The sequence below is a fragment of the Elaeis guineensis genome, chromosome 6 (genome assembly GCF_000442705.2).
Source record: "Elaeis guineensis isolate ETL-2024a chromosome 6, EG11, whole genome shotgun sequence".
Taxonomy (NCBI): domain Eukaryota; kingdom Viridiplantae; phylum Streptophyta; class Magnoliopsida; order Arecales; family Arecaceae; genus Elaeis; species Elaeis guineensis.
In genome coordinates, this window is record NC_025998.2 from 132,099,231 (window position 1) to 132,171,319 (window position 72,089).

Genomic DNA, 72,089 nt, shown 5'->3' on the forward strand with positions numbered 1-72,089 from the left:
GGTTGATCATAAGTCAAAATTTTAATATTTAATTAAAAATAAATATAATTTAGATTTGATACTTTAATTATTATTATTTTTATTTATATAATATAAAAATTAATAAAATATGATCTGATTCATAAATCTGATCTATATTCGATTTGTCATAAATAAATTTAGATTTAATTAAAAAATTTAAATTTAAATTTTAATATATTTAATCTATTTAATCCATTTAAGATCCAATTAGATTGCCTGTTTAATTTGTTTAACTATTTAAATTATATTTAAAATCTATTTAACTTATTAGTAATATATTTATTTATTTAATTTATTAAAAAAATATTTAATTTATTTAATTTGATTTAATTTATTTAATAAATAAATTAAATGGATTGATTCAAATTATTTATTTAATAAATAAATTAAATTTATATTTAAATTTTTAATTTATTTAATAAATTAATTAATTATTTTTTTTATCCAATCCACATCAGGCTTTTCCGTATCTGATCCAATTGCCATCCACATATGTTATATACTTGTACAGATGTCTGAAATCAGTTTCCTCGTGAGCCTCGCTTTAAAAGCCTCTGTTACCGGTTGTCCCTTTGCCTGCCAACTAAATTAGAGAGCACCCCCAGATCATGAGATCATCAACTTAATAGATATATATATATATATATATATATATATATATATATATATATATATATATATATATATATATTATTTTTCATACGCCAAAAAAAAAAAAAAAAAACCATACGCTGGACTATCTTCTTGTTTTTTTCTGTTTCCCATCCGTAAATCGGGCTGCATTGAAAGCTGCAGAGGTTTTGGCTGTCCCACTTCTCTCCCTCCTTCTCTTTCCTTGCCTTCTTCCAGTTCTCTTGTCTTCTCCAGGGTGATAGTGTCCTGTCTCCTCCCCTTTCCCTTGGAAATCCTAGGCCTGAGGGCGATCAGATCACTTCCTTCTCTGCTCTCCTCATCGGTCGCGCAAAGAGGAGGAGAAGGGGGAGCCACTGGGCGGCTCCGGAGCCATGGATAGATACCAGAGGGTGGAGAAGCCGAGGCCGGAATCGGCCATAAGCGAGAACGAGATCCGAGTCACCACGCAGGGCCTCATTCGGAATTATGTCAGCTATGCAAGCAGCCTCCTGCAGGTATATATATTCTTGATTTCATCTGTATATTTCTCTGCTGGGGTTTCCTGGTTTGTTGGATCTCTTCGACTTCTTATTCGTTGTCGGATTCGCCGAATAACTGGCTTCGTTTCAGAGATTTTGATTGTTATTTCTACGGAGGCAGTATCTTTAGTTTCAATCATAGTTTTTTGTTTCCTAAAGGTTGATTTTTGATCTTCTTATGTCTTGATTTTGATGCTTTATATTGAAAGTTTAGCCATCAATGCGATTATTTGGGTATACTGTGAGAACTTTGACGTTACGTTTTAAAAAGATTCTCTTTTTCGTAACATGATACTTGACTTAACTTTTAATGAGCGTAGCTTTTTTTTTTTAAAAATTCTCACGTGCAGAGTTTTTGCTCATGAATGGAGAGTGTTGTAGAAAAAAATTCTGCATAAAGGAAATTATGAGTTATCTGTTGTTAGATGAGTGCGTCGCTTCTGTTTTTCTTCCAATTTTAGTTGGAAATATTTGCTGCCATTTTTTTTTCCTTTCATTGATATTTTTTTGATTAAGTCGGTCCTTGTACAGTCTCTCGAATTCTCTTTTGGTTTATAAGATTGACTGCATTAGATATTTATATTTGCCTTTTTGGGGATTTTATTTTGTACATCTGGTCTTCGTCGTTCTTCCTCTACCATTATCTCCTTTTAATTAGCTAGATATGACATAAACACACTTATATAGAATTATCAATGATAGCTGGGTGCCAATATCATAATATATTACCAGGTGGTCATATGCTTGGGATATATCTATGCCACTGTTTAACTCACACTCCTTTTCCTTTCTGACCCCCTGACTCCATGAGCATTGCAGAGCATATCCACCACCCCACTACTCCTGCTTCTCTTATTCCCAGAAACCTATATATGCAATTGTATGATGTAACCAAACTCCATAGCATGCGAGTTACCATTATCTTTTTTTTTTTTCCAAATTGTCCTCCTATCTGCAACTCCAATTGGTGAATGCAAACACAGCTACTCATTAACAAATCTCAGACATTATATGCATTTGCACATGCTCAGTGGGTATCATAGTAGTCATTGTTGTTTTTTGCTGGAAGAGTCCTGTTTAATTGTCAATATCTTACAGTGTCTCGTGGGTGCACTTTCATCTCTTATTACCAAATAACATTAATAGAGTCGACAAGTGTGGAAAAAAGGAAACAAGGTTTGTTGGGATCAATAGAGGAACATTAGCATGGATTATGGGCTTCTCCAAGTCTAATTTAGGCTCACAAATCTAAATTTGGAAATAGAAATTGGAAAATATCTGCATTTGCTTTTCAATTTTTTAAATAGAAGTGCTTATTTTATGTTGGCAAATAGGCATGAAGTTTGATGGAATCGACAATTGTGAAACCAATGCTGATTGTGATTGGGAACAGATCATAGGAATGATATAAATAACTGTTTCTAGTTTGGGCAGCCATGTTGAAGGTCATGGATAGATTGCTGAGCCAGTTAAGGAATGATCGAGTTTCTTTTGAGTTGTGTAAGGTATTGTTGTGGGCACTTATGACTAATAGAATTAGATTAGAATGTTTTTGTGTTTTTGTTTTTTAAACATAAACAGCGGAATTTATTTGGAGTTCATATCACAATATTTTATATGGAGCAAATATTTTTCCTATTAGTGTCTTAAGAGGTTATGTACTCGTGGCAGTAATTATTTAATATGAGGTTTTATTCTATCGGAAATGTAGATTGATCAAGAGCCAACTTGCAAGTTGAATATTATATGTGAAACATTACCCTGTAATATGTTCTGGGACCTTGGCAGTATCATCATATATGGTTTAAAAATATTGCCTTTTCTTACATTAATCATGAGTATCATAACTTGTATGTAGGATCAACATGAACAAACTTGATGTAGTCCACAGTTTATTAGTAGTATAGGGTCAGCTGGGTTTCTAATTTGAATTTAAGATTATTTTTTTTAAAAAAAAATACAATGTCAACTTTAGCTTTTGATGGCCATAGCCCCATAGCTTGAGATTCAATTTTTACTTTGTTTAACTAAATTATATAAAAGTTTGCAGTGGCAAGGTGAAACCAATTTTTTAGATATATCAGATGTACCAAATGGACTGATTCAAGTTACAGTTTGAATGCCATTTATTTATATTTCAAGTTATATATTTGATTTATCAGTTACGATGAACTCAGTTTCATCAATAATTCGTAATATGTACATGTATTTTAGGCTTGGGCTCATAAAGAAAGGCCATCACATAGATGTTGATAAAAAATTAGGAAGTGCCAGGTTATTTTCTAGTTTTCTCCTGTGTCTGTCATGCATGTTGTCTCCATTCTTAGATGTAGTCTTTCCTTGGCTGAAGATCAACAATAAAAAACAGACTCAGTTTTGTCTTCTTTGTTTGAAGATACCAGATGTGTTTTTGCCATTCAATCATTAATACTTTACACCAAACCTTGAATACTTTGACCTCTACCAATTAAACAACTGTGTTTCTGAATGCTTAGAAGTCCTTATATGCAACGTCCTATAAAGTTTTGAAAGTCGTCATTATTTTTTCAATATAACTATGGTTACAGTTATTTTCACTTTTTTTTGTAATTTCCTTCAAACACTAATTTTCAGATATGGATTACTTTACTGATTGTCTAATCGGAAAACTAGGTATCTTATTAAAAAAGATAAAGTGAGGGGCAGTGTCATGAAAATTTCCTCCACCCTGTTCTCCCTGTTATTGTGTTTCCCTTAATCTTTAGCTCATTTTCCTTTTCTGTACACAAGCTCATAGCATTCTTATGAACTTTGAAAAACTTGTGAAATTATGAAATTGTTGGAAGTCTTAGTTGTTCAAAAGCCCAAATGAAATGTTAGTTTGAAAATTTATTTAGGATGTGTCAATGAAGCATCTTTCGTGTTTACATGCATCTGGTCTCAAACAATAGAAATATCCAAAATTAAATTATTTGGGTCTTTCTTTTTCAATTTTGTAAAATCGACACACATGTGCTCCTCAAGACTTGTAAAAATCTAGATTTAATTCAGTGAAAATGCTTCTTGAATGGTCAATTTATTATCTAATAGCATGGTCATGCTATCTCAAATCAATGACCTCAAATCAAGCAGATAAGCTAGAGGTCATTATGCCAACCTCTCATCTTAACATGCTTGAAAATCAACTAAGATGCCAGGAGGTGAAGACGTGAAGTGGTATCAAAATACAAGCACAAGAGTTATGAGTGCAATGCATTGTTATTCTCATCTATCTACTGCAAGCACAATGTTATTTGATTAGTAATAGTCCTTATAACTGTTGCCAAAGATCCATCATGTCCGACATAGTTTCAAACTTCGAGTCATGCAGATGGTAACTCACTTTTTCTTCGGCAAATTTTGTGATTCTTTCAATGCATTGTAGTCTTCTTTTGAGCCTTAGTCAAGCACATATCTTGGTAGAGTATGGTTATATTGGGGCATCTTAGAACCTCTACCTAGCACCCAGTGCACCTTAATCATTACAACTCCATGTAGTTGTTATTGTAAAGGCAGTAGCATGATCTAGTCTGATGTTGTAGCCACACAAACTCAACAGTGTGATGAAATACTTGGGGCCTTAGTGTTGCCTCCTAGTTTTGGAGAGGGGAAAACTCAAAGATGACTGTACAGACTGAGTGCCACAGAGTGTTGATGGGGTATCAGGTCTTCTGCTTGTGGACTCAGTTTTTGATGGGGATGACTCCTAGACATCTCATTGTCATCTTGTTTGTATCTTCATGTATTATTTGTTGTAATTGGTCTGGTCTATTATTTAAGTATTTACTCTTCTGTTAAAGCTCATTGAAGGATGGAAAGAGGTATAGAGGAGGGACCATCGTACTTATGAACCTTTCTGTGATCGCATCAAGGTGTTATATGTAAGTTTCAACCAAAAGAAGCCAATTTCATTGGGCATCTACGGAAATTGCTTAGATCGGTTGGTTTCAGTGGAAATCAACCAAGACTCTAAAACTGGGTCCAATCTGGGGCTGGTTGTGGCCAAAACTGATTCATTTGTTGCAAGATTATAATTTTCATCAAGATCAAACCTTATTAATCACCTAAAACTGATTTAAGGATGTTTATATTTGAGTGGTTCAAGCACTAGGACAAGTTATTTGCGACCATTCTTTGCTTCTCCATTGATCTTGATTAAGCTATTCTGCTGTTGAAGCTTGTGATGGTCTTATTTCAGCTGTTAACTCATAAGTTGGTTGCGATAAAGGGCCTTATGCACTCTATCTTGCACAGCATTTTGTTTCTGTATGCCTTTCTTAATAGCCAAATGTTGGACTAGAGCATTACATGGTAAAATTATGACCAATTTGCACTTGTAGAATTTTAGTACAAAGTTTTGAATTTATTTGCAGAGTTTATGCTGTAATTTACTTTACATTATTTGTTCTTACAGACAAAAAAAAAACTGTGTATGCATGATTGTCATCATGTTCTGTAATATGCTCTGCACTTAATTATAATATACTTCATGTAAACAGGTTTGACATGAATGATTCATTTTATTTTGGCATTATGATTTGCACAATATCACTTGTCATTCTATATGGAAAAGACATCCCTCATATTTCATTTTTCATTAAGTTTCTTTAAATGATTTGATGATGTGTACTGCTTTGTGTTAACATTTTTTTTCTTTTTTTCTTTCCATTTCATGTCTTGAGTAGTGCCTCACTTGATTTTTATCTGGTTGAATAATCAAAATATTATTTTGAGCACATGATGAAAAAAAAATCTTATCCTTAATTTTGTGTCACAAAATAAAAATATGTAAAAGAAAATTTTATCTGTCACTAATATGGATAAAAAGATATCTGTCTGGGAGGCATATGCTGATTCTTTGACAGCATCATAATTTGAATCAATGTCAACTTATACGCAGTCTTGTTTATGTCGGTACTTTACCATGTTCCTGTGTGGCTGGTGGCACTAGGACGTACATCTGTTCACATTCTTCTTTTGTTGGTTGTGGTTTATTTCTGTATAATTTTCATGATCAGTATTCTGTTCTAATAGTTCATGACAGATGTACATAGGGAAATTTTTAATTCACTCCCTCAGCTATCACCTATCTGCACAGGCACCTCCTCCCTCGTTGAAAAGTAAGATTCCTCATTTTAATTGTTGTTGCAATGTAACCCTTCTCTCCATCCTCAGTAAACAGACTTCATAAAACAACTCATGTGACCATCACATGAGTCCTAAAATTTTTAAAATTCCTAATATACCCTTGTCCTAAGAAAAGGAAGCCCCACATATGCAGGATCAGTCCAGATTCACGTGAATGATTACACGAAGGGTCCTAGTGTTGTTGGGGTTGCCAAGCTCTGGCCGGAATTCTTGGTGTAGTTGGGGCAGCCAAGCTCAACAATGTGGTGCTCCTAGTGGACATTCTTCCAAAGGAGCTTCTTGGTCATGTAGTTGAGGTTGTGTAGGTGGTGCTCGTTGGGACTGTCATTCCGGATCTTAGCAACCTTGAGAGAGCTATAGTTGAAGGTAGGTTAATGCCTCTTGAATTGCTTATCTTCTTCTTGAGAAGGCTAGAGATGATGTTGGCCATGGATTCTGCCTCACCTCTCACTTGCTCATCTTGGCACGGTAGTTGGGGTGGAAGCGACTATGTACAGGAAGAGAGAAAATCAGGGAAAATCGATCTATTGTTTGGTATAGGATGAGATAGTATGATTTGGGGGAAAGTGAGGTAGGGATCAGCCAGGAGCCGGTGAAGGGGTGGATGGTGGTCAAGGTGAAGAGTTGCTGTCAATCATTGGCAACCAACAGGAAGGCACAGCCAAGGGAGCAGAGGAGGTGGGGTACAAGAGCAAAAAAGAGATTTCAAGGAGAGAATGAAAAAAAAAAGGAGCGGAGGGGTAGTTTGGTCATTTCTTAAGCAGCATTAACAGTGTCATAGAGCTAATAAGGGGAAGGGTGGGATTAACTCAAATTAAAATTTAGAGGGATTAACTGAAACCTTTTAAAGAAGAGAGGATCCCTGTGCAAGTGGCTAAAAGTTCAGTAATGTAATTTTTTTGTATTCTTATTGGTCAGCCATACCTGTGTTTTTTCTAGCATTTTGTTTAACATTTTTCTTTGAAGATTTAAATTTCTGACTTGTTAGGATCAGATGGTCTTGTACTCTTGCTATTTCTTTATCCACAATAGATGTGAGTAATGATGTTTATTTCGCGCCTGATGTTTTATATGCATGTGATGGTGTTCCATTCAGGAAAAACGGGTGACAGAAATTGTTCTGAAGGCAATGGGGCAGGCTATCAGCAAGACCGTGGCCGTAGTGGAGATCATAAAGGTTGGTTTAAGCTTCCCAACTTTGATATGACCTTATGATTTAAAATTGCTCAACCTTGACATCTCATTACCCATCTATTTCCACAGAAAAGGATCCCTAGATTACATCAAGATACTACCATTGGTTCAACCAGCATTACTGATGTATGGGAACCTATCGAGGAGGGCCTTGTACCGTAAGTTTGTTTTTTACTTTGCTTATTCAGAATATGGTAATTCTTGAAACATTTTATCTCGGTTGTCCCTTGTGTTCACTAATACTCAATGCAGTTTGGAGATGACTCGCCATGTCTCAGTGATTTCAATAACTTTGTCAACCAGAGACTTGAACAAGAACTCTCCCGGGTAATCCATTTAATATTGTTATATGCATTTCTAACCTGAATGCAAGGGATTCTTTTATGGAGCAACTGGTCACATGAGATTACATTGCCAATATTTCACCTGTGGGTGGTAGATATCAAGCTCCATTACATGTAGAGCAGCCATGGCAACAGCAAAGGATGCAGCAGCGACAGCAGTTTCAACAGCAGCAGCAGCATCCACCACGACAAGCACAAAGTCAAATTTCTGAAGGTATTGGTTTTGCCTATTCATTCTCTGCAGTTTCTGTTGAATGAAACCCTTCACTAATTACTGTGTTGCTTTATAAAGAATCATATGGCCGAGGACGTGGTCGAGGTCGAGGTAGAGGAAGGGGTTGGGGAAGAGGTGGATATGGTGGTTATGGCAGATATGGTGTATATGATAACAATCAAGGTAATCTAACTTTTTGCTTCTATAACCTAGCTGTAATACAACATATCTCTCTAGAACCCTAATTAACTAGCTTATGTGCCGGAGTATGGTTTACATCATAATTGAAAATTTCTTTAGCGCATATGCTCTTTGATTATGTACTTCTTATTCTTCATTGCTTTCATCCCTTCTTTGTAATGGTTTTTAATACTAGTTTCAACCACTTATTGTCATTGTAGAAAATGGATGGAACTGGAATTGGGGTCGAGGTGGAGGTCGAGGTAGAGGAGGTTGGGGTTATCGTGGTAAGCTCCGCATCCTCGAGTAAATATTTGCACCATTTTGTGCTTTTGATGATCTTATCCAAGCACCTTTCAGTTGAAAAATAAAATCCGATGTCTTTAAATTTTTAGTGTGACCTATGAAGTTCAGTCTCCTGATCATAGATTTACAAGTGATCCTAAATGACGGCTTTAACTTTCTTTCATTGTTGTTATTCGTACACTATTGCTTTGGAGAACTTTGAGTATCGAAGTTTTGGATTTAACATTAATTTTCCATTCACTGAAGTGCTGATATAACATTAAAAATACACTTCATTTATATCTCTCGTTTCCTGTTATCTGTCGAGTGTTTGCTCACAAATACTGAATATTGAAAGTTACAGATCTGTGATTGCCAGAACTTGCTCCTCTTTGGGGACCCAAAAGCACTTGCCAGTTTGGTCTTTTAGAGATTTGCATGGGCTGCATCTTGACATACATTTTGAGAAAATAATGGCAATGCAGCTTGAGCATTTTCGTGGATGTAATCTCGTGCTCATTTTTTTTGAATTTTGCATGTGTGCAAACAGGCGTGCTACAGTAAATGACACTAACATGCACATGCACGCAGCATCTTGTGCACCGGAGTTAGGTTGTTGGAACGCACAGAGTGTATACCAACTGCCATGTTGGTCTTTCTTGGGTACACATAATGCTTTACAGCACCAACTACTAGTGACCAAAGCATTCTCCTTTGATTTGAAAACAAAAACCGCTGTGGGAGTGTTTCCTCTCCGTGGATGCTAGAGATTAGAGATTTTCACCTGGGGATGATTAGTATACTTGCATGTTGGTGGGTGTGGCATGCATATGCAACTTAAAATATATGACTGTATGCCTCAACCGGTGGCTGAATGTGCCCTTCTTACCCTTCTTCTATTTTCAAAGTCCAGTGGTGTTTCAGTTTTTTGGCAGGTTCTATATATGATCCAGAAACTACTCTGCTGTTACCTTCCACACAAGGCTCAGAATGCATTGTGCCCTCATCTTTCGCTGATATAATATGCGGATGCTGTTTCCCTTGCTAACATTTCATCCCCAAATGGCAGGTGCTGGATATGAAAGAGGCAGAGGGCGGGGAAGAGGCTATGACCATGGGTGGGGAAGGATGGGCGGATGAGGGAGTGGGAACCAGGCTGAGTGGTAGTGGGAGTCTTTGCTGTTTTCATGCATGCTTGGTTTTTTTATGTCAGGGAAAAGGATTTATATCAGAGGACCTTTTGAGCCATGAAATGTGAGATGTGGTGGATGCCTCACCTAGATTATCGATAAGCTAAGTGGTTTTGCTGTTTTTCTGTATGTGGATCCTTGGCAGTCCTTGTGCATCTGCCTCTTTCCCATGGCTGAAGCATGCACTCTATCCCTCTGTAACCTCCCATTTGCTATGCCCCGTTGTATCTATGAGTTCCATTTTTCTCCCTTTTTCCTGTACCTTCTGATATTGTTCTTTTCCCTGCATTCTTGTTTATCTTTGGTAATATATGTGGTTGTTTCTAATTTTTTCTCCATAAAGAATCATGCTTATATTCTCTAAGATTTGTTTGAGGTTATAACCTGTGAAATTTCAACAAATTTTGGTTGCCAGTATGTTTCTGATAACCATAGATATAAGATTTTATCAGAGTTAACCTGGTTGCTGAAGCTTTATAGTGCCTTCCTCTTGCGTTTGATAATCCACTCCATTACCCATGGCAGGTTTTTATACAATTTCAGCTCTAGCCGATGATTTCAAAAATCTGTAATGTGTCAACAAAATAACTGATAATCTATTATTGCTACTCAACAAAGTAGGAAGTAGAGTGATCTGAGAAATCACCCGATGTGCTGTGAAATGTGGGGTCCATGGATGGGTTCAAGTGATGGCTGCTCAGGTCAATGTGAGTTGGTTGTGGTAGTTTGGACTTGTATGTAGCATTGATTGATCTCTATCTTGTGTAGTCCGACTCTTTTCTTTTGGAGGATAAAGCGAGCATGTTGTTCTTCATTCAGAAAACAAGAGGTGCTGCCATATACAGCGAAACAGCAGTAAATATACAGTAACAAAATTAAAACAGTAAAACAGCAAAGAAGTTTGGTCCAAAAAACTGTTGGCCCAGCTGTGATGAATTTTGAAACAACAATAAAATATAGCCTTGGAAACCTGATTGAAGCTGATGATACAGATAAGATGAGTCAAAAATTTTTGTAAAGGAAGAACCTGAAACCAGAATTCCCATGCTGTAGCTTGCAAAACAGCAACCCAGAAAAAAGGTCCAATCAAGATACCCCAACCACACAGCAGCTGCAGTGTATTGTACCACGCTGGAGAGCATTGAAAAACATTTAAATAGGTGATTGTAGGAGCATTAATAATTATGATAACCTCCGAAGATACTGCAAGATATAAGCCAAGCTTCCTGGAAAGTTCGCTGCAACAGTATCTCAAGCACAAGTATCCAGTACAGAAACTACAGAAGATGCATGCCCACATCAGATCAATACCCCTGATGGAGATCAATAAAAGATACCCCACAGACGTCCTCCCTGTGAAAAGATAATGGAAGTATGATATAGAAGACAACTTTGGCAGTAGCAGCATAAAAATGAACACCCTTGTAGGTTGCTGACAGTGCTGCACCTGTAATATAAGTGACCATAATTTTATCCGAGTCTGAGAATGAAGTATAACCCAGCAGCACTTGGACCCATAAGGTATAAGAGCAACATAACCTAGACCACCCAATGGCTCCAGAAATATGCAGAAGGGTGTAAAAATGTAGACCAGAAACAATATATAAAAAAGAAACTTGCCAGTTCGAGCAGTTTAATGTAGTGTTACAGAGGTGACCAAACATAGATGCCAGAAAAAGATGAGTGTAACAGCTGATGGAAGGCAGAGACAGTCCAACCAAGATTAAGTACGTAAAAAGGCACCGAAATAAAGTATAACAACCATACATGAACCAGTATAATGGCCGACCCAATTTTTGTGAAATTAAAGAAATTGTAGAGAATTGAAGAAATCAAACAGAACCCTGAGATGAAATTATGTATGTGTAGTTAGTAGATGAAACAGCCAGTGAGTGGGAGTATGCATGAGAATAGAATGGAATATGATGACCAGAACCATCCCTATGATCAGAGAACCGATATGCAGTGGGTAAAATAAACCACCATGGATAACATAGAAAGAAGCAGAATATACTTAAGCCTTTAGAGGGTAGCCAAGTGTGTTTAAGATGAGCTGTACTATCAGAAATCAGTCTTTCACCAAGAGATATCACCAAGGGATCTATCCCTCAAAAAATCACTGAGAGATTGGAAAGGGATTTTCAAGAGATGTTAAATTTAATGGTTGGTTTGCATTATTAACATGTCATGTATTTGTTATTTTAGGAAGTCATACTTTTAGGATAAATTCTATTGAATTTTTAAGAAATATCTAATATATTTTGGATATTTAGGTTTGTAAAGTTGGGATGTTACTTTAATAGATATATTATTGTTGTTCACTTGCTTGTTTTTATGCATATTATCTATAAAATAGAGATATTTTCTTATTCATCTTTTTTTTAAGACTCGAATTTTTTTAATATATAGTTGCAGGAGGTATATAAAGTTGCTCTTGCAGAAAATTATGTTTCAAAAATTGAATTACAACCATCATTTGATGCTATTCTATGGGTGGAAGTTATTGGAGGTATTTCTAAGAACAAGGTGTATGGGTTTGGGCTGCATACATATTCATCCAGTATATTTGTGGGGACTCCTACACCATGCTTTACTTCTCAACTAGATGGCCTTCAGGGAGTGTATTTATCACTTATTCTGCTAAGTAAGGAGCTATGGAGGTTACACAGGAGTATAGTATAGCGGTTTTGATAAATCTTCAACATCGAGAGATGCGAGCTCCTATTTTTAGTCTTAATTTTACATTCTCTGAGTAGTTGTTACTTTCTCCACAAGAACGAACTGAGTTAGATAATTCTCTAATCGATCTTGCATGTGATTGATGTCTGATTATGAATTTATTAGGTATAGTCTTATGTTTGATGCTGGATGTTAATTGGAGTTAAATTATTTAACATTTTGATGTTTTGTGTTTGTTTATGGATTGAAATCTTGATAGATGTTAAACTTATATTTTGTGGAAGCTTTACCCAAATGTGTTTGCTTAAATGTGTTATTGTATTATTTTGTGTTATGAAATATTGGATTATGGCTAATATGTTGAGAATTGGGATATATACAGGCTTGCTACTATATTTATAAATTAGTCTTCAAATGGAAGCTTTAAAAAGAGATTTGTAAGAAAAATAGAATGCTAAATAGAAATTTGATCAATGAATTATCAAAGAATTTTTTAGCAAACCTCAACCCATCACCAAGAGATAGTCAGGGGTTATCACTAAAGGATTTGCGAGGGGTAACTTCTTTACAAAATATATAACTGATCAATTTTTAACGAGGGATATTCCCTCGATGAATTCCTTGGCAATTATCAAGAGATTTTTGAGTGCATTTTGGTTAGTAAATCCCTTAGAAAATGATCGATTTTTGGCAAATGGCTTTCAGTTTTATCAAGAGAAATTTTCTCACTGAAATTTTTTGATTCCTCGATAATTACCAAGAAATTTTCGAAGGAGACTTTCATCAACATCATATATTCCAAGGAACGGATTCTCTTTGGAAATCCTCGGTGAATCTCTTCACCGAGAGATTTTTGACTTTCACCAAAGGATTTTGTCCCTTGCTGAAAGACTGATTTCTGGTAGTGTTGTAATGGAGGAGAAGAACACAGGTGGATGCTGCAGATAAATAATATATCATGAACCTAGTTCCATAAGAATCAGAAGTGAATGCTGTAGATTGATAGTGTCACATAAATCCAATTCCATAGGCATCAGCTTTGTCTATATCCAAACCAAGTTGATCAATCTCGGCCAGTGCAGAGCACATAAAATCCCCTTGCATAGCTTTATCCACCATGTTGTCTGTCAGTTGGTTCCTTTCTTGTAAAGTATAGGACAGCCTATAACGTGAAGAAGATGCCTTCCACTCCATAAATCTTAAGGAATGTGTATAAAATGAAACCTTGAAGGGTGAAGAAGCTAAGCAATGACTGTAGTGGAGTCTCCTACTCTCCTTCCAACCAAATTTTTAGCTCCTCGAAGTGGTGAATTAGTGCAGCATAAATTCCTAGACAAAACAGCTGTGAGCTCTGCAAAAGATAGAGATGAAAGGTAGAAGCTTACCTTTGACCAGGATGACATTAATGCCTGTGGTCCCTGATGACACACCCAACAGAAGCATCAAAGTTAAATTTGAATAGTCCTAATGGAGAGAGCCATTAATATTAGAATTTTATGGGATAATAAAACTTACATGAAAATAAAGAAGAATCCATCGATGTCATTCGTGATCTCTCAAATCAATCTGCCTGCAACCATAAGAAAACCGCAGCATCTTGATTTTCCAATTCCAACTCCGAGTATTCTGGATTAAGAGTATCTCACAAGCTCTTAGATGAGTTGGAATTTTTATAACATATCTCATTCATCAGAAACAACATCTGAATCAGTCACAGAGTTTGAAAGATAGACGTTATCTACGATAGTTGTGTAGAATTTAATTTTATCATCATCACCGTCAAATATATCTCTATCATTTTATTAAAAATTTATCTTTACTCAAAATCTAAATCAATCTAAAATATGTAAAACAAATCCTAATACATATTAGTGTTGGTCATATCTAAATGTATTTAATCAGATAAATTTCAACAATTAAAAGTTTTTCGGATATGGTAATGAGTCTTGTATGTAGCAGGTTGCCATTTGGTGGACGGTCCTGTCAAACTAGGAAATGAACTTATATTTGTTATGGTTGGTAATTAAAGATCGATCTTAAAACTAGGCTAATGCTCATGGTTTTGCTACGACTTAAAACCGTAGGTGGAGCAGTAACCTCCCGCCCCCCCCCCCCCTCTCTGTGTGTGTGTTGTGTGTGTGTGGAAAGTCGTAGGCAAACACACTTTTTGTTCTATCTCGTGTTTGTTTTCTAAAAAGTGAATACGCCAGTCACACCACCATCAGATTTTTGAATGTTGGATTTTTTTTTTTAAAAAAAAAATTGAAGTAGAGAGGATTAGCTCTTGGATGAATCTTCCCCAAGTTCAAGGAATAATGAATTGAGGAATCTTGTACGGTAGTTGAAAAAAATCATGCCATGTGGACTTGTCCAAAAATCTTGCGTCTGCCTGACGTGCCGTGCCATTGTATCGGCCTTGATAAATTCCGCGCACCGGCAGCCAGCGATAATTAGATAAAAAAAGGGGCAGCGGTCCAGCGAGAGGCGCGTTGCAAACCGCGGCGGAACCGCGCGGGGAAGCAGGCGTCGGCTCGTCCCGTCGCGACACGCCACGTCATCCCGCCTCTGTCTGAACTTGGACGCCTTCCCGTCCACCTTCCCTCTCCTCTTAAATATGATATAATCCTCTCTGCTGTCGTCCGGCTTTTCTTAACACGAAAATAGAGAGAGAAAGGAGAGACAGACATGGAAGGAGAAAAGAGGAAAGGAGGAGGAGAGAAGAAGGATATGTTCCATGTGATTCATAAGGTGCCGACAGGGGATAGCCCTTATGGTCGAGCCAAGCACATCCAGGTACTTATTCGCAATCCACTACTTAATTTGAGGCTCATAATTTTGATCAGATTTTATTCATCAGTTCTTCCATTCCTCAGGAGTGGTTTTTGAGTGAGATCTTGTGGGTGTGTGCGCGTGCGTGGGTGTGTTTTTTTTTTAAAAAAATGGTGGAGATCTCTTCCTTCGTTTTATTAATTATGGTTTTTAGAAATGTTTGATCTATATATTTTCTCGTTACCAGCCGCCATAAGTTTTACAATTTAGTTATATTTGTCTTTTCTTTGGGGTTTTGGGGGGTTCTCCCCGGGGGGTGGGGGTGGGGGTGGGGTTAGAGAAATTTTCTTTAATGGCGCATTAGTGTTGATCTATATAACGTACTGTTTGTCAAGTATAGAATTTTTAACTTTTTGTTTCTTTTTTTCTTTCTTTGTTTTTTTTTTTTTGGGTTAAAACTGGGATGAGCTGCTAAGCTTCCTTTCAGACTAAGTTTCGATTTCATGATTTAGATTTTTTTTTTTTTTTTTTGTTCGATGTTTTTATGGGGGGCGAAATTCTTGTGAGTTCGCTTGGAGGAACATGGATATGACTAGTAGTTTCGTTGAAATCAAATGGAAGAGCAATGAATGATTTCAAGATGGGACTGATCTAGTTTTGTAGAAGCCATTAGCCTTGTGACAGTTGTTCCCTAGTAATTGAATTAGAATAAATAGAGGTAGGATAGCTCTTGCTTTTCCCATGTAGTGATTAATTTCTTGCACCACATTTGTTGTTGTCTCGTCCTTATCTTTTTGAATGAATCAAAAACCTTCATTATCTCTTTGGATGAATCCAAAAATTTCTTCTCTTAACACATCAGTCATTTTATTGGTTAAATAACTTTGCTAATTTTTCCTATTTTCCAAGAAATCTTGAATTTTATGAAATATTCATAAATTGTTGAAGAATTGTTATTTTTTGGCTGCTGCTGCTTGTATCTATTGTTTTTTCTTCTCTAAAACTGTTGGTTCTTTGGATGATCTTTCGAGGTACGACGAATTTATGAAATTTTATTTGTTGTGATTTCTTTCTAAAATTTTGAGATTGCGTTTGGTGCATCGCCGGGCAATCCTGAAAGATAATATGGATTGCTTGCAAGATAAATTGTCACTGATTAAATTATCAGTAATCTTAATTACTGTGTTTGATATATATAGATAATATTTTAGTAATGTTGATTACTGTGTTTGGTATAAAATCAGATTATTAGTAATGTAATATCATATTTTCAAAATATTTTTAAATCAAATTTTATGATTTTAATTTTTTATAGTGATTGAATATTTGACTTTATATTTCAGTGCTCATTATTTGTAATGACTTTGCCTATAACTTACTTTAGATCTTGTGACTATTTGATAATTAATATCTTTGATCAAATTTTTTTTTTCTTTTGAGATTTTACATCTAGAAAGGCAACCATGATTAGAAGCAGGTAGTATTCCTTGCCAAACTGTATATGCTGCCCATATCAGCATTGCGTACAATCCAACAACAATCGAATAACAAACTGAATAGTAACATAATATAAACAATCTAACAACAATCTGAATAGTAACATAATATAAATATCATCTTTTGAAATTTTAAAATACTCCCAACTATTTCAGCAAAAAGCATTTGTAATTTATTAGAACAACAACATAACACAAAAATTAGTATATTCAAATCCAAAACTATTAATAAAACTATCCGCTAGCTAACCAAATGTTCATACCAAACTATCATAGATAAACCAACGAAACAACCACGCATCAAAGACAACCACAACTAGCAACATAAATATCCTAACTAAGATTCAAATCAAGAACATCCAATACATGATATTTTCTCAACCTCTGAGGTAGTGAAAAGAAGTAAGTCAGACTTGCACTATCACGAATAATTATCAATCCAGCTTTAACCATCAATATCTCATGCAGCTCCAAATCTTCAATCTCAGCTATTGCCTCATAAATCTTCTTCTTCATCTCTTGATCATTTGTAAGAAATTAAAAATAATCTGCCAACTTATCAATACCTTTACTTAAACTTTGACACATTACTCCAAGATTGTTTACAGTTTCAATCAAAGTGCCTATAAGAGCAACTTCTTCCTCATTAGAAACCTTTCTTTTTTTTTGATCTTGATGAAGAAGCACTCTGTTGAACATGTCCAATAAGAGTTTGGGCAATGGAGCTGTTACTCTCAAATCTGGTAGGATCTACAAACTGAACCTCCTCTTCATTATTCATTGCTTCTGTAAGGATTTCATTGGCTGCATCTGCAGGATCCTCAGCCTTCTGACCTGTTGCACGATCTTTTTCAAATATGATCGAGAGTTCCTCCAAGTATAAAAATGGCTTATTTCGAAGATCAAATGCTTGAGGATGGCTCTATCATAATGAACCAATATAAATTGAGCAAACTATACCTAAAGCATCAAAAATTAAATAATAATAAAAAATTAATTAATATGTCGTGCATTTATCTTGATCCAGTTGTCCCATACATCTTAATCACAAGTAATACATTTTCTTGTATCATCCTATCCAAATCCTGATGTATTCAACATATCATAAATAGCATCATATTGTTGTTTCAACAATTTGAACCTTGAATGAATGTGTGGCTGAGCCTTGATGCTACAATTAGATATCTTGTTTGTCATCATCTTCTCCAATTGAGGTAAGAACCCGACCTTGAAATTGCCACTTTCTTTCCTCCACATAGGATCATTCTTCAAATCGAGTAGACATCCAATTAGTATAGCATCTTGCTCCGCATTCTATTGATGCTTCTTCCCCTGATTCCTCTTTTGACTTGAAGAAGCATCCACATCTAAAAGATAATTATTTAATACAAAAGACAATATATGTTCATATTGCAAACTTAAATAACAACAATAATAAGTTGAATAAAGATAAATAATCTGAAGATAACAGTAATAAGCATCCATATTCCAAATGACAGTAACAAGATTCATATTAAATTTGCAACAAGGTTCATTTTAAAGAAAGACTCGAATACATTAAATAGTAATACATAGCAAAATTTGCAATAGTATTGAGAATTTCTTCAAGCTCTGGATTGGTCCCACATTTCTTGCATCAAGTCATCCCTAAATTGAGTCCAAGCATTTGTACTCACAATGTGATCAATCATTTCTCCATCATTGCTATTTTCTTCTATTAGGAGGACATCAGACATCTCATCTTCAATTGGATCAATTGACATCTCTCTTCTAATATGGTTATGAAGAAGAGCACACGCATTAATGATTCTTGCTTGTATTTTTACGAGATAAAATGACTTCTCTCTAAGAATCGCCCATCTCATTTTAAGAAAATCAAAGCGTCTCTCGATGGCATTTCTAGCAAATGAGTGCTTATAGTTAAAGTATTTTTGTGGCATTGTCGGTTGATGATTTTATCTCCAATCATTCAAATGATATCATTGACCCCTACATGGAGTTAAAAATCCTTCTCCATTTGTATATCCAGCATCACACAAGTAATAAAAACCTAACATAAGAAAAAATCTTGTTAGAAAATAAATTCAATATATGGATGAAAACAAGTTTGAAATAACTAGAATTATTACCTTATGGTACTTTTAAACCTCTTCCTCTTGATAATGCATCTCTTAGTACTCTACCATCTGCAGCTGATCCTTTCTGATCAGATAAAATATTGATAAATTGCATATCTTGACTACAAACTCCTAGAACATTCATAGCTATTTCACCTTTTCTTGTTCTGTACCTAAACTTGTCAATGTCAACAACAGTGCATCTAATTATGTCCCATCTAAGGTACTTAGATAATTCTACAATAAAAGAATATTATTATTATTATGTTAATATAAAGTATTCCTTAAATAATTTAAAAGTAACATAATATTTATCCACATAATTAAAAAAATTATCTTGAACCATTTCCATCTGTAGTCAATTGAGTTATCAGGAACGGGCTCTGGTTTCTTAAGCAATATTTCATGGCAAAGAAGAATAGACTTCAGCACAGCTGTGAACTGCCTACTAATTGTCTCACCACTCCTTACAAACTATTTTTTAATGACTCTATTCTTAGCATGGTAAGCACATATATGTAAAAATATAGTAACAATCTCCTCAACATACATATTTTTGGTATTCGACAATCTTCCAGTACTTTGTAGCATATCACATAATGCATGAAAATTTTTTCTATCCATGCACGTATTTTCTATATATGCCAGCTCAGAATCAAATACAATCTTTCTTAAACTAATTTTTCTAATCTTGTGTTTATCATACTTACCAAGATCAATCCTTTTTCTCTTGTTACTTCTCCTAATCAATAAATTAACACAGTATATATGCAATATACTAGTTAACGAAACAATGGCCCTATGAAGATTGATGTACATTGCAATGATAGATGCTAATTTTGGAAGTAACTCTTCTGACAGTTGATCTATCTAAATCAGAGTATTATGACAAAAAAAATAACATATTTTTTAGTAATATATTTCAGTAAATTTTAGTAAATATTTCAGTAAATTATATGTTAAACTAACATAAAATTTAAAATTAATAAGGGAACAGAGGAGGTTGGATAAGATGAAGGGAGAGGAGGAGACGGGAATGGAGGCGTGTTGAGGGGGGGAGGGGGGGGTCGGGTGGGGCTGAGAGGTGTCTTACGGTGGAGAGGGGGGTCCTGAGAGGGCGGTGGCAGAGGGAAGGGGGCCCCCTGAGAGGACGGTGATGGAGGGGTGGGGGGGGGGAGGTTTTATATGAAATTTTTTTTTTTCTTATTGTGGAGGAGAGGGGGGGCCTGAGAAGATGGTGGTGGAGAGGAGGGGGGCCTGAGAGGATGGTGGTGGGGCTGGAGGGGGGAGGGGACACTGCGAGGATGATGGCAGAGGGGAGGGGGGCCCTAGAAGATGGTGGCGGAGATGGTGGGGGGGGGGTTGGGAGGATGGTGGTGGGGCCGGAGGGGGGAGGGGACGTTGAGAGGATGGTGGCGGAGTGGAGGGGGGAGGTTTTATATGAAAAAAAAAAAAACCATAGGGAGGGGGGGCCCTAGAAGACAGTGGCAGAGACGGTGGGGGGGCCTGGGAAGATGGTGGCGGGGCCGGGGGGGTGGGAGCGGACGCTGAGGATGGCGGCGGAGGGGAGGGGGGAGGTTCTATGTGAAGAAAAAAGGATCTCACCAGTCACCGACGACGGCTAGAACGGCGGCGATCTTCTCAGAGGCGATGTGAGACGGCAATGGCTAAAACGGCGGCGATCTTCTCGGAGGCTATGTGAGGGCAGCTCACCGGCGGCGTGGGAGGAGAGGAGAAGAGAAGCAGTGCGTGGGAGGAGAGGAGAAGAGAAGCGCGCGTGGGTTTTGCTTTCACAGAAGAGAAAAGGGCAGGGGCAATTTTGTTCAAAAAAATTATTATCAGATTATCGCATCATCGGTAATCTGGATGTCACATATTTTTCAGGCAATCTGGATTGCCTGATGAGAGGGAATCCAGATTACCAATGCAAGATAGATTACTATTAAAAATAAATACCAAACATAGTTATCCGGTGGGCCCAGTTTAAATTGCTGGCAATCTATCCCGTTTAAATTGCTGGCAATCTAGATAGATTGTCAGCTACCAAACGCAACCTAAGTTCCTTTCGAGGTTGTGAATGAACTCCGATTCATCATCTTATTTCACAATTGTTGCACTACATCTTTGCCCTGACCCAAACAAAAGAAGATCCAATTTCATCATTGGCAGGATGTCTGGCCTGAATTCACGAGGCGTATCTGGACCAGATTACACACACAACATTATATATAATTAACTCTCGGATGGCATAAAAAAAAAAAGGTAATTGATAGTTAGTAATAAAACTATATAGTCTTATATTAGATTTTTTATCCTCTCTCCATGACATGATACCATCCCACGTTTCTTATATTCCAGTAGGCATCATGTGACCCCTTGATCTAAATAGCCTTCTCTAGTAATGTTTCATGGTCTATCAACACACTGTATCAAGTATGATTTTTGGAACCGGAAATCATGACTAATGGGAGAATATACTATCAAATGAATCAGCTCGTGGAGAAGGATCCAGAAATGGCGATCGTATGGTTTTGGAAGGCGATAAATGCTGGGGACCGGGTGGACAGTGCACTGAAGGATATGGCAGTGGTGATGAAGCAGCAGGACCGTGCAGAGGAAGCGGTCGAAGCCATCAAATCTTTCAGGCACCTGTGCTCCAAGCAAGCACAGGAATCCTTGGACAATCTCCTCATTGACCTTTTCAAGGTATCAGCCTATTTTCTACTAACTACAAAGTATAACACACAAACACACACACATGTTACTTCCATCCGAGTTGAAGAGAAAAAAATCCACAAGATCGAGTTTGTCGATAATGATTCGATGATAATGAAACGTTTCAATGGTTAGAAATGTGGAAGGATAGAGGAGCAGATAGAGCTTCTAAAGCAAAAGCTACGGATGATATCCCTTGGCGAAGGCTTCAATGGGAAGACCACCAAGACGGCACGCTCCCATGGCAAAAAGTTTCAGATCTCGATCCAGCAAGAAACTTCGCGCGTTCTGGTATTTTTTTTGTTGCTCCTAGTTATTGTTGCTACCAAACTATGACTATTAGTAGTCTGTATTCTTTAAATTACATGCGATGGCAATATAATAGATATAGACATGCACACACAACACTCCATAATCATAACATTTCAGCGCTCAAGTATCTGTGGAAGACACAAAGCAAAAGTTATCAAAAATATCAGCCTTCGGGCATTTCACTTCACTTCAAGTATATACCTCTGGAAATTCATGCACATTTTGCCATGCGTCATGCAATCATATTCATTAAGCCTTCATCAAGGTGACGAAAGCTTGTAGTCTGAGATATCATCCATACTTTTTGACAGGGCAATCTAGGTTGGGCCTACATACAGCAAAACAACTATGATGCAGCTGAGATAGTATATCGCAAAGCTCAAATGATCGAGCCTGATGCGAACAAGGCCTGCAATCTCGGCCTCTGCCTCATTAAAAAAGGAAGGTTCGATGACGCCCGGGCGGTGCTCGAGGAAGTCCTGCACCGTAGGTACCCAAGCTCGGATGACAGCAAGATAATTAGCCGGGCGGAAGAGTTGCTGCGTGAGATCGGACTGCAGCCGGCTGTTTCTCCATTGGAGGTGGGCTTGAGCATACAAGAGGAAATCATGGACAGATTGGATCTTGTGATAAACGAGTGGGCCCCGTTCAGATCCAAGAGGCTACCAATATTTGAGGAGATTTCCACCTAGAAAGACCAGATAGCTTGTTGATTCTTTTAGCTAGTCTGTTTTTGCCATGTTAGGATGGAAAATGTGTGCATATCTATATAGTCTAGTGGGAGGATTTATGGAGGGCAGTAGATGGTGTATGGGACAGAAAATTTCACCATTGGTCTTAACATTAAGTTTGTTAGTGTAGAATAAAATAGTTTTTACACGGGGGTAAGAAAAATTCCTTGGATTTCATATTGATTAACAGATAATTTTGCAATAAATTGGTATAGAGCTAAAGGTTCAGATTTGTCCATCAAATCTGTTTTGCTCTTTTGATTATTTGTTGATTCTGTTTTTTGTTCTTTGCATTTTTTTTGTGATGAATGTGAAATTTGAGATCAAAAAATTCAATAAAAAAAATGATTTTCTATCTTTGGCATGTGAATATGTGAGCCTATTGGTTCAACTGAGGTTGCTGAGTATTAAAGGATAGAGATGCTTTGCCAACGATGTTATCAAAGGAGGATGAGGATAATTTGCTAGAGCGTACACACAGTGCGATTCAGTTGTATCTGATAGATGAGGTTCTGTGAGAGGTTGAAGATGAGTCATTTGGTTAAGATTGAAGAGCATCTATATGATCAAGTCTCTAACAAATATATTTTATCTGAAGTAGTAGTTCTATACTTTTTGGATAAAGAAAGGTATATCTCTTAAAAATCACCTTAATGAATTCAATAAAATTATTTTGGATTTAAAAAATATTAATATGAAAATTGATGATGAGGGTCAAACCTTTATTTTGTTGGTTCATCATCTTGTTTAAACATTTTGTTGATTCTATGGTATAAGATCGGGATACTTTTTCAATGAAAAATGTGAGAGCTTCATTGAACTTGAAAGAGTTAAAGAAAAAGATATCTGAAACTTGGGATGAAAATTAGATGAATGGTTTGGTTGCTATATAGGTAGATCCAAAGAAAAGAATTTTGGTTCAAGTTCAAGAAGTAATAGAAGCAGATCAAAATCCAAAGGAAAGAAAGGCAAATACAATTACTATAACAAGAAGGGCACTTGAAATTTGATCGTCCTAAACTCAAAGAAAAGAAAGAAAAGTCTGATAATACCTCTAATACTGGTGATTCGATCAGTGTAGTAGAGGATATATAGTTCTGATGGTGCCAATATTGTCTCTATATCTGTCCATTTATCAGAAGATGTTGGATTCTTGATTCAACAAGTTTTTATCATATGTGTCTTCATTTAGATTGATTTTTCACTTATCACCTTATTGATAGTGGTGTTGTGTTCATAGATAATAATATATCCTATAAAATTATTAGTATAAGAATAATTTGGACCAAGCTGTATGATTGCATTGTTAGGATCTTATATGATGTGCGGCATGTATCAGATTTGAGGAAGAACCTAATTTTTTTGAGTACTTTTAATTCGCATTGTTTTAAATATTTTAATGAAGGTGGAGTTTTAAAGATTTAAAAAGATGCTCTTATTATGCTTAAAAGCAGATTATCTTATAGCTTCTACTTACTTTAGGATAGCATTGTTGTTGGTACTGTATCAGTTTCTTCATCAGATCTAGATTTAGATAATATTTATTTGTGGCATATATGTTTAGATTATATGAGTGAGGCTGGTATATCTATTTTGATCAAATGAGATATGTTGTATGGTTAGAAATTTAGAAAACTTGACTTTTATGATCATTGTGTCAATATTAAAAGCAGTTTAGAGTCAAGTTCCGCATAGCCATCCATAGAACAAAGGATACATTGGATTATATCCATTTTAATCTTTGGGGTCCCACATTTGTTCAGTCCAAAGATGATTCCTAGTATTTGTTGACTTTCATTCATAATTTTTTTGAGAAAAATTTGGATATACTTTCTGAAGCATAAGAATAATTTTTTTTTCTACTTTTAAGAAGTAGAAAGTACTTGTTGAGAAATAATCTAATGAGGAGATTAAAAGATTGAGAAATGATAATGATGTGGAGTTTTGTGAGGGTCAGTTTAATGAGTTCTATAAGGTTGAATACATTATGAGACATCACACAATTAAGAGAATACTATTGTAGAATGGTATTGCAGAATGTATGAATAGATAGGACTCTTTTAGAGAGAGCATGGTATATGCTTTCTCCAACAAATTTATCTTAGAATTTTTAGGTTGAAGATGTTAATGTGGCTTGCTTTCTCAAACAGGTTTATCTCAGGATTTTTGGATTGAAGTTGTTAATATGGCTTACAATTTGGTGAATAAGTCTCTATCCATTATTATTGAGTTGAAGACTTTAATTGAGATGTGGTCTAGTATACTTGCTGATTATTTTATTTTAAAAATATTTGGTTATCCTCCTTATGCACATGTCAATGATAGTAAATATGAAAAAATAATATAGAAATGTATCTTTCTTGATTATCAGTTTAGAATAAAAGACTACAGATTGTGGTGTGTTGAGCCTAGTTCTCAAAAATGTATAATAATAGAGATGTTATCTTTGATAAAAAGGCTATGCTTCATTCGAAAAATGAGTCAGTTGCTCTAAATAAACATCATGATATTGATAAGCAGATGGAGCTTGAGGCTAAACCTTCAGTTCATCCATTAGAGGGTGATATTGCAATTCAACCAGTTCAAGATGATGAGCTTGAGATTACTGATGAGAGAGATGCCTCACGTGAGCAGCAGTATATTATAGTCACTGATAGATCAAGGAGGCAAATTAGACCCATTCAGAGATATAAATATGCAAATTTGCTCTCTTTTCCATTATCTATGATAGGGAGATTCAAGATCCCACGATTTTTATGAGGCCATCACTAGCAGTGAGTCTACATGCATAGTGGTCTATTACTATATAAGTGAGAAGATTGGATCTATTCATAAGAATCAAATGTGGGAGCTTGTGAAACTACCACAGTGTCAGAAGATTATTGAGTGCAAATGGGTCTCTAAGAAGAAAGAAGAAATCCCAGATGTTGAAGTAGCAAGATTTAAAGTATGCTTGGTTGCAAAGAGCTACAGTCAGAATGAGGGTATAGACTTTGATAAAGTTTTTTCTCCTATTATGGAACATAGCTCTATTTGCATGTTGCTTACTATTGTTGTGTTGTTTGATTTAGAGTTTGAATAGCTTGATGTCAAAACAACTTTCTCCCATGATGATTTTGAGGATCAGATTTATATATAGCAACTAGAGGGATTTGTTGTTCAAGATAAGGAGGACTATGTTTGCTTATTAAGAAAATCATTATATGATTTGAAGCAATCTCTGAGGTAGTGCTATAAGCGATTTGATGGTATTTATCCTTGGACATGGTTACTCTCAGAGTGGCTATGACAGTTGTGTTTATCATAAAACACTTACAAATGATTTATTTATTTATTTATTACTTTATGCTGATGATATGCTCATTGCAGCAAAGAATATGTCTGAAATTTAGAAGTTAAATAGCTTAGCAGTGAATTTGAGATGAAGGACCTAGGTACAGCCAAAAAATTTTTGGGTATTGAGATTCACAGACATCGATGCACATGCAGATTATTCTTATCATAGAAAAATTATAATATGAAGATGCTTAAGTATTTTAGTATGCAGGATTGCAAGCCAGTGAGTAGAGGTACCATTGAGCGAGCCGAGTCAAGTAACTGGAAGCTCGAACTCGACTCGACTCAAAATACTCATGCTTGAGCTTGGACTTGAGTCGAGCTCGAGTAGCTTGTGAGCGGTTCGGCTCATTTGCACCCCTATCAGTGAGTACTACACTTAGAGCATACTAAATACTTTCAGCTATTTTATCTCGACAGTCAGATTAGGAAGAGAAATATATATCATGTGTTTCATATGCTAGTGCAGTTGGAAGTTTCATATTTGTCATAGTTTATACATGTCCAGATATCTCATAAGTCGTTAGTATCGCTAGCATGTATATGGGGCATCCAGAAAAGATCTATTGGCAGGCTGTGAAATAGATGTTACATTATTTGAGAGGCACTACAGATGTTGGTTTGTAATGATCAGGGTTCAGACACTTATAACAGTACGTTGGTTATGTAGATTCTGATTATACAGGTGATTTAGATAGGAGGAGGTCTCTGATCATTGGCGAATGCATATGGTTGAATATGGGGTCAATTGGTCCAATAAAAAAATAAAAAATTATTAGGTATTGTATATATATTAGTGAAAAAAATCAAAATTGATCTTACTAATTTTATGAATTGACCCCATATCTCATGTAACATTTTGAAAAAATAAAAGATAAAAAAGATCATATCAAAGAAGTAATTATGACATATATTCTTTTTCTTTAATGACTCATATATCCTACCACTCTCTTTCTCTTCCTCTCTCACATTAATTTGACTTCTCTCTCTTTCTTCTTCTTTTCTTTCTTTATTATTTATTATTTATTTATCTTTTAATATACCATCCCAATCCCATCCATCTATCTCTTATATTAAAGAGCACACATCCTCTACTGTGATAGCATGCATCGTCTATTGCACGATGAATGGGTGCATGGGGCCTCATGAGATCGTGTGTTGTAGATGCATGCCCACGTGTAGCTGTCTATCATGTGATGGATAGTACACATGATATTTTTTTATAATATTTTATTATAAAGAATATTTAAGATATTACACATCATTATTTTTTATAAATTTTATTATTTTTTTAAAATAATATTTTATTATTTTTTTCTTTCTCTCCTTGTGGATCCTCTATTTTTTTATTATATTGATCCCATAAAATAAAATTTTTGAATCCGCCACTGTCTCTGACAGACTATATCTTCACTCTCTCAAGTTGTGCTATCAGTTGAAAAGCGACTTTATATTCTACTTTTGCTTTGTCTTATAGAGATAGAGTATATAGCAGCCACAGAAGTTGTGAAGGAGGATATTTGGTTGCAAGATTTGGTTGGTGATCTTGACTTATAGCATGTAGGATGTGACTACTGTTTATTGTGACAACCAGAGTGCCATACATCTGATTAAAAATCAGATGCTGTCGAGAACTCAGGTACTCATGATGCTTATGTTTCTAACTTAAAGTTCATTTTATATCAAAAAGTTAGTCAAGAGGGTTGTTTGAAACCTCAAAGTGAAGTGGAGGATCAGGCACCCATGGTCTCTACAGGTGGCTGTTCTCTTTCACAACTGCATCAGTACGTTTCAAAGTCTGTGGAGATGGGTTGCTCATCAGCTTCTTTCTAATGCAAATCTTAGCTTGGAATTGCAGGAACTCTGCTAAGCCTCCATTTGGCAATTATGTGAAAAGTATGATGAGGCAATTCAATCCAGATATTGTTTGTTTTTTTGAAATCCGACTAGCTTAGGCTACGTTGGATCATTTTCATAGATTATTGGAACCCAGTGTTAGATCCTGGTACATCAACGATACCAACCGTGGATCGATGTCTTGTGTAGAACCTGGGTGTTAATCCAGAAAATCTGACAAGAGAATAAGAAGAATGCGGAAACCTGATTGGATCGTAGATGAGAACGTGAGAGAGAGAGAGAGATGGCGGCTAGGGTTTCAGGAGAAAGAGCTCTATATTTTATTCCATCTACCTTGGTATTACAATGACCTGTATATATACCAATATAATGGGTTCAATATTCTGAGCCCAAAAATTTTTTTGGCTAACCCATATATGAAAGCACTCACCGAAGCCCAAGTCTTGCCATGCTCTCATCTCTTGGACTTAATCTCAGTTCAAACCCTTGGTTAGTCCCTTTAAGATCTATCAAACCAGACTTTAAGATCCCTAGGATCAAATCCGATCCTAGCTCCAAACAGAAAATCTATACAATTCTACCTACATAACTGAGCTAGCTCAGTTACGGTGACTGAATCGGCTCAATCTGCATGCCAGCCTCAGATTTTCGAAATCTGTCCTTCTATTTGACCCTTTCTCTAAGATATGGTAGATCCAGTCTCAGTCTGAGTTGATCCAGACTCTTGAAACTACTTCTTCTCTGTAATCTTCAATTTTGACTCTGGTTTCTTGCTCCACCTTGTGTCCTCAAGTCTTTGAGCACCAATCAAGCCTCCAAGATCCTCAACACCTGGACTTCAAGTCCGTGGATGCCTCCACTTAGGATCACTTATCTCCTAGTCTTAGGACCACACCTGTCTTAGTTTTTTCGAGCCAACATCCTAACTTTTTTTGTGACCTTCCAAGGCTTGAAAGCACCACACCAACTCCTATAATCTCCATCTTGATGTCTCCAAATTTTGGCACACCTGACACTATCCTCTTGCATAATCCTGCTATCGATGCATGTCCTGACAGCCCTTGTGCGAACATTCTTGCCACCATCAACCTTTTTCAGCTTCTGAGCTCCTTTGAAGATCTTTGGGATGACCACCTCTACCGCTGAAGACCCTTGCTTGAATCTTGGCACCACCTTGGAATTTATTGTAGGTCCTCTTCTGCTTGGTAGCTGCATCAATAATTGCCCTGGATTTTTTTAGAGAAACTGCAGCATTCCTGTGCCGACACTCGCTACACTTGATGCACCTGACACGGTCTCCTCAGAGCCACACCTGTCCACCGGCACACTCCACTCTTCTTGGCTAGCTTTGTGCAGCCCTAGCACTGGTGCTGGGATATTGCTCCTCCTCTTGCACTTCTCCACTCTAAACTCGTGCCAAAATCTTCTCCACCTATGAAGCTACCTCTGCTTGGTACTCCATCTGAATTTGAAATCCCCCTGATGCCATAAAAGACAATCCTGTACCCAAGGCCAACCATCTAATGCTGTCTTGCTGGGCCTGCCATTGCACCTCAATTACCGTTGTTACCCCTTCAGATCCTCTGCACTCTGTGGACCCCTCTGAAACTGTTTCAGACCCTTTGTACCTCGCAGGCTCCTCCGAAACTATCAAGAGCTCATCCGACTCTTCTGACTCAGTGACTGAACCAATGAAATCTGAGTTTTTCCTTTCTCCTCTCTTTTTCTTAAGCAGACACTCCAGCTGAGACTGTCTTGCTACATCACACTTGTAGTACCTAGTCTTCTTGCTGTCCTTTCGGGACTGTCTCTACCCCACTTGCTCGTCTTTTTTCTTCCCACTTCTGAGCCTCTTAGGAATCGCAAGACCCTCCTAAAAAGCCTCTTCGTCATCCGTTCTTGCTACTCTTGGATCTGAGCACTAAAACGATCTCCTCGTACACCAGTATTTTCTTACTATACAACAGCATCGTCACTAACGGATCGAAACTCCTGGGTAGAGAACACAATAGTAGCAAGCTGTTGTCTTTTTCTTCAAATTTTACCTTAATATTGAGCAAATCTATACTCATCCGATCGAACTACCGAATATGCCCCGTAACATCCTTGCTTTCTTGCATCCAAAGGCTGTACAGTTGCTTCTTCAGCATCAACTTGTTACACATATTCTTCTCCATATACAATATATATAACCTCGACCGCAAACTCCTGAATGATCTCTTTTCCAACATGCCATACAAAATCTCATCCGTCAGACAAGTCCTAATCGTGGCACATGCCCTTTTCTCCAAGGACATCTACTGCTTGTCATTCATCTCCTCTGGTCTATCTTTCATGGCCGAATCCAATCCCATCTATATCAATAGATCCTTCACTCTCACCTTCCACATGGTGAAACTTTTATTTCCATCAAATTTATCAAATCCAACCTTTACCCTGTTGCTTTTTATAATCAAACCCAATCACAACAGCATATAAAATGGATCTAAAAAATATCTAATACAGGGATGGTGGACAGCAGCCCCTAGATCTCTTCCTTCCTCACAAAGTCTAGAAAAAATCCTAGATCTAAAACCTTGCTGCTGATCTTCTGCTGTAGAAAACTATTTGATCCTCTCTTCTTCCTCCTCCATGCTAAATCTGGCTCTGATACCAACTATTGAAGGACCGCCTTTGTCCGTATGGATTTGAGAAAATCTACGATGGATCCTTCTCAAGGACAGTAACCATCAGGCCCTAGATCAGAGTTTGATCCCTGATACCGTATGCCCCCTTCTAGGGAAGAGAGGCGCGCATGATGCCCTTAGGGTGGCATGCAAAATCTGAGAGAGAGAAGGAGAGAGAGATAGCTAGGGTTTTCAGAAGAAAAAATTCTTCTTTTTATTCCACTATTTTGGTAGTACAATGACCTATATATATATATCAATATAATGGGTTCAACAATCCGAGCCCAAAAAACTCCCTAGACTAATCCATACACGAAAGCACTCACTTAAGCCCAAGTCTTACCATGCTCTCATCCCTTGGACTTAATCACAGTCTAAATCCTTGATTAGTCCTCTTAAGATCTATCAAACCAGATCTTAAGACCCCTAGGATCAAACCTGACCTGAGCCCCAAATAAAAAATCTGCATAGTTCTGCCTACGTAACTGAGCTGGCTCAGTTACTATGACTGAGTCGGCTCAGTCTGCATGCCAGCCTCAATTTTCTAAAATATGTCTTTCTGTTTGATCCTTCCTCTGAGATATGGTCGACCCAGTCTCAGTCTGAGTAGATCCAGACTCCTAAAACTGCTTCTTCTCTACAGTCTTCAACCTTGACTCTGGTTTCTTGCTCGACCTTATATTCTTAAGTCTCTAGAGCACCAATCAAGCCCCTCAAGGTTCTCGATACCTGAACCTCAAGCTCGTGGATGCCTCTACCCTAGGACCACTCCTGTCCTAGCCTTAAGACCACATCTATCCTAGTTTCTTGGAGCTAACACCCTGACCCCTCCTGTGGCCTCCCTTCGATTGGGAGCATCACACCAACTCCTACACCTAAGTGGGGTGTTTTTATGATCCCTTCGATTGGGCTATCAGGAGGGATTGTGGTGGTCTGGAAACTTGGGTTTGGGAAGGTTGATTTTTTTTCACTCTAATAGGCAAGTTGCTTTTGATATAATTACCCCTTGGTTGGTCCATCTTGGTTGTTAGGAGTTGTTTATGGTAGTACTTGTGGTCTTGAACGTCGGCAGCTATAGAATCAAATTTTAGCGGTGCAAGCTTTGGCATTACCTCTTGTTATCATTGGGGATTTTAATTATATTGTCAGTTCAGAGGATAAGAGAGGAGGTAAACCTTTTCAACTTAAAAGAGAAATTACAGAGTTCAGCAGTTTCTACGGTAGTCTAATCTTATTGATTTGGGATATCAGGGGCTGTCGTTCACTTGGTGCAATAATAGACTTGGATAGCTCGGGTGTGAGAAAGATTAGATCGTGCTTTTGCATCGGTGGATTGGATAGATTTGTTTCCCGAGTCCAAGGTCCAACATTTGACGAGGTTTGCTTTTAATCATCAACCATTGCTTCTTGCAATTTGCAACAATTGGAGGAGGGGTTCTGATCCATTTAGGTTTGAAAAAATATGGAGATGGTATTTGGGAATGTGTGCAACAAGCTTGGAGGTGTGAAGCTGATTTGTCCCTGGCCATCAGATTGTCTAAGCTTATTCAAAAAACTTAGGAGGCTATTCGAAGATGGAAAGGCTCTTTGGGGAATTTATTCAAGAAAGGACAAGAACTGAACAAAGAAATTTTATTACTATAGCAGCAAGAGGAATAGTAGGGGGGATTGTCCGATCAGTAATATATGTATCTACTTTCACTTATTAGGCAGTATAAACGAAATCTGCATTGTCATGACAAGATTGGCCTTGATCAAGAAGTTTTTTGGAGACAAAAATCTAGATTGGCCTGGATCAAAGATGGTGATGCTAATACCACTTTTTTCCATCGGTCTACATTATTAAGAAGGAGGCAAAATAGAATAACTAATATTTTGGACTCACAGGGGATACGGTAGAAGATGAGAAAAGTATGAGAAATACTTTTTTGATCCATTTTCAGGAAAGGTGGTCAGTTCCAGCTGAAGTTGAGGATGTTGAGCTCGGGGTGGTAGCTACAGCCTTATTTGTTGAATAGAATATGGACTTGATTAAGGTGGTCATAGAGGAGAAAATTGTGCAAGTGATAAAGGAAATGAATTTGGATAACGCCACGGGATCTGACGGATTCCAAGCCTTTCATTTTCAGCATTTTTGGAACATTGTAGGGAGGGAGGTGATTGATGCAGTTAAATATGTTTTTAGCTCTATTTGTATGCCTGTTTGTTGGAAAAATATCTTTATTGCTCTTATTCTAAGAAACAAAATCCATCTTTTGTCACTGAATATCAGCCAATCAGTTTGTGCAATACCATTTATAAAGTGGTTGCGAAGATTTTGGCCAATTGAATGCAACCGATGTCATCCTCTCTAATATCTAGTGAACAAGGTGTTTTTGTGGCAGGACGAAGTATAGCGGAAAATATTTTGGTTGGACAGAAAATTATGCACTCTCTTTTGTGAGCCCCAAGGAGACTGAGTCTGATGGCTCTCAAGATTGATATGGCTCTCTAATATCCAGTGAACAAGGTATTTTTGTGGCAGGGCGAAGTATAGCGAAAAATATTTTGGTTGGACAGAAAATTATGCACTCTCTTTTGTGAGCCCTAAGGAGACTAAGTCTGATGGCTCTCAAGATTGATATGGAAAAAACCTATGATAGAGTTCGCTGGCCTTTTTTATTAAAGGTATTGAGACATTTTGGTTTCTGCTCTTCCTTTATTGATTGAGTCTCTAGCTGTGTAATGGATTTTCGTATGGCTATTTTAGTGAATAGGTCTCCCATGGACTGGATTCAACCATCCAGGGGCTTAAGGCAAGGGTGTCCTCTATCTCCATATCTATATATATTATGCTCTCAAATGTTGTCTACGATGTTTACCTAGGCAGTGCAGTGGAACTTTTTAAGGGCTTATAAAGTGGGCTCAAATGTACTGCAGTTGTCACACATTTTTTATGCAGATGATGTTTTAGTGGTAGCTAGAGCAACTACAAAGGATTGTGTTTGTGTCAAAGCAATTCTGGATGCATATTGTTCCATGTCCGTATAGGCTGTGAATGAAAGCAAATCCTATGTCATTTTTAGTCTCTCAACACAAAGGAGAATTAGAAGAATTGTATGTACCATATTGTGTATGGAAGAAAAAAAGAGGATCTTGGCAGTATTTAGGAGTTCCATTATCAGGTGATCGACTGGCTGCACCAAAGTTCAATTTCTTGATGGAGGCTAATGCTAAACAAATTGATAGCTGGACTTGGAAGGTGTTGTCCTTTGCTAGGAGAATGACATTGCTACAATCTGTGTTATCCTCTTTACCACTCTATTGTTTACAATCTATTCATGTGCCAAATGCTGTTCTAAACAAAATGGAGAAAGGGTTCAAAACTTTTTTATGGGGGCATTCTATAAATCATCGAAGCTTGCATCTTATTTCATGGAAGAAAATATGGTCTCCAAAACAATGTGGCGGTTTGGGATTGTCCTTGCTTGTGCAGAGCAAAGAGGCTTTTCTGTGCAAAATGGCTGCTCATTTAATTTTAAATCTTGTGGGCGAAACTGGTGGCTGCAAAGTACAAATTTGCTGGGACTTGGTACAATTATCTCAAACCACCTCGGTGTTCAACTATATGGAGTAAGATTGTAGACCAAGATCTGAAAATTCAATATCAATTCATCTGGGCTATTGGGTCTGGAGCAGATATTAATGTTATGTTTGTCACGCCTTCGATCCGAGATTGTGAATCGAGGATCATGGTAACTGCCGCATACTCATAGAAAACTCTTTCCATAAGTATGCAAGGCATCTTATCATGCTATCCTAAAACAACAGCGGAATAATTAGTCAATAATTTAAATCCAAAACATAACGATCTAAATTTCTTCTTTAATATCTCAATAAATTCAACAATGATTCATAGTCCTTACATCAAATTCAATAAAACTTTCAACCGAAAATAAAAGTATAGAGATTTTGCTTTTGATCACTCTTCCATTCATATCTTGTATCATCTTAATTCTTCAACATCTGTAAAAACAGTAAAATAAGAGGTAATGAGCTAGACAGCCTAGTAAGCAATGATCACTTTTCAACAGATTTCATCAGGCATTTAAGTAAATAATCATTTATAGAAAATAAGCATATAGAGTTCATCAATTCGAAATCAATTTCAATTATGCAACATAATTCATGCCAAATTCATTTTTTTTTCAAAAATTCAAGTTTCTTTCGAGATTTCAATTTCTTTTGTTCTTCAATTCTTTTCGTCAATCATGAGCTATGACCATATTTTTTCTGTGGTAGGGTCATAACACCGCGTATCTTCTTACGGTGAGCTGCGAATCATCTGGCAGCAAAGTTCTTCGGAACCGCTGGTCTCTCTGACGGTTTGTCACTGGTCTCTCTGGCGACATGAACCCTCAAGACAAATCAATTGCCAACGTATATGCCCCCATTAGTAGGGTCCTTTACATAGTCAGATTGTCAATTCATATTGTTCTTATATCAGAATTCTTCATAAATTAAATTTTATATTCTAATTTCAATAATAAAATATATAATCATGTAGTATCGAAATCAATCAATATAATGCATCATGAAATCAATATGTTCAATCATGCTTCATCATAACATTTCAAATAAGATATTTTCATAACAAAATATCATTCATCCAATTCATGCATCATTTCACAAATCATATCAAAAAAATATATTATAATTTATCGATAAATCTAAAAAAAGTGAAACATTACTTACCTCGAATGCATTCCAATAAATCCACATAATTCTATAAATTTTCTTTCAAAAATTCTGTTCGTAGATCATATCGCGATATCCCATGATCAAACATCCATAATCCTATACAGAATCAATTTCAATAATTAGAAAGAATACGAATACCATATTTCAACGGTTTAGATTGGGTCCGATTATCTAATTTCATCTAATCAAAATCTAATTATGACCTAAACGATCCAAAGTTTGACTATCAGAAAAATCGAATAAGAAGTGATAGGACCGAGGTTTCTTCATCGATTTCATAAAATCAAGTGGAGAGAGAAAATCAGAGGAGAAAGAATTCATGAGGTACAATTCGAATTGATCAGGTGACACAATCCAACATTACGATTGGTCCAATATCTCGATTGGTGAAATCAACATGATCAAACTAAGTCATGGCTAGATCGAAATCATAGATGATCAAATCTAAAGATTCATGGTCTGATTAAGGTGGGTGCCAGTACGCTGTCTGACAATCATGGATCAGGGTTCTTCATTAGAATCAGAAATATTAAAAGAAACTCTCATTGATAAATCAATCAAGAGAGAAAAATCGATAGAGAGAGGAATAGCTTTAGAGAGAAAAAATCATCTTGGACTCCTCAGATGATATGATTCAACAAATTTGATCGATCATATCAAATCATGCTAAGATTATCATGTGGATAATTCAATAAAATCATGAAAAATAAAATCTTAAAAATACCTAATATGATCAAAGTGGGTGTCGGTGTACCATCCGACGATCACAGATCAAAAATCCATCATGAGGATCATTTAAATTCATCACTATTCTTCTCAAAATTTTAGAAATCTTAAGAGAGAGAAATAACTTAGAGATAGAAAGTAGAGAGAGAAAGTTCAATTTTAGAGAGAGAAAATACTAGTTCAGGCTGAAGGGAGAGAGGGAAGAGAAAAAAACTTTCTTTCTCATATTTTATTATTTATATCATTATTTATTAATTAATTAATTTTATTTTTTTTTCTTCTTTTATTTTTTTTCTTTTCTTTCTTTCTTCTTTTTCTTTTTTTTTCTTTTCTTTTCTCTCGGGCTCCTTCCTGGCCGAAACAGGGGACCGACAGGTCCCCTCCTTGACCGACCATTCAGGCCACGACCGACACGGCGAAGCCCGACGGCAGAGGGGGGCAACTCTCTCAAGTTCGGAGAGGCAAGGCCGGCGGTCAGTAGTGATCGCCGGCGTCGGAAAACCAAAGGGAAGAAGAGACCAAATAGGGGTCCCTTCTCCGACAAAAATCGGCGACACCCGTCGCCGGCAGTCGTGCACAGAGGCACGGGAAGAAGGAGAAAGAAGAAAGGAAGAGGAGGAAAGCTTACTTCGGCCTCCGGTGACTCTGCCGGCGAGCAATCGTGGCGAGCACGAAACAAGTATCTGCGGCTCCAATCGAAGAAATCAGGGAGGAAGAGAGGGGAAAAAGACCGGTGGAGAGCTTCTAAGGAAGGGGAGAGCCTTTTTATAGAGAGCCCTAGGACTCCTGGTGGTCCTAGGACTCCCGATCACCGCGGTTTCATCAGAGAAGAAGACTCCTATCGGGTGTCTTCTTCCCGATTTCTCTTGTTTTTTTTTTTTCATTTGGGCTTTATGGGCTGGGTTTGTTACATGGGCCGGGCCGGGCTATGACATTCTTTCCCTCTAAAAAAATTTCATCCTCAAAATTTTTCTTGCTTGAGTCTTCATAGTTTCTTACTTGAATATCATCCACAAATATTTCAATATTCTAATTCTTGGTATGAATTCATTCTTAAATCATTTCATAAGGAAAAAAGTCGGTACATCAAATATCGATCTGAAATGGAACCATTCATTTTCTTATTTAACAAAATCAATATCTCAAAGATTTTCAATATTTCAAGATTTTGAAATTATGATCTCATTTTCTGTAAAAATTAATGTTCAATATCTTATGACTCAAATTAAAATCAAATCTATCTCTTGTGAATAGAAGAAGGTCAATGTCTCTATTCTTGCATAAGAACTTCATTCATCATCATTCATTTATTTATTTATTTTTTTTAAAAATATTAACCACTCTTAATTTCAACCCATCATAAGATAGGAAAACATACTTCTATGAATCATTTGATGACATCCTAATCAATCAAAATTCAAAAATATTTTTTCTTATTCATACTTTCAAAGGTTGAAGATTTATCATTTCAATCTTATTTCCGAACTTTTGATATTTTAATTCTCGATACAACTTCATCATTAAGTCATTTCGTAAAGATCAATATCATCATTGTTGATTGAATCAATATCACTATTTCTAGTCATCAAAATTTTCTTACTCAAATCCTCAAACTCTTAAATATTCTAATTCTTGAAGCAAATTTTATTAATAAGTCATTCCATAATAAAATCAATAACTCAAAAATTGATCTAAATCAAAACTATATTTTTCTTATAATCAAAATCAATGTCTCTATTCTAAGTAAGTATATCAATTTATTTATCTAAATATTAACTATTCTTAATTAATCGATTCATTATCAAATTAAATTATAAATAACTTTAATCCATTTTTTGTAGAACAATCATCAATATCAATAGATAACCTCAATCTTTTTCATTTAGTCAGAGAAATAATAATAATCAAAAAAATTTAAATTTCAAATTTTATTATACTCTGGAGATAAATATTTGAGTATAATAATCTAAGATCAAAATTATTATTCGATAAATTATCTCAATTTTTTCTAATAAATAGAGAATTATAAAATTTAATTCTAGGATAGAAAAATTTATCTCTAAATATTTTAAATCTAAAATCAAAAATTAAGGATCCACTCATCCTAGAATTAGGATGCTAAATATATATATTTTTTTTTAGCATAATAGGTGGAAGCACTACTTTTAAAAATCATATTAAGATATCTAAAATAATTTAAAATTTTTAAATATTATTTTTTCTAATATCAATAAATTTTTTGTATCAAACCATATCATCTATCATAATTCTTTAACTCAAAGGGTCAACATTTCTGACTTACTCAAAGTAATCCAGATTACCATGCTTCCGCTGTGCATTCTGATCTAACAATCAAAATTTCTTAGGTTCATCAAAAAAAAAATTTGATCAAATTATTTCTTTATCTTATCAATAGAAAAGATCTAAAATTTTAAATTTCAATTAAAGTCAAAGATTAACTTTCGATTCTCATTCATACTTTTACTAGTGTACAATAATCTTGATTAACCCTTGAGTCCAATATCATATTTAAACCATCATATAGATTTACTATAATCAATATGAATCAAATCTTAATTCTCATATCAACTCAATTCGATAATTTTCAAATCAAAAATCCTTATAAGTTAAATCAATGAAAAAAAAATCCTTCGATGCTCCACCAAATTTGGACATAATCAGAATATATAAGAATTTCAAATCATTATTTTTTTTTCTAAAATTTCTATCATCAGGATCTTTAATATCTATCAAATATCCTTTTATAACAATCATACAAGCTTCAAAAAAATCAATCTCCATTTAATAGTAGATTCAATTAGGAACCTCGTTAACAAAAGCAAAGGAACTCCATATCAATTCCTAAATCCAAAATTTTTAAATTGTAAATTCACATGGATCCCTTAATCTGAAATAAATATAAATCAGATCTTTTGTCTTAATCTAAAGATATCAATTTTTTCATTAACAACCTCAATAATAATATCAGAAAATCTCTTGATCAACTTAGATACGAAATCTTTAAATTAAAATTTAATACACATCATGTAGTCTCCAAGAGATATAATAAGATCTATTATCTAGATCTAAGGATGATGATTAAAGATTCCAGTACGATGAATATTCTACAACCTCATAATCGATTTCATCAATAAGAAATAGGTTTCTTTGCAATATCCTCAAATATACATTCATCCTAATATGCCACTTTATATATAATCCACATACCAATTTCAATTTCGATAAATATTCCAATCAAGCATCATAAAAGATTTTTCTTAGTCCATCCTGGAATAATATTTTATCATCAAATCTTTATCTTGCCAATAATAGTCAACTTCTCAACTAGAAGTAATATCATAGTATTATTCTCACATCGAATTTGAACTTACGATTCACTTGAATAACCAATGATCAAATTAATAACCATAATGCATAATAAAATTTTATGTCAATCCTTTTGTGATTACTTTCGATCAAGATCTAACTAATCATATCATGATCTATAGATTATCCATCATATTTTAAACTCCATATGTCATAATCTCTTACGATCTTTTTATATATAATCTCAATGTTTAATCAAAATTTATAAATATTTCTCTCACTACAATCATCAAAGATCTACACTATAATGTCCCTGGTGTCTATCCACTTAAACCCATTCTATATCTGATTCTATGTTTCATAATTGATCCACTTATGCTCTGATACTATATTAATTGTCACGCCTCCGATCCGAGATTGTGAATCGAGGGTCATGGCAACCGCCGCATACTCATAGAAAACTCTTTCCATAAGCATGCAAGTCATCTTATCATGCTATCCTAAAACAACAGCGAAATAATTAGTCAATAATTTAAATCCAAAACATAACGATCTAAATTTCTTCTTTAATATCTTAATAAATTCAACAATGATTCATAGTCCTTACATCAAATTCAATAAGACTTTCAACCGAAAATAAAAGTATAGAAATTCTGCTTCTGATCACTCTTCCATTCATATCTTGTATCATCTTAATTCCTCAACATCTGTAAAAATAGTAAAATAGGAGGTAATGAGCTAGACAGCCCAGTAAGCAATGATCACTTTTCAACAGATTTCATCAGGCATTTAAGTAAATAATTATTTATAGAAAATAAGCATATATAATTCATCAATTCGAAATCAATTTCAATTATGCAACATAATTCATGCCAAATTTATTTCTTTTTCAAAAATTCAAATTTTTTTCGAGATTTCAATTTCTTTTATTTTTAAATTTTTTTCATCAACTATGAGCTATAACCATATTTTTCTTGTGGTAAGGTCATAACACCGCGTATCTTCTTGCGGTGAGCTGCGAATCATCTGGCAGTAAAGTCTTTCGGAACCGCTGGTCTCTCTGACGGTTTATCGCAGTCTCTCTGGCGACATGAACCCTCAAGACAAATCAATTGTCAATGTATATGCCCCCATTGGTAGGGTCCTTTACATAGTCAGGTTGTCAATTCATATTGTTCTTATATTAGAATTCTTCATAAATTATATTTCATATTCTAATTTTAATAATAAAATATATAATCATGTAGTATCGAAATCAATCAATATAATGCATTATGAAATTAATATGTTCAATCATGCTTCATCATAACATTTTAAATAAGATATTTTCATAACAAAATACCATTCATCCAATTCATGCATCGTTTCATAAATCATGTCAAAAAAATATATTATAATTTACTGATAAATCTAGAAAAAATAAAACATTACTTACCTCGAATGCATTTCAATAAATCTACATAATTCTATAAATTTTTTTTCAAAAATTTTATTGTAGATCATATCACGATATCCCATGATCAAACATCCACAATCCTATACAGAATCAATTTCAATAATTAGAAAGAATACGAATACCATATTTCAACGGTTTAGATTGGGTCCGATCATCTAATTTCATCTAATCAAAATCTAATTAGGACCTAAATGATTCAAAGTTTGACTATCAGATCAAATCGGATAAGAAGTGATAGGACCGAGGTTTCTTCATCGATTTCATAAAATCAAGTGGAGAGAGAAAATCAGAGGAGAGAGAATTCATGAGGTACAATTCGAATTGATCAGGTGACACAATCCAACATTACGATTGATCCAATATCTCGATTGGTGAAATCAACATGATCAAATCAAGTCATGGCTAGATCAAAATCATGGATGATCAAATCTAAAGATTCATGGTCTGATTAAGGTGGGTGCCAGTACGCTGTCTGACAATCATGGATCAGGGTTCTTCATTAGAATCAAAAATATTAAAAGAAACTCTCATTGATAAATCAATCAAGAGAGAAAAATCGATAGAGAGAGGAATAGCTTTAGAGAGAGAAAATTCATCTTGGACTCCTCAGACGATATGATTCAAAAAATTCGATCGATCAGATCAAATCATGCTAAGATTATCATGTGAATAATTCAATAAAATCATGAAAAATAGAATCTTAAAAGTACCTAATATGATCAAAGTGGGTGTCGGTGTACCGTCCGACGATCACATATCAAAAATCCATCACGAGGATCATTTAAATTCATCATCATTCTTCTCAAAATTCTAGAAATCTTAGGAGAGAGAAATAACTTAGAGATAGAAAGTAGAGAGAGAAAGTCCAATTCTAGAGAGAGAAAATACTAGTTCAGGCTGAAGGGAGAGAGGGAAGAGAAAGAAATTTTCTTTCTCATATTTTATTATTTATATCATTATTTATTAATTAATTTATTTTATTTTTCTTTCTTCTTTTCTTTTTTTTTCTTTTCTTTTTTTTTCTTTTTTTTTCTTTTCTTTCTTTCTTCTTTTTCTTTTTCCTTCTTCTTTTTCTTTTTCTTTTCTTTTCTTTTCTTTTCTCTCGGGCTCCTTCCTGGCTGAAACAGGGGACCGGCAGGTCCCCTCCCTTGACGGCCGTTCAGGCCACGACCGACACGGCGAAGGCCGGCGGCAGAGGGGGGCAACTCTCTCGAGTTCGGAGAGGCAAGGCCGGCGGTCGGTAGTGATCGCCGGCGCCAGAAAACCAAAGGAAAGAAGAGACCAAACAGGGGTCCCTTCTCCGACAAAAATCGGCGACACCCGTCGCCGGCAGTCGTGCACAGAGGCACGGGAAGAAGGAGAAAGAAGAGAGGAAGAGGAGGAAAGCTTACTTCGGCCTCCGGTGACCCCGCCGGCGAGCAATCGCGGCGAGCACGAAACAAGTATCTGCGGCTCCAATCGGAGAAATCAGGGAGGAAGAGAGAGGAAAAAGACCGGTGGAGGGCTTCTAAGGAAGGGGAGAGCCTTTTTATAGAGAGCCCTAGGATTTCTGGTGGTCCTAGGACTCCCGATCACCGCGGTTTCATCGGAGAAGAAGACTCCTATCGGGAGTCTTCTTCCCGATTTCCCCTGTTTTTTTTTTTTTTTTTTTGGGTTTTGTGGGCTGGGTTTGTTACATGGGCCGGGCCGGGCCATGACAATGTTTGACCCCAGGATATCAACTGTGCCATTAGCTACGACACCATCATTCACTAATATGAATGTTACTTGTGAACAATGGAAGGTTTAGAATTTGATAACATCAGATAGACAATGGGATGAAAATATATTGTCAGATTTTTTACCTATGGAGATAAAGAAAAAGGTGAAAACAATACCTATACATTTGGGTGCCTGGAAGGATCAGCTTAGATGGGGTCAGAGTGCAGCTCCAAAGGTAAGTTTAAAAGATTTTCATATGTTGTCTCATCAGAATATCGAAGGTGGTGATAACATCTATTTTAAGTGACTTTGGTGCCTTCCGGTGCCCCCGAGGGTTAAAGTGTTTTGGTGGGAACTTATATGGAGGCGGTTGCCAACTAAAGAACTGCTTTGCCATTACAATATTATTTTGGCTGAACAACTATACTGTGACGTATGTTCTGATTTAGTGGAAACCTGTCAACATATTTTTACGGACTGTGCATATACTAAAGAATGTTGGCAGGTCTTTAATAATGCTACTGGGCTAAATGTCTGCCCAGTTTCTATATATGGAGCATCTTGAACAGATCATATTTGATTCTCGCATGGGAAAAGGGGGGCAGCAAAAAGTTGTTTGTTTGGTGTGGTCAATTTGGAGGGCTCGCAATGAGAGGTTGTTCCAACATAAAAGAACTTCTCCTATTCAAACTTTTAGAGATGCCATGTACAATTTGTCTGATTTTGTGCAAGATGGTTGTTCGATACAGTGTGTGAACATGTCATTGAACTGGGGAGCTAATATTTCAGTTCAACTGAAACCCTTGACACAAAACTTGGTATGTTGGCTCCCCCCCCAATGGGTGTTCTTAAGCTGAATTTTGATGCTTTTATTACCTCTGATGAGGTTGCACCTGTCTTTATTATTCGCGACCATTATAGGAGGCTGGTGAGAGCTGGAGGCAAGAAATTTCCATCCTTTTCTGTTCCTCATGTTGAACTGGTGGCTGTTTGGATGGGTTGCAGGTTTGCTATTCAAGAACTTTATGTTCCTGAGATATGGGTAGAGGGTGATTCATTAACGGTCATCCACTGGTTGAATCAAAATTATAAATATGCTCATCCATTGTTGCAGGATCTTTATTCTTGGAGGCATACCTTTCAAGCTTTTTCGGCTACTCATGTGTACCGGAAAGCTAATCGAGCTGCTGATTACTTGGCTAATAAAGCCAGGTCGATGGACTTTGATATTGGCCCCACGGATCCTTTGCAATCAGATTTTATGGATTTCCTCTTGGCTGATTATCGTCAGATGCTTTTCAAACGATGATGATGCTGATACGGTTTTTGTTGGATGTTCTTGGTTTTTTTTGTATTGCACTTTGTGCTCATCCTCCCAGATCAGCGATGTTGGTTCAGCCAGAAGCTGAAATGTTGGGAGCGTATGCAATTGTTGTTCACCGTGTCAGCTCTGAGTTCAATCTTAGCAGAATCTGCTTCATCCTTGGATGTTTTCTTTGTTGTCATACTTGTGTGCAAATAATGCCTGTACATTACTTGGTAATCAGGGATAGTAATGGGTTGAGCTGCCTTTGGGAGATTAAATTCTATACCTACAGCTCTCTACCACCTTTGTTATATCAACTGCATACAAGTGCTCGAATCAGCCATAAACTTTTTCTCTGCTTTTGTATCAGGTTGCAGCTAAAGCATATCAGGCATATTTCCTCCTTACAAGTGCACTTTGTGTCTAATCAATTTCTCTGGGGAAGCAGCCTCTATTTCAATTCAACAGTGATGTCATACAGTATGGAGGGTGTCTATGCTATTCGGGACTTACTGCAGTCTGAAGTTGACCAGAGGCCATTGCAGCAGAATTTTTCTCTTCTGGTATCACAGGAATGGCAATATCTCTGGCTGCACTCTGCTTTCTGTTATCAGTCATGATCTGGCCTACATTTCATGCTTAAACTCTGCTTGCAGGACCATGTTTTTGCTTGGTTCACTAATAAGCTGATTAGGTTCTGTATCAAGAGTGCTTATATGGACTTTAGTACAAAGCTTATAATACTTTGTTTGTATCAATACCTAAGATCCTGTACCAGGTTTCGGTTCATCTCTAACCAAATATGCAAGCTCAGGTGCTGTTGCTGGAATAACTCACATTCATGGTTACACAATTGCGGCTGTAATTTCTAAAAATGACCTGCCAACTGCCTCTCATCTGGAATCGTTTCAATAGGATCATGGTTATGGTACTTTTAAGTGAGGTCTGCACAAATCTTCTGCTTTTGGTCTCCCTCCTGCCATGTTTTCTGTTTGTGCCCTCAGGTTCACTTAGTTGTTCTTCTACTTTATTTTCTTATTCATTTTGTCCGTTCCGTCGCCTAAGGGGTTTTTGCTTTGCTTCTGTACACCTAAAAGTTTTGGACACTGCATTCTCTTTTACTTAATGAAGCTTGATTCCTTTCTTTTACCCCAAAAAAAAAAAGAGAGAGAGAGACTCTTATTTCTTCTCTCTGTCAGGGGAAACTCATATATAGCCAGACACGCATCACTATCAGAGTGAATACGCCAATCACACCACCATCAGAGTTTTGGATGTTGGATTTTTTTTTTTTTTTTTGAAAAAATTGAAGCAGAGAGGATAAGCTCTTGGATGAACCTTCCCCGAGTTCAAGCAATACTGCATCGAGTTGAGGAATCTTTTGCAGTACGTAGGCGAAAAATCAAACCATGTGAACTCGTCCAAAAATCTTACGTCGGCCTGACGTGGCATTGTCTCGATGTTGATAAATTCCTCTCGCCAGCAGCCAGCGATAATTAGATAAAAAAATGGGGTTGGAGGAGGAGCCGCTTGTGCGCGTGGGGGCGGTCCAACGAGGGGCGCGTTGCAAACCGGGGCCGAACCACGTGGGAAAGCAGGCCACGGCTCGTCTCGTGGCGACACGCCACGTCATCCCACCTCTATCTGAACTTGGACGCCTTGCCGTCCACGTTCCCTCTCCCCTTAAATATTATATAACTAGTTTTCTGTCCTTAGGTTCGGTGGGGATTCTAGATCATATTATTGATTATTTTTTAAAATTAATTATTTTTAATTTAATAAATTAATATAATAAAATAATATCCATCTAAATTCTAGATATCAATCCATAATTTCGGTTACATACATTGCAAAAATATAATAATACCATACTTTAATCACATCATTTAATTTGTATACATGGACTTCAATTTAGTCATTTAATATTATAATATTTTATTTTTTATTTAATTTAATAATATTTTATAGATTTTTTTTGATCCATATGGTATTTATAGATAATAAATTGATGTTTACATGGGCAGCCTAACTTGCTAATATATTTTTTTTAAATTTATATATATATATATATATATATAAATTAATTTTCTTCGCTGCCGTCCGATTTTTCTCACAAAAAGATAGAGAGAGAAAGGAGAGACAGGCATGGAAGGGCAAAAGAGGAGAGGAGGAGGAGAGGAGGATATGTCCCATGTGATTCATAAGGTGCCGGCTGGAGATAGCCCTTATGGTCGAGCCAAGCACCTTCAGGTAATTATTCGTAATCCACTAATTAATTTGAAGCTCATAATTTTGATAAGATTTTGTTCATCAGTTCTTCCATTCCTCAGGAGTGGTTTTTGAGTTAGATCATGTGTTTTTTTTTTTTCCAAAAATAGTGGAGATGTCCTCCTTCGTTTTATTAATTATGGTTTTCAGAAATGTTTGATCTATATATTTTCTCGTTACCAGCGGCCATAAGTTTTACAAGTTATAAAACGAACAGTTTGTCAAGTATAGAATTTTTAACTTTTTGTTTCTTTTTTTTTTTTTTTTTGTTACAACTGGGATGAGCTGCCAAGCTTCCTTTCAGACTGAGTTTTGATTTCATGATTTAGATTTTCTTTTTTTTTTTTTGTTCGATGTTTTATGCGCGATGAAATTCTTGGGAGTTCACTTGGAGGAACATGGATATGACCAATAGTTTCGTTCAAATCAAAGGGAAGAGCAACGAATGATTTCAAGATGGGACTGATCTAGTTTTGTAGAAGCCATTAGTTGAATCAGAATAAATAGAGGTGGGATAGCTCTTGCTTTCATATGCGGTGATTAATACCTTGCACCACATTTGTTGTTGTCTTGTCCTTATCTTTTTGAAAGAATAAAAAAACTTCATTATCTCTTTGGATGAATCGAAGAATTTCTTCTCTTAATACATGGGTCATTTTATTGGTCAAATAATTTTGCTGATTTTTCCTATTTTCCAAGAAATCTTGAATTTTATGAAATATTCATAAATTGTTGAAGAATTGTTATTTTTTGGCTGCTGCTGTTTGTATCTATTGTTTTATCTCCTCTAAACCTGTCGGTTCATTGGATAATCTTTCGAGGTATTGCGATCTTATGGAATTTTATTTGTTGTGATTTCTTCCTTTCGAGCTTGTGAATGAACTCAGATTGATCATCTCATTTCACAATTGTCGATCGCTCGTGACCCAAACAAAAGAAGATCCAACTTCATCATTTGCAGGATGTCTGGCCTGAATTCATGAGGGGTTTCTGGACCAGATTACACGCACAACATTATATATAATTAACTCTTGGATTGCATAAAAAATAAAGTAATTGCTAGTTAGTAATAAAACTGTATAGTCTTATATATTAGATTTTGTTATCCTCTCTCCATGACATGATACCACCCCACCCTTCTTATATTCCAGTAGACATCACGTGACCCCTAGATCTAAATAGTGTTCTCCGGTAATGTTTCATGATCTATCAACACACTATCAAGTACAATTGTTGGAACCGGAAATCGTAACTATATAATGGGAGAATATCCCATCAAATGAATCAGCTTGTGGAGAAGGATCCAGAAATGGCGATCGTATGGTTTTGGAAGGCGATAAATGCTGGGGACCGGGTGGACAGTGCACTGAAGGACATGGCAGTGGTGATGAAGCAGCAGGACCGCGCAGAGGAAGCGGTCGAAGCCATCAAATCTTTCAGGCACCTGTGCTCCAAGCAAGCACAGGTATCCTTGGACAATCTCCTCATTGACCTTTACAAGGTATCAGCCTATTTTCTACTAACTACAAAGTATAACACATCATATAGATATATATATATATATATATCTTACTTCCATCCAAGTTGGAGAGAAAAAAAATCCAGATGATCGAGTTTGTCGATAATGATTCGATGATAAAGAAACGTTTTGATGGTCAGAAATGTGGAAGGATAGAGGAGCAGATAGAGCTTCTAAAGCAAAAGCTGCGGATGATAACCCTTGGTGAAGCCTTCAATGGGAAGACCACCAAGACAGCACGCTCCCATGGAAAAAAGTTTCAGATCTCGATCCAGCAAGAAACTTCGCGCATTCTGGTATTTTTTTGGTTGCTCCTACTTATTGTTGCTACCAACCTATTACTATTAGTAGTCTGTATTCTTTAAATTACATGCGATAACAATATAACAGATATAGACATGCACACACAACACTCCATAATCATAACATTTCAGCTCAAGTATCTGTGGAAGACAGACAGCAAAAGTTACCAAAAATATCAGCCTTCGGGCATTTCACTTCAAGTATATATTTCTGGAAATCCATGCACATTTTGCCATGTGTCATGCAATCATATTCACTAAGCCTTCCTTCATCAAGGTGACGAAAGCTTTGTAGTCTTAGATATCTTCCAAACTTTTTCACAGAGCAATCTAGCTTGGGCCTACATGCAGCAAAACAACTATGATGCAGCTGAGATAGTATATCGCAAAGCTCAAACGATCGAGCCTGATGCGAACAAGGCCTGCAATCTTGGCCTCTGCCTCATAAAGAAAGGAAGGTTCGACGAGGCCCGGGCGGTGCTCGAGGAAGTCCTGCACCGTACATACCCTAGCTCGGTTGACGGCAAGATAATTAGCCGGGCGGAAGAGTTGCTGCGTGAGATCGAACTGCAGCCGGCTGTTTGTCCATTGGAGGTGGGCTCGAGCATCAAAGAGGAGATCATGGAGAGATTGGATCTCGTGATGAACGAGTGGGCCCCGTTCAGATCCAAGAGGTTACCAATATTTGAGGAGATTTCCCCCTAGACAGACCAGATACTTGTTCATTCTTTTAGCTAGGATCTGTTTTTGCCATGTTAGGATGGAAAATGTGTACATATTTATATAGTCTGGTGGGAGGATGTATGGAGGGCGGTGGATTGTGTACGAGACAGAAAATTTCATCACTGGTTTTAACATTAGGTTTGTTAATGTCGAATAAAACAGTTTTACACGAGGGTAAGAGAAATTCCTTCGGATTTTATATTAATTAATAGGTAATCTTGCAATAAACTGGTATGGAGCCAAAGGTTCAGATCTATTTTGCACTTTAGATTATTTGTTAATTCTATTTTTTATTCTTCACGATTTTTTATAATGATGATGAAATTCGAGATCTAAAAATTGAATAGAAAGAATAATTTTCTATCTTTGGCATGTGAAGATGTGAACTCTATTGATTCAACAGAGATTACTGAGTACTAAATGATAGAAATGCTTTATCAATGACGTTATCAAAAGAGGATAAGGATGATCTCTTAGAGTATATACATAGTGTGATTCAGTTATATTTGGTAGACGGCGTTCTATGAGAGGTTGAAGATAAGTCATCTGCTGTAGTGCTGTGGTTCAGGTTGAAGAGTATTTATATGGTCAAATCTCAAACAAATTGATTTTACCTGAAGCAACAGTTCTACACTTTTTAGATAAAGAAAGGTATATATGTCTCTTAAAAGCCGTCTTGATGAAGTCACTAAAAGTATTCTGGATTTGAAAAATATTGATATGAAAATTGATGATAAGGATTAAGCCTTTATTTTGTTGTGTTCGTTATCTCGTTTGAGCATTTTGTTAATACTATACTACATGATGGGGATACTCTTTCTATGAAAAATGTGAGAGCTTCATTGAACTCGAGAGAGTTAAAGAAAAAAATATCTGAAATTTGGGTGAAAGTCAGACGGATGGTTCGATTGCTATAGGTAGATCCAAAAAAAAGAATTTAGGTTCAAGTTCAGGAAGTAATGAGGCAGATAAAAATTCAAAGGTAAAAAAAGCAAATGCAATTATTATAAGAAAGAAAGACAGTTGAAATTTCATTGTCCTCAACTCAAAAAAAAGAGGAAAAATCTGATAATGTCTCTAATGCTGGTGATTCGACCAGTGTAGCAGAGGATATAAAGTTCTGATGGTGTCAATATCCTCTCAATATCTGTCCATTTATCGAAAGATGTTGGATTCTTGATTCAATGAGTTTTTATCATATGTATCTTCATTTGGATTAATTTTTCACTTATCACCCCATTGATGGTGGTTTTGTGCTCATGAAAAATAATATATTCTATAAAGTTATTAGTATATGAATAATTTGGATCAAGATGTATTAGCATCTTGTCTGATATGCGGCATATATTAGATTTGAGGAAGAATTGATTTCTTTGAGTATTTTTGATTCACATTATTTTAAATATTCTAATGAAGTGGAGTTTCAAAGATTTCAAAAGATACTCTTATTATGTTTAAAAGTAGATTGTCTTATGATTTCTACTTACTCTAGGATAGTATAGTTATTGATGCTGTATCAGTTTCTTTGTCAGATCTAGATTCGGATAGTATTCGTTTGTGGCATATGCGGCATTTGGATCATATGAGTGAGGCTGGCCTATCTTTTTAACCAAATAGGATATGTTGTGTGGTCAAAAAATTGAAAAGCTTGACTTTTATGAGCATTGTGTGTACCGAAAGCAGTCTAAGTTAAATTCTGCACAACCATCCATAGAACAAAGGACACATTGGATTATATCTATTTAGATCAATCCTGCATCTATTTAGTCCAAAAATAATTTTTAGGATTTGTTGACTTTCATTGATGATTTTTTTAAGAGAATTTGGGTATACTTTCTGAAGCACAAGAATAAATTTTTTTCACTTTTAAAAAGTAGAAAGTATTTATTGAATGCATGAATAGGACTCTTTCAGAGAGAGCATGGTGTATGCTTTCTCAAACAGATTTATCGCAGGATTTTGGAGTTGAAGCTGTTAATATGGCTTGCTTTTTTGAACAAGTTTATCTTAAAATTTTTGGGTTGAAGCTGCTAATATAGCTTACAATTTGGTGAATAAGTCTCTATCTATTGTTATTGAGTTAAAGACTCCTATTGAGATGTGATCTAGTACACTTGTTGATTATTTTATTTTAAAAATATTTGATTATCCTATTTATGCACATGTCAGTGATAGTAAACATGAAAAAATGACACAGAAATGTATCTATCTTGATTATCGGTTTGGAATAAAAGGCTACAGATTGTGGTGTGTTGAGCTTAATTTTTAAAAATTTATCATCAATAGAGATATTACTTTTAATGAAAAGACTATGCTTCATTCGAGAAATGAGTCAGTTGTTATAAATAAAGATCATAGTATTGATAAGCAGATGGAGCTTGAGGTTAAACTTTCAGTTCATCCATTAGAGAGTGACACTTCAATTCAATCAGTTCAGGATGATGAGCCTGAGATTGTTGATGAGAGAGATGCCCCGTATGAGCAACAGTACGCCATAGTCACTGGTTGATCGAGGAGGTAAATTAGACCCCTCAACATATAATATGTAGATTTGCTCTCTTTTACTTTATCTGTGATAGGGAGGTTCAGGATCATGACAGTTATTATCATCTCTCGAATCCAGCATCTGGATCGGATACGTGCCGCACACTCTCTAGGACAAGTCCTAAAAAATATGCAAGGCCTATAAAATTTTTTACAATCTTAACATCTCATGAATAGTATCAATCTCAATTCATAATAAATAATTCTACTATCCTACAAAATTTGGTCATCCAACTGTCACTGATGGTGCTCTATCTAATTGATTCTTTTAATCGTGGTTCCAACTATAGCCAAATGCATGTATCTTATAACTTTGAAAAAAAAAAGGGAGAAAGAGTGGTGGTGAGGTTTACAGTCCAATAAGAATTTTCACACATTCACATTAGTATAGTAATATAATTTAAAAATAACAATAAATAAAAAGCATAAAATTTCATATAACATGACAAGAATAATGCAAACATCCATATAAACATATGTCGCATATCTGTCTTGTCAAAAAAGATGTATCATCACATGTCAACAAATAAACTTTTTATATATTCAGTATTAGTTTTATATTTTGTCATCTATTTCTCTTATTATTTGTCCAATTTTCTTAACCTTCAACTTTCTGGCTTTGGACTAACCAAGATTATGTGACAATTTTTATCGGATCAAATTTTCATGATCTTTCTTGGATCAAATTCTCATGATCTTTCTCGGATCAAATTTTCACATATAAGTCCATGGGGCTGTTCTAAGTATAAGCTTCTGACTAATTGTTCCTTGATCTTTATCGGATCAAATTTACACGATCATTATTAGATCGAATTTCTATGCATAAGCTCGTGAAGTTTGTTCCCTATGATGAAGCTAGTCCAAACCATATATTTTCCATCCGATTATTACATATTGATTTTATTAAATTATTTTGGCTTACAGTGTGATCAAGATAAGTATATTATACCTATATATAATCATACTATCAAATATTGAAATACATATATAGTCGACATAGAATGTACTCATGCTGAAAAATCATACAAGAAATAATAGTATCTCAAACATAACAAATCAATAATATAATTTCAATGATAAAAATAATATATATAATGATGATTATATATAGAGATTCTTATCTCTACCAGTCTCAGACTCAAGTATAGCTATTGATCAACCATTTGATCTATGAACTCGAGATCAAAATATTTTACTCGACATCTTGTGCAAACAGTCGCACCTCTATGTGATCAGAATCAAATATAAAAATCATAAAAGATTAAGAATGGTGGAAAATTATGAAAAATAATCCTAACATCATAAGTCTAGAATCCCTCCTAGGGTTAACTAATTGATCTGGATTACCTAAGTACCTAGACCCTTCGTGGTCCATAAGATTTTTAGAGAGAGAAATTCATGAATAGAAAAAAAAATTTAGAGAGATAAAGTAAAGAGAGACCTATAGACAGAGAAAGTGGAGAGAGAAATATAGAGAGAGGAGAGAGTGAAGAGAGAGAAATTCTCCTTCTTTTTTTTTTTCCTTTCTTTTCTTTCTTTTTCTTTTTTTTTTCTTTCTTCTCTGTTTAAATAGGGAAGGAGATATTTGGAGATCGGCCAACCCTACCATCCCCCCTAGCTGTGATCCTCGATGGTGGTGGCAAGATAGGGAGCCGACAGTCAACAACGGTGCTCGACGATGGCAAGGAGTGGATCCCATCAGTGGCTATGGCCGATGGAAGTCAGTAAAAATTTCAAAACAAAAGATAAAGCTCGAAACAGAGGAGCTTGTTTCAAACTCAAACTGACGACTTACCAGCTTCAAGCCAAGCATCAACGATGAGAGAACGACCAAGAAGAAGGGAGACAAAGAAAGGAAAAGAGGTTACCTCAGTCCGACGAGAAAAAATGCTGATCTCTCCAATAAAATCTCCAGGAAAAGGGCTCAACGAAGAACTCAAATTAACGATAATTTTTTGAGCAATTTGTGGTGGGAAAACAAGTAAGAGTGGATCTCTATTTATAGGCAAGAATCAGGATTGTTGTAATTCAAATTTTAGTGAGATTTCTTATGATTTTTCGATCAAAATTGGAAGAGATGTTCTTCTCCTCTCTCACGATGTGACTTATTTATTTATTTATTTATTTCTGCCCTTGCTTCAAGATTCATGCTACAAGGTAAAAAATATCCAGCTTCTCATATTTTTTTCTCTTAAAATAATTTTATCCTCAAAATTAACTTGCTTGAGACACAAACTTTAAAAGTACACATCCATCATGTCATCCTCGAGTTCCTAAATGATCTTTTTGATTCAAAAAAGAAATTAAATTCCTTTGCCATGACACATTGCTAAAACCATCATGCTTTCGCTATGCACTCTAATTTAATCCATCGAATATTTTGGATTTGCTATATAATTCTAGGCCAATTAAGATCATAAGTTTGTAAACCCCTCAAATTATAGTTCGAGATAGCAAATTGTCCATCGAAATTTAAACCCTATGAATCATCTCTGTCGCAATCCCTAGTGACCATAACCTTAAGTTTTGATATTTTTTATAGCATATTCTCATAATAAAATCTAATCCACCAACAGAACCAAATATATTTTTTATTTATATGTAAGTTTTATATATGATCCTCTTGTAAGTTCAACGTTTGAAAAATATTTTCCGCTCATATGATGCCATTCTTTTTTAGGCCATATCCTAAACCAACTTCCTTCTGATAAGCTCAAAATTGTAATGATCTAATAATTAATATCAAAATTAGTAGTACCTTATGATCTTCATCCATATCAAGTTTAGAATTTTAAAATCATTTAAATAATAATTGAATAGATATATCTAGCATAAATCAATATTTCAATATATCCTATTTTATTCCGTGGTCAACACCTCTCATACTTAAGTCAATCTTATTTTTTGAAATAAAAAACATAACCCATCAGTCCTGTTATACACATCGTATGCCCACTAATATATAAATTTTGTTATAATATTTTAACTCATCAGTTTTGTTATACACCTCATATGCCACTTATAAATTTTATCACAATACCAGTTGATTGAAATTCAAATTTTGAATCTTTTCTACTACTTTCATCATGTCCCTAGTGATCATAACTTTGTACTCAAATATCACTTAAGTCATAGCCCCTAAAGATCATAACCTAAACTTTGATATCATTTTTCACATCCTTAGTGATCATAACTTTATGCACAAATACCTCTTCACTCACAATCCTTAGAGATCATAATCTTAAGCTTTGATATCATTCTATCACATCTTTAGTGATCATAACCTTATGCTTAAATATTTCTTCACTCACAAGTCCTAAAGATTATAATCTTAAGCTCTAATACCATTCTATCATGTCTCGAATCCAGCATCTAGATCCAATATGTGATAATCGTATACTCCTTAGGACAAGCCTTAAAGAATATGCAAGACTTATAAAATTTTTTACAATCTCAACATCTCATGAACACTATCAATCTCAATTCATAATAAATAATTCTACTTTACAAAAATTGATCATCCAACTATTACTGATGGTGCTCTATCTAATCGATCTTTTCGATCATGATTCCAATCATAACTAAATGCATGTATCCTGTAACTCTGAGAAAGAAAAGAGGAAGAGGGGTGGTGAGCTTCACAATCTAGTAAGAATTTTCACACATCCATACTAGTATAATAATATAATTTGAAAATAACAATAAGTATAAAGCATGAAATCTCATATCAAATGTCAAGAATAATGCAAACATCCACATAAACATGTGTCATATATCTGTCTTGTCAAAAGAGATGTATCATCATATATCAATAAGTGAAACTTTTTGTTCAGCATTAGTTTCATGTTTGGTCATCTATTTTTCTTATCACATATTCAATTTTCTTAACCTTTAACTTTCCGACTTTGGACTAACCAAAATCATGTGATGATCTTTATCTGATCGAATTTTCATGATCTTTCTGGATCAAATTTCTATGATATTTCTTGGATGAAATTATTATGATCTTTTTTAGATCAAATTTTCATGCATAAGCTGTGGGAGTTATCCCTGTTGGATGTATGTCCTAAAAGTCAGATTGACCGATACTTGTAAAATTTTCAAGAGCATATTTTGTATAATTAACTTTTATATTAATAAAATTTAGATTTTTATCCATTCACATTTGAATTTATCGTGTCTGTGAATTATCCATTGAGTTAATAGGTATGATAATGCATATTCTCAAGAGTTAAAAATTTGAGACATATATTATTATTAGTTAACTCATAAATTATTTTGATTCTAAGATCATCATAGAGACGGTGATTGATCTAAAAAGATTGGTGCATGATCATTTTCTTCGGATAAATGAGTCTTAAATTTATGGTGCGGAGATATCGGAGCAAAAATATAAGTGCTTGTTAGGAACAAAGATATTGAGCATGACTAATCACGATAGTCACTAGAATATCTACCTTCTCATCAGTGACATACTCGAAACTGTAGTGGTGTGTTTAGTTCTCTAATCTGAGGTGCATCGATCGTTCACCTTGAGGTGTTGTAGTTTGACTATACTATAACTTGTCTCCTAGCATATGGAGCCTTGAGGTATATGTTGGCTATAGTATGTTCATTATGAAAATTAGGTTGCACCAAAATGGGATCTATCGATCTCGATAGAAGATAGTCCTATGTAGATCATGAGATTGAGTCCTAAAGTCTATGGCATGCGGTGTGAATGATGAAAAGGTATTTCATAAAGTTTCACATCGACTCAAATCGATTAATTTTAACATATGACAAGAATGAGGTTGATGAGTTATCTTTGACCTCTATTCTATTAAAACTTATGATAGAAGAATCGAATCACACGGTAACTGTACTAGAAGTTTATTTATTTAATTCTGATGGTTGTCACTACATACTGTTGGTGTCACAGATAGATTGTGGGATCAATTAGAATTATGTCGATGATCAATAATTTAATTGACTGAATTAAAAAAAGTTCTAATCCATCGAAAAGAGTTTCAATGATGTTGCTGATAGAATTACAACATATCTTATTATCATACATAATTGAACCTATGAGATCACACAAATAAAAATTTGGTCTAAGTTTGCTTAATTGAACTCAAGTAGTCCAATTGGATCTAAGAAAATCATGCTAGCTATGATTAGATCCAGATTTCTCCAGGATTAAGTTTCCTATCAGATAGGGCTTAGCCTAATCTATTTGGGCTCTAAATTAGACACCAAGAGTTGGTTGCACTAAGCCTCCTTTGATTAAATTAAATTTGATTTAAATTTGAAGGGACACACGCCCTCCTTGACTTGGTCAAGGGGCGCATGCCTCTTGAGGATCAGAGAGGAAGGGCCCAAAAGTTGGCACCCCATCTTGTTTCTCATTTCTCTTACAATCTATCACATGAGAAAGTCTCATGCCAATGGATAAGGATGAGAGAAACCACCTCATCGAATTTGAATTCAAATGGATAAGGGCAACCACCCTATCCATTTGAATTTAAATGGGAGAAAGAGAGGGCGTGTGCCTACCATGATAAGATCATGGGGCGTGCGCGCCTTCTTCTGTTATGGAAGAAATGAACATATGGGCTTCCGCCCCTTCTTTAATTTGTTTGGAGAAAAATTAAGGGGCGTCACCTCTTATGGATAAGGTGAAACAAGAGAGAGGAGTGGGCACCCTCTTTGAAGTTTGAATTCAAAGATGTGCCCCAATGTTGGTTGCACGTGGTTAGGATTTTGGGTCTATAAATAGATCCCTTATCAAAGGTCTTTATATTGAAAATTAAAGACCCGAAACCCTACTTAATTTTCTCCACCTCCACTACCCTCCAGTCTTACATGCCTAAGAGTTAGATTGCTGCCATATTCCATGCCCAAAGAGTTGGACTGGTCCTTAGAGTGCTTGAAAGAGTTTAGGTGCGGTTCAAGCGAAGGAAGGGCTGCTTCAAGAGTTGATCCAACAGCTTTAGAAGATCGATTCGATTGCAGATTCAGGAGCCCTTAGATCCACCTTGGAGTAGGCGGATTAGATCAGGAGAAAGCTTCCTAAGTCAGGTCCAAGTGGATATCCGTAGAACTAATATCTGCGCGGCTTGACAGCGGACCTCCTCAAATCCATGATCATCAATTGCAGTGAATTACTACCTGCATAAGGTGATAAAGAGTTTATCATAATTTCTTTTTATATACTGATTTATGATTTCATTTTCTGATTTAGATCTATGTTTTCTATGCTTGGTCATATGCCGGATCAGATTTATGTTAAAATCCACAGCTTCTAACTCTAATCGATCCGGTGTGTGATCTGATCCTTCAGTCCTAGGTATAAGCTCCTAATCAGCTATTCCTCAATTTTTATTAGATTGAATTCTCATGATCTTTATTGGATCGAATTTCGTGCGTAAGCCCATGGATGTTCCACATAATAAACTAGTCCAAACCATATCCTTTCCATCCGATTATTATATGTTCATTTCATTAAATCATTTTCAGCTTACAGTGTAATTAAGATAAGTGTATCATATCCATATATTATACTATCAATCACTGATACACATATACAGTCAACATATAATGTACTCATTCTAAAAAATCATGCAAAAAATAATAGTGTTCAAATATAACAAATCCATCAATATAAATCTAATGATGCAAAATCAATAATAATTATAATAATAAAAATAGCACATATAATGATGATTATGTATAAAAAATTTATCTGTATCAGTCTCAGACTCAAGTACAGCTATTGATCAACTCTTCGATCTATGAATTTAAGATTAAGATATTTCGCTTGACATATTGTGCAAATAGTCGCACCTCTATATGATCAGGATCAAAAATAAAAATCATAAAAGATTAAGAATGTTAAAAAATTATAATAAATAATCCTAACATCATAAATCCAAAACTCCTCCTAGGGTCGACCAATTAATCTAAATTATCTAAGTACTTGGATCCTCCATGATCCATAAGATTTCTACATAGAGAAATCCATGAATAGAGAGAAAAAAAATCTAAAGAAAAGTAGAGAGAGAAATTCATAGAGAGAGAAAGTGGAGAGAGAAATATAGAGAGAGGAGAGAGGGATGAGAGAGAAATTCTTCTTCTTTTTTTTCTTTTTCTTTCTTTTCTTTCCTTTTCTTTTTTTTTCTTTCTTCTCATTTTCTTTCTTCTCCGTTGAAATAGGGAAGGAAATATTTTGTGGCCAGCCATCCCCACCATCCCTTAGCAGCGATCCTCGATGGTGGTGGCAACATAGGGAGCCGACGGTGGGGGCAAGATAGGGATCCTGTCGGTGGCTATGGCTAGCAAAGGTCCATAAAAATTCCAAATTAAAAGAAAAGGCTCGAAACAGAGGAGCCTATTTCAAACTCAAACCGACGACTTGCCGGCTCTAATCCAAGCATCAACGACAAAAGATCGATTAGGAAAAAAGAAGAAAAAGAAGGGAAAAGAGGTTACCTTGGCCCGATGATGGAAAATGGCAGTCTCTCCAATGAAATCTCAAGGAAAAGGGCTCAACAAAAAACTCAAATTAACGGCAATTTTTCGAGCAATTTATGGTGGTAAGTAAGAAGGGATCTCTATTTATAGGCAAGAATCAGGATCATTTTAATTTGAGTTTTAGTGAGATTTTTCTTTATTTTTTTATGGAACCAGAGTCCTGTTCTTCCCCTTTCTCATAGTGTGACTTATTTTTTTTCTGCCCTTACTTCAAGATTCATGTTACAACGTAAAAAATATCTGGATTCTCATAATTATCATGAGGCCATCACTAGCAGTAAGTTTGCATAGTGATCTATTGCTATATGAGTGAGGATCAATTGAGTCTATTCATAAAATTAGACGTAGGAGCTCGTGAAACCACCACAGGGCCAGAAGATTGTTGAGTGCAAATGGATCTCCAAGAAAAAAGAAAGAACTCGAAGGTTGAAGCAGCAAGATTCAAAGCACGCTTAGTTGCAAAAGGCTACATTCTGAAGGAGGATATAGACTTTAACAAAATTTTTTCTCCTATTATAAAACATAGCTCTATTTGCGTGTTACTTACTATTGCTATATTGTTTGACCTAGAGCTTGAATAGCTTGATGTCAAGACAACTTTGTTATATAGTGATTTTGAGAAACAGATTTACTTATAGCAACTAGAGAGATTTGTTGTTCAGGATAAGGGAGACCACATTTGCTTATTAAGAAAATCATTACATAATTTGAAGTAATCTCTAAGATAGTGGTATAAGTGGTTTGATATATTTATGCTTGGACATGATTACTTTTGAAGTGACTATAACAATTATATTTATCATAGGAGGCTCACACACTTCTTTTTTAATTTATTACTTTATGTTGATGATATACTCATTGCAACAAAAATATGTCTGAGATTTAGAAGTTGAATAGTTTAGCAGTGAATTTGAGAGGAAGGACTTAGGTGCCGCAAAAAAAAATTTGGATATTGAGATTCACATGCATCGACGTACATGCAGATTATTTCTATCATAGAAAAATTATAATATGAAGGTATACTTGAGTATTTTGATATACAGAATTGCAAGCCAATGAGTAAAGATACAATTGAGCCGAGCCGAGTTGAGTAACTGAAAGCTCAAACTCGACTTGACTCAAAATACTCGGGCTCGAGCTTAATCTCGAGTCAAGCTCGAGTAGCTCACGAGTGGCTCAGCTCATTTGCACTCCTACTAGTGAGTACTCTATTTGTAGCATCTAAGACTTCAGCTACTTTATTTCATAGTCTGATGAGGAGGAATATATGTCGTGTGTTCCATACGCTAGTGCAGTTGGGACTACCATGCTTGTCATGGTTTGCACATGTCTAGATATCTCACAAACTGTCAGTGTCATTAGCAAGTACATGCGGCATCCAAAAAAGGTCCATTAGTTGGCTATGAAATGCATCTTACACTATTTGAGAGGCACTATGGACGTTGGTTTTGTATATCATCAGGGTTCCGACACTTATAACAATATTATTGGTTATGTGGATTTTGATTATATAGGTGATTTGGATAGGACGAGGCCTCTGACAGGTTGTCATGTCTTCACTCTCTCAAGTTGTGCCATCAATTGAAAAGTGACTTTACAGTCTACATTGCTTTGTTTATTATAGAGGTAGAGTATATGGCAGCTACAGAGATAGTGAAGGAGGCTATTTGGTTGTATGGTTTAGTTGATGATCTGGATTATAGTAGGATATGACTACTATTTATTATGACAGCTAGAATGCTATACATCTGACTAAAAATTAGATGTATCATCAGAGAACCAAGTATATTGATGTCAGATATAATTTCATTCGAAATGTTATATTACAAGGGGTTATTCCACCAAAAAAAATTTCTATGGTAGATAATCTAGTAGATATGATGATCAAGCCACTTATCATTCTCTAGTTTAAGCACTGCTTAGACTTGGTTCGTATTTTGAGATGCTGAGATAGACCCTTAGGGGCATTATTGGAGATGGGGAGAAGTTCACTATCTTATATTGTAGCATGATAGAATTCAAGTAAAGGTAAAGATTTGTTAAGTGTGGTTTGAATTTGGTGTGACCTAAGGTACGAATTCGCTTAATTTTGGATTTTGTTGGTTCGTTTGGATATTTTGATTTTTTTTTTTTTAATATTTGATGGCTATATGTATATATATTGAAATCAAACCTCTTTTGTTATTGAAGGGCTGTCTTTTTATATTTGAGCCACTGTATGTTCTTTGTATTCCATCTTTTTTGATATAGTGAAATTTCTTCTTATTTTCGCTCATGGACGTAGACCAAAAGCCGAAGCATGTAAATCATTACGTTTTATTTTTTTGTATGTGATTATTTGTTGCTATTTTGGATTTCACACTAATTAATAAGCAATCTTGTAACAACCTTAAGCACCCTCTTAACTCAAATAATAGTTGATGTAAGGCAGAGATTGTCCAACCGATATAAAGTATGTAAAAAGGCAGCGAAATAAAAGATAGCAACCATACATGAACCAGTATAACGGCTGACCCAATGTTTGTGAAATTAAAGAAACTGAAGAGAACATAAGAAATCAAACAGATTCTATGAGATGAAATTAGTGTAGTTAGCAGATGAAACGGCCGGTGAGTGGAGCATGCATGAGAATAGAATGGAATATGATGTCCAGCGCCATCCCAATAATCAGAGAGCCGGTATGCAGTAGGTTAGATGAACCACCATGGATAACGTAGAAAGAAGCACAATATACTTGAGGCTTTAGAGGGTAGCTGAGTGTGTTTAAGATGAGTTGCAATATTGGAAGAGAAGAACACAGGTGGACGCTGCGGATCAGTAATATGTCATATACCCAGTTCCATAAGAATCAGAAGTGAATGCTGTTATAATCAGTAGCGTCACATAAATCCAATTCCATAAGCATCGGCTTTGTGTATATCCAAACCAAGTTGATCAATCTCAGCCACTGCAGAGCACATAAAATCCCCTAGCATAGCTTTATCCGCCATGTAGTCCGACAATTGGTTCCCTTCTTTTAAAGAATGGGACGCCCTGCTCTGCAAAGGGTACAAATGAAATGTGTAGAAGCTTTTCCTTGGCTAGGATGACAGTAGCGCAGTAGTCCCTAATGACATAACTAGCAGAAGCTTCATCGACACTAACGGATGCATCAAAGTTAATTTTAAATAGTTTTAATGGAGGGACTCATTAAATGTGTTTCGGATATGGTAATGGAGTCTTGTATGTAGCGGGTTGTTAATGTTTGGTGGACGGTTCTGTCAAACTAGGAAACGATCTTACCATCAGTGGCAGACCATCACTGTTATGGTTGGTAATTAAAGACTCATCTTAGGTGGAGCAGTAACTTTGCACTGAAAAAGAAACCGTTGAAAGAGAAGCTCCTATTTCTTCTCTCTATGTGGAAACTCATATATAGCCAAACACACATCACTATCCGAGGCAATACGCCAATCACACCACTATCAGAGTTTTGAATGTTGGATTTTTTTTTTTTTTTTTTTGAGAAAATTGAAGTTGAGAGGATTAGCTCTTGGGTGAATCTTCTCCGAGTTCAAGCAATACTGCATTGAGTTGAGGAATCTTTTACAGTACGTAGGTGAAAAATCAAACCATGTGAACTCGTCCAAAAATCTCGATGTTGATAAATTCCTCCCACCAGCAGCCAGCGATAATTAGATAAAAAAATGGGGTTGGAGGAGGAGCCGCCTGTGCGTGTGGGGGCGGGCCAACGAGTGGCGCGTTGCAAACCGCGGCCGAACCACGTAGGAAAGCAGCCCTCGGCTCGTCTCGTCGCGACACGCCACGTCATCCCACCTCTATGTGAACTTGGACGCCTTGCCGTCCACCTTCCCTCTCCCCTTAAATATTATATAATTAATTCTCTCTGCTGTCGTCCGGCTTTTCTTACGAGAAGATAGAGAGAGAAAGGAGAGACAGACATGGAAGCGGAAAAGAGGAGAGGGGGAGGAGAGAAGGAGGATATGTCCCATGTGATTCATAAGGTGCCGGCGGGGGATAGCCCTTATGGTCGAGCCAAGCATCTCCAGGTACTTATTCGTAATCCGCTAATTAATTTAAAGTTCATAATTTTGATAAGATTTTGTTCCCCAGTTCTTCCATTCCTCAGGAGTGGTTTTTGTCGATTTTTGAATTAGATCTTGTGTTTTTGTTTTTTTTTAAAAAAAAATGGTGGAGATCTCCTCCTTCGTTTTATCAATTATGGTTTTCAGAAATGTTTGATCTATATATTTTCTCGTTACCAGCGGCCATAAGTTTTACAATTTGTATAACGAACTGTTTGTCAAGTACAGAATTTTTAACTTTTTGTTTCTTTTTTTTTTTTTTGGTTACAACTGCGATGAGCTGCTAAGCTTCCTTTCAGACTAAGTTTCGATTTCATGATTTAGATTTTTGTTTGTTTGTTCGATGTTTTATGTGCGATGAAATACTTGTGAGTTCACTTGGAGCTACATGGATATGACCAGTAGTTTCGTTCAAATCAAAGGGAAGAGCAACGAATGATTTCGAGATGGGACTGATCTAGTTTTGTAGAAGCCATTAGTTGAATCAGAATAAATAGAGGTGGGATAGCTCTCGCTTTTCATATGCGGTGATTAATTCCTTGCACCACATTTGTTGTTGTCTTGTCCTTATCTTTTTGAAAGAATCAAAAAACTTCATTATCTCTTTGGATGAATCGAAGAATTTCTTCTCTTAATACATGGGTCATTTTATTGGTCCAATAATTTTGCTGATTTTTTCTATTTTCCAAGAATCTTGAATTTTATGAAATATTCATAAATTGTTGAAGAATTGTTATTTTTTGGCTGCTGCTGCTTGTATGTATTGTTTTATCTCCTCTAAACCTGTCGGTTCTTTGGATAATCTTTCGAGGTATTGCGATCTTATGGAATTTTATTTGTTGTGATTTCTTTCTCAAATCTTAAGTTCCTTTCGAGCTTGTGAATGAACTCAAATTCATCATCTCATTTCACAATTGTCGATCGCTCTTGTGACCCAAACAAAAGAAGATCCAACTTCATCATTTGCAGGATGTCTGGCCTGAATTCATGAGGGGTTTCTGGACCAGATTACACACACAACATTATATATAATTAACTCTTGGATTGCATAAAAAATAAAGTAATTGCTAGTTAGTAATAAAACTATATAGTCTTATATATTATATTTTTTTATCCTCTCTCCATGACATGATGCCACCCCACCCTTCTTATATTCCAGTAGACATCACGTGACCCCTAGATCTAAATAGTGTTCTCAAGTAATGTTTCATGATCTATCAACACACTATCAAGTACAATTGTTGGAACCGGAAATCGTAACTATATAATGAGAGAATATCCCATCAAATGAATCAGCTTGTGGAGAAGGATCCAGAAATGGCGATCGTATGGTTTTGGAAGGCGATAAATGCTGGGGACCGGGTGGACAGTGCACTGAAGGACATGGCAGTGGTGATGAAGCAGCAGGACCGCGCAGAGGAAGCGGTCGAAGCCATCAAATCTTTCAGGCACCTGTGCTCCAAGCAAGCACAGGTATCCTTGGACAATCTCCTCATTGACCTTTACAAGGTATCAGCCTATTTTCTACTAACTACAAAGTATAACACTGTTGGATTATTTTAAACTTATCATTAAATGATTTTGAAAAACTAAAAGACCTCTTGGAAAACTAAAGGGTCTCTTGGAAATCTGAAAGGCCTCCCTGTAAAAAGTAATAGGCTTCTTGATAGATGAAGAGTTAAATACATAGAATTCTGCAAATGCTTCTTAGTATTCCATGCATGAATTAAATATTATAGAATATAAAAAGGCATCTAGGCATCTATAAATAGGAAGGTGATTTATCCATTGTGGTATGCGAAGCAAGTATTCTTCTTGTCATCTTTCCACCATAAGAGAAGAGTGTTTATTAGTTTTATATTTGAGATTCTTCAATTCTATCATTTGGTATCAGAGCCTTGTCTTGTTGAGAAGACTGATCCTAAGGGAAATGGCTAGTGATGGTGTGCAAATGCAAATCCCAAAGCTTACTAAGGAGAACTTTGAGAATTGGTGTATCCAGATGAAGTCATTGTTTGGCTCACAAGATCTATGGGAGATCGTTAATGATGGCTACACCGAGCCTACACCAGATCAAGAGAGAGGGTACAATCAAAATCAAAAGGAGACTTTGAAAGTTACAAAGAGGAGAGACAAGAAAGCTTTGTTTCAATTGTATCAAGCCTTGGATGAGGTGACATTTGAAAGAATTGCTGAAGCAACTTTTGCAAAGCAAGCATGTGATACTCTCTCCATCATATTTAAAGGAGAAGAAAAAGTGAAGCGAATCCGACTACACCAACTACGGAGAGAATTTGAAGTCGCCACCATGAAAAAGACGGAGAATATCTTCAACTACTTTTTTGGATTTTGGTTATCGTAAACCAATTGAAGAGGAATGGAGAGAAGATAGATGATGTTCGAGTGGTGGAGAAGATACTTCGATCTTTGACACCGAGGTTTGAGCATATTGTTGTCGCTATTGAAGAAGCTAATGATGTGGATACTCTATCCATCAATGCGTTGATGGGTAAACTTCAAGTCCATGAACAAAAGAAGCAAAATAAAATTGAAGCAGTCAATACAGAGCAAATACTTCAATCAAAGGTGGAGGCCAAAGATAAAAAAGGAAAGGATCAAGGGCAATCTCAAGCATTTCGAGATGCTAGTAGCAACATAAGAGGTGGTAGCAACAACTACCGTGGTCGTGGTCGAGGCCGTAGTCATGGTCGAGGAGGCTACAATGGTGGAAGAGGCCGAACTCTAAATTTCAACAATGGAAGAGGTGGTAGAAGAGGTGAACATGATCGAGGTAGAAGATTAAACGGAGGTCGTGACCAAGCAAGATCCAATGTTCAATGCTATAATTATCACAAATATGGGCATTATAGATATGAGTGTTGGAACAATGAGCAAAGCAACTACTCCGAATCCAAAAACCAAGAAGGAGAGCCAACTCTTCGTTTGGCATGCCAACAAAATGGAGACTTGAAGAATGTGTGGTTTCTTGACTCAGGAGCCACAAACCACATGTGTGGAAGAAAAGACCTATTCGTGGAGTTGCAAGAAGGGGTGCATGGTGATGTGAAGTTTGGAGATTTCTCCAAAATTTTCGTCAAAGGAAGAGGCAAGATCATGATTCAACAAAAGAATGGTACGCCTGATTTTATTTCCAATATATATTATGTGCCAGACTTGAAGAGTAATATTCTAAGTATTGGCCAACTTTTGGAGAAGGGTTATATAATTCATATGAAAGGGTCATCACTAACCTTAAGAGATTGGAATGGGAAGCTGATTGCTTGTGTCCAGATGGCGAAGAACAGGATGTTTCCTCTTCTCTTAAAGACATATTCTCAAAAATGCTTGCAAGTGGATATCAAGAACCCTTCTTGGCTTTGGCATCTCAGGCTTGGATATTTAAATTTTGAAAGTTTGAAATTACTATCTAAAGATGGTATGGTGAAAGGTCTTCCGCATATATATTATCCAAATGAAATTTGTGAAAAGTGCACACTAGCAAAGCATACAAGAGCTCCCTTCAAAGGTGAAAAGTCTTGGAAAGCAATGAGACCATTGCAGTTGGTGCATACTGATATATGCGGCCCTCTTCCAGAATCTCATGGTGGTAACAAATATTTTATAACATTTGTTGATGATTTTAGTAGAATATTGTGGATTTATTTTCTTAAAGAAAAGTCGGCTGCACTCTCTACATTTAAAAATTTTAAATCTTTAGTTGAAAAAGAATGTAACTATAAAGTATAAATTTTGAGATCCGATAGAGGCGGAGAATACATGTGAAATACTTTCAGAAACTATTGTGATGAAGAAGGAGTTCGACATCAATTCACTGCTCCGTACTCTCCACAACAAAATGGAGTAGCCGAAAGAAAGAATCGGACCATCCTTGACATGACAAGAAGTATGTTGAAAGAGAAGAACCTTTCCGAGCAATTTTGGGCTGAAGCGGTGGCATGTGCAGCCTATCTCATCAATCGAAGTCCGACAAAGTTCATCAAAGGAATGACACCAAAGGAAGCTTGGCTACAAACCAGGAGTGAGCCACTTGAAGATTTTTGGGAGCATTGCTTATGCCCAAATGCCACAAGAGAAGAGAAAAAAGCTTGATAATCGAAGCCAAAAGTGCATCTTCATAGGATACAGTGAGCAATCCAAAGCCTACAAGTTGTATGATCCAATGGCAAATAAGGTAATCATTAGTCGAGATGTGGTCTTCAAGGAAGATGATGTATGGGATTGGACTGGCACAGATTCTCATACCAAATATGTACCACTTCATAATGAAGCTGAGGAGAACATAGAAGTGGAGGCTGCCCAACCAATATTATCACCAGCAAGATCATCTCCACCACCACAAGCTACACCGGCTTCTTCAAGTCATTCTATATCAACAAGAAGTCATGGAAGAAAATTTAGAAGTCTTAATGATCTTTATAATGAAACAAAAGCAGTTGAACAAGTTGATTTATATTATTTATTTGCTGATGTTGAACCTCTAACATTTGATGAAGCAGTGCAAAAAGCTGAATGGAGAAAGGCAATGAAGGAAGAGATCCATGCCCTAGAGAAAAATAATACGTGGGAGTTAACTACACTTCCAAAAGGACTAAAGGCGATAGGCGTTAAGTGGGTGTACAAAGTGAAGCATACTGCTAATGGAGAAGTAGAAAGATACAAAGCTCGCCTTATTGCCAAAGGCTACAAGCAAAAAAAGGGATTCGACTATGATGAAGTCTTTGCACCAGTTGCTCGACTTTTCACCGTGAAGCTTATCTTTTCACTTGCATCTCATCACAAGTGGAAGATGTACCATATGGATGTGAAGTCAGCATTTCTCAATGGCTACCTTGAAGAAGAAGTCTATATTGAGCAACCGGAGGGTTATATCTTTAAAGGCATGGAAGATAAAGTGTATAAGTTACGAAAAGTTTTGTATGGGTTGAAGCAAGCGCCCCGAGCATGGAATATACGGATCGATCATTATCTCTAAGGATACGGCTTTGTCAAGTGCCCCTATGAATATGCCACCTATGTGAAGAAAAAAGGAGATGATATTTTGATTATATGTTTATATGTAGATGACCTTCTTGTGACAGGTAGTAGCAAGGAAATGATTTATGAATTCAAAGTAGCTATGGGCAAGGAGTTCGAAATGACGGGTGGAGACTTTATGTCCTATTTTCTTGTCATCGAGGTAAAGCACAGAGAAGATGGCATCTTTATTTCTCAAGGGAGATATGCAAGAAATATTCTAAAAAAATTCAAAATGGAGAGTTGTAAGGAAGTAAATACCCCAGTGGCTTATGGAGAAAAACTTAATAAAGAAGGAGAAGGCAAGGAGGTAAACTCGACTCTCTTCAAAAGTCTTGTTGGAAGTCTTCACTATCTCACTATAAGTCGGTCCGATATTGTTTATGGAGTTGGTTTGATTAGTAGATATATGGAGCATCCAAAGGAGTCACATTGGATGGCGGCAAAGAGGATTCTTAGATATCTTAAAGGAACTCTTGATCATGGTATGTTTTACACTCATTCCAATGATGCAAGTTTAATTGATTTTTCTAATAGTGATTGGGGTGAAGATCTTGATAAACGGAAGAGCACTTCCGGTTATGTTTTTTATTTTGGTGCTAATGCTTTCTCTTAGAGCTCAAAGAAGCAATCTATTGTGGCACTATCTACATGTGAGGCGGAGTATGTTGTAGCGGCATCATATGTATGTGAGGCTATATGGTTGTGCAATTTGCTAGAAGAATTGGGTCATCCATAAAAAGAGCCTATAAAGATCAATGTTGATAACAAATCTGCTATTGAGCTAGCCAAGAATCCAGTCCAATATGGAAGAAGCAAATATATCGACATTAGATTCTATTTTCTTCGTGATCAAGTCAAAAAAGAAATTGTGGAGGTTGTGTATTGCAAATCAAAGGAACAAGTTGCTGATATATTCACAAAACCACTCAAAAGTGAAGATTATCAAAGGCTGAGGAAGATGCTTGGAGTCATAGCATCAAGATGAACAAGTTTAAGGGAGAAATTGTTGGATTATTTTAAATTTATCATTAAATGACTTTAGAAAACTAAAAGACCTCTTGGAAAACTAAAGGGTCTCTTGAAAATCTAAAAGGCCTCCTTGTAAAAAGGAATAGGCTTCTTGATAGATGAAGAGTTAAATACATAGAATTCTGTAAATGCTTCTTAGTATTCCATGCATGAATTAAATGTTATGGAATATAAAAAGGCATCTAGGCATCTATAAATAGGAAGGTGATTTGTCCATTGTGGTATGCGAAGCAAGTATTCTTTTTGTCATCTCTCCACCATAAGAGAAGAGTGTTTATTAGTTTTATATTTGAGATTCTTCAATTCTATCAAACACATCATATATATATATATATATATATATATATATATATATATATATATATATATATATATATATATATATATATATATATATATATATATCTTACTTCTATCCAAGCTGGAGAGAAAAAAAATCCAGTTGATCGAGTTTGTCGATAATGAAAAGTTTTGATGGTCAGAAATGTGGAAGGATGGAGGAGCAGATAGAGCTTCTAAAGCAAAAGCTGGGGATGATAATCCTTGGTGAAGCCTTCAATGGGAAGACCACCAAGACAGCACGCTCCCATGGCAAAAAGTTCCAGATCTCGATCCAGCAAGAAACTTCGCGCATCCTGGTAATTTTTTGTTGCTCCCAGTTATTAGTTTCTTCCAACCTATTACACTTAGTAGTCTCTATTCGTTAAATTACACGCGAAAACAATGTAATAGATATGGACATGCACACACAACACTCCGTAATCATAACATTTCAGCAAAAGTTACCCTTGTCGGCCTTCGGGCATTTCACTTCTTCAAGCATATGTTTCTGGAAATCCGTACACCTTTTGCCATGTGTCATGCAATCATATTCCCGAAGCCTTCCTTTATCAAGGCCACGAAAGCTTTCTGGTCTCAGATATCTTGCAAACTTTTTGACAGGGCAATCTTGGTTGGGCCTACATGCAACAAAACAACTATGATGCAGCTGAGGTAGTGTACCGCAAAGCTCAAATGATCGAGCCTGATGCGAACAAGGCCTGCAATCTTGGCCTCTGCCTCATAAAGAAAGGAAGGTTCGACGAGGCCCGGGCGGTGCTCGAGGAAGTCCTGCACCGTAGATATCCAAGCTCGGATGACGGCAAGATAATTAGCCGGGCGGAACAGTTGGTGCGTGAGATCGAACTGCAGCCTGCTGTTTCTCCATTGGAGGTGGGCTTGAGCATAAAAGAGGAGATCATGGAGAGATTGGATCTCGTGATGAACGAGTGGGCCCCGTTCAGATCCAAGAGGTTACCAATATTTGAGGAGATTTCCACCTGGAGAGACCACATAGCTTGTTGATTCTTTTAGCTAGTCTGTCTTTGCCGGTCTGTAATGTTAGGATAGAAAATGTTTACTTGTTGGACTTTCTTTTACTTCTAGCAATATGTTTAGCCAAAAAAAAAAAACATCTACTATAAAGAATCAATATGAAGAATTCCTACATAATTAAAAATCCTTATAAACTACATACGAAGCAAGTGTTACAAAAAAAAGAAACAATTACTCCAAATTATAAAAATTATAAGGTCACAACCAACCAACTTCCAGTAGGTTGGATTGCACTCATGGATATATAGTTACAAATGGTCACTACTCTTCTGATCCTCCTGTCAGTTCAGTACTGCAGCATCTCCAGCGTTGCGAGCATTCTCCAGACTAACCAAACCATTTGGATGTACTTTCTTTCTTAATCCGAAGAATAAACCTTTGTTGGGCTTCTTCTCTTTGGACCTCTTTCCCCCCATCTCTTCTTCCATTCTCTTCATCTTCTCCTTGTGGATCTTCCTCATGACATAGGCTTGAGCAAAGTCTCCTCCCATCATGGATGCCATCGCTTGAATGAGTAGAAAGCCAACTACACTCTTCCTTTTTCTTCTCCTTCCTCTTCCTCTCCTTCTCCTCGTTCAGACCGTGGGGTTGTGGAGTTTCCGGCCACTGGGGATGGATTTATATGTTAGGAAAGAAAATGTTAGGAAAGAAGATGTTTATATGTTAGGATAGAAAATGTGTTTGAGACGAAAACTTCATCATTGGTCTCGACATTAAGTTTCTCAGTGCAGAATAAAACAGCTTTTACATAAGGGTTCCAAGGAAAATTCCCTCTTGTATGATGAGATGAGAAAAGTTGCATGGGACTTTTCTGGTTGTTACGTATTCTCTTTTGATTGACGAGCCATAGACGTCTGGCCTCGTTGTTTGACAGGAGAATAATGCGGGACGAAACACCGGAACCACGTGTCGTGTATAGTTAGCATGGTGGAGTCGAGATGGGAAGATTAGCTGGTCCAAATAGACGTCCCTAGATCATACGTGATGGTCCGTTATGATGGTGAGAGCTGTAAGATCGACTGTTGTAAAGAAAATAATGGCTATTATTTGCCCATGAATTTATTCTGCCTTTTCTATTTATCTTTCTAAAATTATTATTCCAGGCGTTCCTCCAATATATTTTCTAAAGCTCGCAATCATGGCAAGCTCGATATCCTTGCAAATATATTTTCGAGGGAGAGATATGTACGTTGGTATACATACATATGTATGTATATAGATACGGAGGGACGTACATGTGTAAGTACTAGCTTCACTCTTATTGTCTCTGGCCCTGCATCTATAATTATTTCATTCCCTCGTTATTCCTGGCAAATTCTGTGCTCCATCCCGCCGGTGACCTATCAACAACCAGCCTGCAGTAGCCTAAGCAGCGAGAAATTACCACTGCGTTCACCACATGCCCGAGCGCAGTCAATGACGTCCACTGGTTCGTGTAGGAATCATTTATCAGGCATGCTGCTGATGCACCAATATACAGCCGCACGTTTGATATCGGTAAATCTTGTGACAAGAGGGTTTTGGATTTATTCAAACAGTACTAGTAATGATGAGATCAAATGATTGACTTATCTTCGATTTGGTTGGATTGATCCCTTTATTTAAGAAGTAAAAAAAAGAAAATAATCCAAAAACATACGAAACACTACCTTTTAGCAAATTTTTGATCCTCGTGCCAGTATCAGTAGATATTCTGCCTTGCAATATGGCTATGATGTCCTCTCTTATTTTTTTATTTGATATAAAAGATGGACTGAAGGAAGGATGGATGGAAGAGGAAGGATGGATGAGAGAGATAATAGATAGAATCCATCATTTTATATGTTTGATGAAACATAAAAGGACTGATGGAAATGATTTTCTCCTCTATTTGATATAGGAGGAATGAAAAGAAAGATATTTATATGTAATATTTTTATGAGACTACCTTTTAATAAAAATATTACCATTATCAATTTATTATACTTATTTATGCAAAAGAAATAAACAATGTATAAACTTATAATCATTATAACTT

The 72,089-nt window shown here is 36.1% G+C and overlaps 4 protein-coding genes across 8 annotated transcripts; all 4 read left to right on the forward strand.

The window, feature by feature from the left end:
* The first annotated feature begins 753 nt into the window (after positions 1–753).
* On the forward strand, positions 754–9,994 carry LOC105046437 (uncharacterized). Its single transcript, XM_010925022.4, has 8 exons — positions 754–1,148; positions 7,435–7,515; positions 7,602–7,690; positions 7,785–7,859; positions 7,972–8,090; positions 8,169–8,273; positions 8,492–8,557; positions 9,625–9,994. Exons 1-8 carry the CDS (start codon positions 1,026–1,028, stop codon positions 9,693–9,695), a joined length of 729 nt encoding a protein of 242 aa, XP_010923324.1. The 5' UTR covers positions 754–1,025; the 3' UTR covers positions 9,696–9,994.
* A 4,933-nt stretch (positions 9,995–14,927) lies between these two features.
* Positions 14,928–22,828, forward strand: LOC105046434 (protein SULFUR DEFICIENCY-INDUCED 1). Its single transcript, XM_010925019.4, has 4 exons — positions 14,928–15,217; positions 21,300–21,512; positions 21,657–21,812; positions 22,145–22,828. The coding sequence occupies exons 1-4, from the start codon at positions 15,110–15,112 to the stop codon at positions 22,523–22,525; spliced, it is 858 nt and encodes a 285-aa protein (XP_010923321.2). The 5' UTR covers positions 14,928–15,109; the 3' UTR covers positions 22,526–22,828.
* Positions 22,829–45,786: 22,958 nt separating this feature from the next.
* Positions 45,787–48,690, forward strand: LOC105046435 (protein SULFUR DEFICIENCY-INDUCED 1-like). 3 transcript variants are annotated; one of them, XM_010925020.4, is made up of 4 exons: positions 45,787–45,929; positions 47,236–47,448; positions 47,607–47,762; positions 48,093–48,690. In XM_010925020.4, the coding sequence occupies exons 1-4, from the start codon at positions 45,825–45,827 to the stop codon at positions 48,471–48,473; spliced, it is 855 nt and encodes a 284-aa protein (XP_010923322.1). In that variant the 5' UTR covers positions 45,787–45,824; the 3' UTR covers positions 48,474–48,690. The 3 variants fall into 3 exon arrangements, with proteins under 3 accessions (XP_010923322.1, XP_073116002.1, XP_073116003.1); XM_073259901.1 differs by having other exon boundaries at positions 47,236–47,412; XM_073259902.1 differs by having other exon boundaries at positions 45,795–45,929; positions 47,173–47,448.
* Positions 48,691–62,437: 13,747 nt separating this feature from the next.
* LOC105046436 (protein SULFUR DEFICIENCY-INDUCED 1) lies at positions 62,438–70,705 on the forward strand. Of its 3 annotated transcripts, none has more exons than XM_010925021.4 (4): positions 62,438–62,596; positions 63,929–64,141; positions 69,181–69,336; positions 69,641–70,704. In XM_010925021.4, the coding sequence occupies exons 1-4, from the start codon at positions 62,489–62,491 to the stop codon at positions 70,040–70,042; spliced, it is 879 nt and encodes a 292-aa protein (XP_010923323.2). In that variant the 5' UTR covers positions 62,438–62,488; the 3' UTR covers positions 70,043–70,704. The 3 variants fall into 3 exon arrangements, with proteins under 3 accessions (XP_010923323.2, XP_073116004.1, XP_019706820.2); XM_073259903.1 differs by having other exon boundaries at positions 63,929–64,105; XM_019851261.3 differs by lacking the exon at positions 69,181–69,336 and having other exon boundaries at positions 69,641–70,705.
* Positions 70,706–72,089: the final 1,384 nt, after the last annotated feature.

What these genes read in the sequence shown, in the direction of transcription:
- LOC105046434 (XM_010925019.4), top strand. Translation starts at nt 15,110, where the DNA reads ATGGAAGGAGAAAAGAGGAAAGGAGGAGGAGAGAAGAAGGATATGTTC. An exon ending in TCCTCATTGACCTTTTCAAG is followed by an intron (nt 21,513 to 21,656) that starts GTATCAGCCTAT and finishes TTCAATGGTTAG; the next exon opens with AAATGTGGAAGGATAGAGGA. An exon ending in AAGAAACTTCGCGCGTTCTG is followed by an intron (nt 21,813 to 22,144) that starts GTATTTTTTTTG and finishes ACTTTTTGACAG; the next exon opens with GGCAATCTAGGTTGGGCCTA.
- LOC105046436 (XM_010925021.4), top strand. Translation starts at nt 62,489, where the DNA reads ATGGAAGCGGAAAAGAGGAGAGGGGGAGGAGAGAAGGAGGATATGTCC. An exon ending in GTCGAGCCAAGCATCTCCAG is followed by an intron (nt 62,597 to 63,928) that starts GTACTTATTCGT and finishes CAAATGAATCAG; the next exon opens with CTTGTGGAGAAGGATCCAGA. An exon ending in TCCTCATTGACCTTTACAAG is followed by an intron (nt 64,142 to 69,180) that starts GTATCAGCCTAT and finishes TTTGATGGTCAG; the next exon opens with AAATGTGGAAGGATGGAGGA.
- LOC105046437 (XM_010925022.4), top strand. Translation starts at nt 1,026, where the DNA reads ATGGATAGATACCAGAGGGTGGAGAAGCCGAGGCCGGAATCGGCCATA. An exon ending in ATCGAGGAGGGCCTTGTACC is followed by an intron (nt 7,691 to 7,784) that starts GTAAGTTTGTTT and finishes TACTCAATGCAG; the next exon opens with TTTGGAGATGACTCGCCATG. An exon ending in TTGAACAAGAACTCTCCCGG is followed by an intron (nt 7,860 to 7,971) that starts GTAATCCATTTA and finishes TGTGGGTGGTAG; the next exon opens with ATATCAAGCTCCATTACATG.
- LOC105046435 (XM_010925020.4), top strand. Translation starts at nt 45,825, where the DNA reads ATGGAAGGGCAAAAGAGGAGAGGAGGAGGAGAGGAGGATATGTCCCAT. An exon ending in GTCGAGCCAAGCACCTTCAG is followed by an intron (nt 45,930 to 47,235) that starts GTAATTATTCGT and finishes CAAATGAATCAG; the next exon opens with CTTGTGGAGAAGGATCCAGA. An exon ending in TCCTCATTGACCTTTACAAG is followed by an intron (nt 47,449 to 47,606) that starts GTATCAGCCTAT and finishes TTTGATGGTCAG; the next exon opens with AAATGTGGAAGGATAGAGGA.